The sequence below is a fragment of the Cavia porcellus genome, unplaced genomic scaffold (assembly GCF_034190915.1).
Source record: "Cavia porcellus strain 051 isolate PalLab524CR breed Dunkin Hartley unplaced genomic scaffold, mCavPor4.1 scaffold_31, whole genome shotgun sequence".
Classification (NCBI taxonomy): Eukaryota; Metazoa; Chordata; class Mammalia; order Rodentia; family Caviidae; genus Cavia; species Cavia porcellus.
This window is the reverse complement of record NW_026947514.1, coordinates 6,048,263-6,120,351: the sequence shown is the minus strand read 5'-3', so window position 1 is coordinate 6,120,351 and position 72,089 is coordinate 6,048,263. Positions and strand designations below refer to the sequence as shown.

Sequence of the window (72,089 nt, the reverse complement as noted above, 5' to 3'; positions counted from 1 at the left end):
GCACTCACACCACCAATCCTATCCCTGGACAATGAGCCAATCACAAACTGTAGACTCGGTCACCTCCATGAATGCATGAGTTTGTCCGCTGGGGGTTGGGGGAGGCACCCAGACACAAACTATAACAATTATATTTGTTCTTCTAGTGAACCATAGCTGATACATATGGGCTTATGAAGACCTAACCTCATTATAAATTGATGAGTGTCTAGATTTGGAATAGGTACACATGTGAATTGAGACCAATTTCTAGTTCAAGTGCTTGCAACTCAATACGTGTTTGTCATAGCCCATTCATCCTACTATAACATGCTACAGCTTGGGTAAGGTATGCTGAGCTCATATTTATTTGTCTCACATTTCTGGAGGCTGGGAAGTGTAAGATTGGGGGGCCATGTCTAGTGAAGACCTTCTTGCTACATCCCAATGTATTAGAAGATATCAGATGTGGAAAAAGAGAACAAGATCAAACTTGTTGACCCCAACCTTTTGATAATTGATATTAATCCATTCACAAGGGTGGAGTTCACATGACCTAAGTACCTCCCAGGAGGCTCCATTTCCCACATTGTTGCACTAAGGCTGAAATTTCCACCATTTGCTTTTGGGGAGTACACTCAAGCCATAGCAGTGTTTAATAAATATCTGTAGATTAAATGTAGAAAACATGTAAGAAATGAAAATTGGCAGTTAAATGATAGGAATACAAGGGTGTGAGTTTATTTAAGGTGTCTGTTCTTGCAAAGATGTATGCATTGTCCTGAGAATTAATTAAGTTTCAGTAAGTGATCCGTCAGGTTTCATGTTTCTGGGACAAAATACCTGACATCAACAACATAAAGGAGGAGGTCTAATTTAGCTCACTACTCGGGGCTTTCTATCCACAGTTAGTGGGCTCTCGGGCAGAAACATAATAATAAAAGGGCAAAGTGAAAGAGCTCACCTTGTGGCAGCCAGGGAGCAGACAAGGGAGGAGCCAGGAACCAGAAGACACCCTTCCAGGTCATACTTTGTGACATACTTCAAATAAGCTTCACCTCCTAAGAGCACATTTAGTTATAAACCAGCACCCCATGATCCAGCCATATTTTGAAAGCCCCATCTCTGAACACAGGAGAGATTTTACATAGTAGTTATAACCTCACATTCAGATTGTACATCCTTCTCAGCATCCAAGTGAGAAGCACAAACTCAGCTTAAAATCCAGTAGCTTTCCTGAGGTCTCATAATCACAATGATACATATATATTTTATTTAGTTTAACCACATTTTTAAAAATAAAAAAAGATTGTGATTTTTTTGAGAGCAAAATCAAAGTCCTGCCTTCAATGTTGGAGCATTGCCTGTTTGAAGGTAGATCTTGCGGCTGTTACTTTTGAACTCATGAGAGTAGAACAAAGGAAGATAAATGAGCAACTTTAGCAGATTTACTGCGTGTTCAATTGGCCCGTGACGGCCATGATGGATTCCCCTCCTGATTTACATGGCTAAAAGTTACCGAGGAGCTGTTTAAACTATCAGCTTCCCCTGGTCTTGGTTGAGGTCCTCCGAGGCCCACCAACTTGGCTGTTAAAGTCATTATCCACTAATCTGACTGGTCTGCTAAGTTGTGTTGGGCAAGAAAAGAAAATCGCATTAACAGTGCATCTGTCACAGAGCTGATGTCTACTCAGCATCAATAAAATGTTGATCCCTTAGTAGATATTTGTCTGTTGCTGATCACCACAGGAAGTAGCGCTGGACTTAAATTCAATGCACTTGGGTTCTATTTGAAGGAGGGCTGCATCTCAGTAGCTGTGTGACTTGGGAGCCGCTTGCTTAGCGGCCAGGCTTCTCAGTTTACTCATCCCTAACTGAAGATAGAAATGGAAAATCCTCTGTCTATGATGTAAGTGGGAACCCTGGGCTTTTGCAGTATCTAAATATGATTGCTTCCATGACTTGTGTGCATTTAGTAGCAGCTAAAATTTTATATCTTATTTTTCAAAGGAAAGTAAAGCATCACAGAAGTTCAAACATGAGCACTAGTTCAGCCAATGAAAAAGAAAAAAAAACATATTAAAAAATGGAATGACTTCATACTAAAATCACTTGCATAAAGAAAGAAAGAATCAGCATGAAGAGGCAGCCTAAGGATTAGGAAAACTTATTTGTGAACCAGTTATTCGATAAGGAGTTAAAATGTGAAATATATAAAGAGCTCAGGAAATTAAAAACCAAATGAATAACTCAATTCAGAAAATGGGCAAAAGACTTTAATAGATATTTCTCCAAAGGAAACTTAAAATAACCAATAGGTATATGAAAAGGTATTCAACATCATTAATCATCATTAAAGCAATAATTAGCTATTACCTTGGAACTGTTAGGATGGATTTTATCTAGCAGACAAAGGATACAAGCATTGGCAAAGATGTGGAAAAAGAAAAAGGTGAACTCTGTACACATGATGGCCACTGTGAAAAACAGTACGGAGGTTGCTAAGTAAATTAAAAATGAAACTATCACAGGATCCAGCAAGCCTCATCCTGGGTATGTACTCAAAGAAAATGAAATCATTGTCTTGTAAAGGTATCTGCACTCCCGTATACACTGCAGCATTCTTCAGAATAGTCAAGATGCGGGAACAACTGAAGAGTTCATTGACAAAAGAATAAATAAATAAGATTTTTGACCCTTGAAAAGGAAAAAAATCCTACCACTTGTAATAACATAGATGGAAGACACTATGCCAGTGAAATAATCCAGTCACAGACAGAAAAATACTGTACGATCTCAGTTAATATGTAGAATCAGAAAATAATAATGAACACAGGAACAAGGTAGGACAGTAGTTAACATTGCTGGGAGTGAGCTGTAAGATGGGACGATGGGGGTCAAAGAACACAAATTTGCAGGCATGAATGTGAGTGAGTGTAGGGAATGAATGTGAAACATTGCACTGTACGCTGGAAATCTGCAAAAGAGTTTACATTAGGTATTCTTATCCCAAGAAGAAAAGAAGGAAAAATTGGGGGTAGACAGGTGCAAGAGGGGAATATGTTAATTTATTTGACAGAAAATTATCATTGGACTTTGTATATATCATATACAATAGTATATACATTTTACAGTGAAAACATAAAAAAGGGATGTATTGTGGATCCAGTGGAATTTTTCCTGAACAATAGAGAGTAAGAAATAGACCTTACATTCCTGAGACACCACTGAAAGTGAATGTCCAGGGTAACCAAAGCCTGGTTCCTCCTCTTGATTTTAATTGCATTTTAGTACTGACCATGAAGCTGAGAGGTGGCTGTAACATGATACAGAAGCCTTGGCATGGGATAAAGAATCCCATTCCAAAAGGGACGAACAAGGGATAGAAAAGAATCAGACCTCAGTATCACCAAAATCTAGGAGGACAAACAGTAAATCCTAAAGCTCTGTATCTGGTATCCGGAGCACAAAGACCTGAATTTCAGAAGGCTGGGCAGAGCCATGCTATGCCCTTGCCCATTGTAGCCTACATGGCCTCTTGCTTGGGTCCTCCCTCAGCCCTCAGGCTTTCTTAGCAGACGTTTCCTGGCATCTCTGACTCCCCAGGGTTTCCACTGGGGAAATCCCACAGACTTATACAATGCTCCTTGCCTGTCCTTTCAGGTCTTCCTTTGAAATCTAGGTGGGAACCTCCCTGGTGTCACAAGGCCTGTATTCGGCATCCCAATAAAGCCAGTGTTACATAGATAATGCCAAGCATGGCCCCCTTGGACCATGGTTGCAAGGAGTTTTGAGTACAGTGAAATGAATCCCAGGGGAAAAAAAATTCTCTAGATGGCCCCTCTCAGGCAGGAAACTCAGTGACTGTCTTCTCAACTGGAAGGCTTACACATTTGCACCCTTGAGCATTTTGCACCTTTGAGGTGGGTGAGATCTTGCTGATCTCTGAGATGCCCTCAAGGCATCTTTGTTCTTATCCCTCTACAAAATATTTGCTTTTATTTTAATGACACTAATTTCTTCAGCAATCACATTTTCTTTGGCTCCAAATTTACATATAGTTCCCTGGAGGCCAAAATTTAAATGTTTAAATTGTTCTACTCTGCTTTGTGCTCTCGGTTCTCACTATAAATCCAGCTAAGCACAGCTGATGGTACCCATACCACAGCCTGAATGTTGGGTGGCTTTGAAACCAGTTAATCCACAACTCTTAAATATCAGTCTCCTGCAAAGTTTCAGGACATGGAAAAAACATAAACACATTTTCTCCCAGATTGTAATGCACATGAGCTCTGGTTCAACTGCCAATGAAGGCTTTGCTCTGAAATCATCTGAGCCTGGTCTTCATGGTCTGCATTCCTATTAGCATTCTTGTCTTCTGAGCTCCTACCAAAGTCTCCTGTCAAATCAAGTTCTTCTGTGAACATTCTATGACTTCTTTAGTCAATATCTTCAAACCTTTCCAAGCTCCTCCAGACAAATCAATTCCAAAAGTTTTTCTAAATCCCATGGTCAGCTGTAGTTACTGCAATTGCCCCACTCCTCTGATCCCAATTCTCTATTACAGTAGCTTCTTCATCACTGAGACACAATACCTGATAATTCTACAATACCTGATAATTCCAGCTCCCCAAAACTGATAACTGCATGATACCTGATAACTCCAGGTTTATTTGGTTCATGGCTTCAGGGGATTTTGTCTATGGTCAGCTGATTCCGAGGCAGAGATATCATGGTGGAAGGGCAGTGTTGCTTAGCTCATTTTGGCCAGGAATCAGCAGGGGAACAGCACCAGAGAGGAAAGGTATGGCAGCAGATGTAGACCCCAAGATCATGTCACCATGACACACCCAGAAGTGTTCCCTCCAGTCCCCAGGGCAATCCTCAAAGTCAATCCAGTCAGCACCCCACCAAGAGTATCACTCTGGCACATAAAGTATTCACAAAATAGCTAAACCTTCTTATTTTTTCTTTAATAGTAGGCATTAGGTTATAAAATCTTTACCTTTTTGGAACCATGGAGGCCTAGTCTTGAGAAATCATATTTTTCTCACAAAATCATTATAGCAAGTTAACACAAATGTTCATCTTTAATGTTTTGCTGAGAAATTACAGTGCAAAATATTTAGGTGGCTTTGCCAAGTGCCTTTTTCCAAAGTAACTTGCCACATACGGGGCCACAGACAGGATGCCATTCCATGACATAGCATTGTATCACCTTGTCATAGGATCCTGTGATTTACGCCCTCTGTGATTACACTCCCTGTTCCTGTCATTACACTCTCTCCTGTTCATGCAGTGACAGCGTTGCCTAACAAAGCAATCCTCAGCACACAGCCATCATTAAGCAACCTATGACATGGTCTGAAACAGAAGTGTGTCAACACCTGGCTCCGGATATTTCAAAGTTCTTGGGCTGAAGTGAGTGAGCTGAAGTTCTGCTCACTTGTGGAATCCCGCCAGGCCAGCAGCCACGGCCCTCACCTCACTGTTCCTTGGTATTATTCCCTCATGTCGTTGGGCTCCAGGCCCCTAAACAATCATTTTGTCTTTGCAGGTGTAAATATGGTTCCTAGCCAGGTACACAAAAGACTAGAGAAGCTGCAAAGAGGAAAAGTTAAAATCCTGATATTTTTCTTTTGCAATTTTTTTCTGTATTGAAATACTAAATTCACCATCAAAAAAAGTTACACTTTTCCAGGTCTTCTGGCATCAGAACATCCTAAAAATAGTTCAGGTACAGGTAACTGTGAATGCTGTGCCAGAGGGCCTTTTAGCAGAAATCTATGCATCTGTTCTCAGTCTTCACAACACTCTCACCCCTTGGGAAGAGACCACGCAGGCTTCACTCTCATTCAAGGATAGGGACCCACTAAACCCCAATCACACACAAGTTGGCAAAAGACTGGAAATGGACTCCAGGAAGCCGTGGGTCAAGCTACCTCCTCTGGTTTCTTAAAAATAGCATTCTCCTCTGAGCCTTGCATGTAAAGAAAGTAGTTCCAGTGATGGATTTACAAGTTACTTCAAAAATCCAAATGAGGAAAATATTCCCAGTCCAAAATAACATGTATGTGTGTGTGGGGTAGGGGGCAAGGACAGAACATAGTAATCACGCTCAGTGGGATGGTGGGGGAAATGGACAGTTAGCGAGCTCTCTCCCAAATGTAGGGTGCAAAGAGGAAGCAATTAAGTGAACATGACCCACACATTGAGTGAGTGTACCCCACAGTGTACACTCTCTCCTTAGAACAGACAAAGGGGAATCCAAAGCCCTGTGCCCCAACTGCTAAGCTTCTGTGGTATCCTTTGAGTTGTAACATCTTGGAACTATAACAGTCACCGTGTCACCAGATGGTCACCGGCCATCTTGGCTGGTTAGGTGGGGTGCACAGGGAGGTCCTGCGAAGCCCTCTTGGGGGGTAGAGGAAGGGAGGTGGAAGCTGGGTGGTAGCAGCCTCCTTTGTTCTCACTGGCTCCTCGGCCTGCGCTCTGCTTTCTCTGGCACAGGATCTGGGTGTGTTGTCCAGGATTTGGAGCCCTGGGAGGCTGTAATCAGGGCCACTGGAAAGGGAGTCTCCCTGTCATCCTACAGAGCAGTCACTAAGCCTGGTCCCACTGGCCTCACCCAAAGGCTGAGGGCAGAACTGCTCTTAGAGCCCTGTTAATTCACCGAGCCTCTGACCTCCCTCCAGAGGCTCTACAAGAAGGGACCAGAAGGCTAAGGCCCCTCTTAGTGTTACCCAAGGATGTGAACTCGTCCACCATGATGTTCCTGGGGAGGTGGGATTTCATCCAATTAAGCAGTTAGACTTATTCACACAATGCAACCATCAAGAGCACTGGGAGTTCCTGCTGGCCTTAGAAGAAGAACCTTGCTTTTGTTGAGAGGTGAGAGAAGTACTTCCTTTGAGCCTGGGGAGGCCAGAGAATTCTCTCAGAATCTGTATTCATGGCCCCTGGGGAAGCAGAACATCAGGGATCACTGGCCTCTATCCTCCCTGAATGTATGGGGTGGCTCCTCCCTCCCTAGTCTGTCCTAGCCACCATCCTCTCCATATCCCTTCTATGTCCCCAGAAACTCCTTCTCCTTGAGCTGAGGACAGTCCCAGAATCAAGCAAGCCTGTTCTGCTAGTTCCAATGTACACCCTACCTCTGCTCTGTCCCATACCACAGGCTACACACACTCATCCTTGACCACACAGCTCACTAATGAAAATCCCAGCCCAGTCTCCAGTACCTCCCAAGGTACAATCTATCGGCACCTCCAAGACCCTGGTCCTAAGGCAAATACAAGAACCCATGGACACTCAGGTCCTTACATAGCATGTTGTATATCCTGTATGCTGTAAATCAGCTCTAAATAACTTGTATCTATTATATATATATATATATATATATATATATATATATATATTACAGTATAAATGCAATGTAAATGCTACTACACTGGTTAGGAAATAATGAAGAAAAAGGAAGCCTGTAATTAGTATAGTTGAAATTGTTTTCTGAAATATTTTTGTCACAGTTGACTGAGTCCACAAATGCTGAACCCAAGGATAAGAAGGACTGACTGTAATTGTAAATGGCTACTTTATTTAGAAGGACAATTTTTGTAAATTGATCTTACTGTAGGCATATGGGGTGCAGAGGTGCTCATAGTAAGAAAGGCTCCAAGGAGCACTGGGGGGCCTGTCCACCAGGTAGAAAGCTCCATGTGAAAGAGACTTGGAGAGGGATCAGTGATCGATCTTCTCTCAGTCTAGCCAACAAAAGCTGGCTAAGCTGTATTCCTTTCCCAGCAGTAGGCCAGCCATGCTCCCTCTCGGTTTTTGATAGGTCCAGAAGAAGCCATGTAACAAGCCATAGTCACGTGACCAACCCATCCACTGGCTGTGAACCAGAGCAGGAGTTGGGTGGAGATGAACGGATCCTGGTCATGAGGAAAAGCCTTCTAGAGGAAAACATGGGATGAATGAACAGGACCAATCAGAAAAGAGGACAGATTGTGGGCAAATCAAAGGCTGCATCATGATTGGAGGTGGGATTCCAAACAAATAAATAAATAAATGAACTGCACTAACCTTGAGTGCTAAGAATTGCAGCGGCAAGGAAAGAAAGCCCGTTGCCCTCATCAACTCCACTGAAAAAAGCAGAGAAAAGGGCAAGGAAGAAGATAAAGGGCCAGCTGGGCGAGATGGACTCCTCCCCACCCTGCTGCTTCCCGTCAGTCTCCTCTTTCAGGAGTCACGCTGCACGATGGGAGGGTACCGTGCCCCATGCCACAGCTTCTGAGTTTGAATCCTAGTTCCTCCTCATGTCTGCTGTAGGATGTCAGATATTTCAGGACAAGTGCTTTCATGTTTACTGTCAATCAAATGCTCTTTCCCAGAGGCTGGCTGAGAAGTTTGGACAAAGTAACATAAGCAAAATCTAGCTTTGTGCTGTCTGCAGCGGGGGCCAGGGGATGGTGAAAACCTGAGTAGGGATGGGTGCTTCTGCAGCCTGGTCCTGCTTTCTGATATTGTGGTGCTATAAAGGAGCCCACCTGGGAAAATAGCTTGAACCAGGCCCAGGGCAAGGAGAGCAAAGCACGGGTCTGGGGTGTCTTGTAGTGCTTGAAAGTTAGGATGCATTCAACAAAAGATGGGGGCTCATGGATGGGACATAGCAACTGAACCTCATGAGTTCCCAGTGGGCAAATCTGGAGCAATTTAAATGAGACACAAACGTACACACTGATGGCTTCTCACCCATAAGACAGAACCAGAATCCATGAGTGTACACTGACTAAAGCTCAGGTGCTCCTTGACTTAACAGGAGTTACAGCTCCTAGAGTCAATCATAGATTGAAGACACTGCAAATCAGACTCGTATCAAACACACCCGGTCCACGGAACATGGTATCTCAGGAGCCCTTCAGAGGACAGATTGTGTAGTCTTGTGATGGTGCACTGACCAGGACCTGCCCTGTCCAGCATCACTGGAGAGCACTGTATCAGGTCCCACTGGCCTGAGAAGAGACAAACACCAAAGATCCACGATGTGGCTTCTACTCTGTGCATTCACACTGGCAGCACTGCAGAGTCATACAATTACAATGGGCATCCCTTTAAGTCAGGAGTTTTCTGTAACTGCATAGATAAATGGAAGGTAAAGGGATACTCTTCCTCAAGGTAGAACTCCAACTTATGGATGTCTAGAGGAATATATGTATTCACCTTTTGGCAAACACCACAGTAAAAGCAGCTGCAGGCCACTCATTCATGCGTGTTAAAGTTGGTGGGTGAAAAAATGATGAGACCAAGGATATTTAGAGGCTCAAAATCTGGTGCCCTAACACGCTCCTTGATTATAAAGGAAACAAAGTATGAAGTGATAGTGGAGACACCAGGGGCTCGTCACCAGTGGGCACGTTAGCTATACGGCCGATGCACGTCCCGATACAGAGAAGGACATGGATCCCGCTTGTGGTCCCTGCAAACCAGGCAAAGCTGGAACTTCGTCATGAGGGAACAGAGGGCAAGCCCACCCGGAGGGCTTCTCTGCAGAAGAACTCTCCAAAGGCATCAGGCCGTGAACATGGCGAAAGACCAAGGGAGCATTCCAAGGTGAAGGAGATCAGAAGGGGTCCTGGCTTCTGCCTGCCGCCTGGGATCCGGGCTCAGAGCCTGCCTGAGCAGAACAGGGTCTCCAGATGTGTGACTGCAACCTGTGAAGCTCAAAGCACTGCCTCTTCTTGGGGTTCCCTGGGGACTTACCTTTGGGGAATCTGGGTGAAGAGTGCGTGGAAATTTCACCCTCTTTTCTGCAATCATTGGTACATTTAAATTATTGCAAAAGTTAAAAGTTAAAACATTTTGTAATGAAACAAGACACAGTGGCTAGGGGTGCAGCACACAGAACACACTCTGGAAATGGTGTTCATGGCTTAGGACTTTTCACGGGAAGAACTGATGGCTGGGGAAGCTGGCAGCTCACCGTCCCTGAGCAGGAGGGCTTGTCCTCGGTCTGGCAGGGCGCGGAGGCAAAGCTGTTTTTCCAATGCTTCCAATTCCAAGGTTGTTGAGGGGCTGGCTCTGTGGAAGAGATAAATGTGCCTGGTTTGGGAAAGAATGGCCTTTTTTTCACAAGAAAGAAAAAAATGCACAAAAACCAAATTCAAGGAGCATAATAAGTCTTCAGCAGCTTGCTGCTATTCGTCAAGCCATTGTGAAGGCCGGGGTGTTCAGGGCCAACGCTTGAAAAGAGACTCAGCCTCCTCATTTCCTGGGCAAGTCATCTGGAAGCATATCATTTCTGGGGACCGGAAAACCTGGGCTGGGTAAGGGCACAGCCAGTGCACACCACACAGGCGTCCCTTTGCAAGGGGAGGACACGGGGATAGGGCGGCCGGGGAGGCACCTCCACCTGGCCACCCCACCAGCAGAGGTCCGAGTCTTCAGTTGTCACCCCAATGCTAGCATCTATGGGATGCTGGTTGTCTGAACCAAAAAGCACTGAGGGGGAAGGAGGGGCGTATTTCAGGAGCCCTCTGAATTTTGCAGGTTCTTTGTACTGACTTGAAGAGCCATCCCCTCAGAAAGCCATCTGGAAAGACTCTGTGGTTCCCAGATGCTCCCTGTCCTGCTGCACGTCCACCTCCTCCTCTAAAGTGCTATGATCCGGGAAGGATGAAGCCCTTACAGAGCTGTGAGCCCATTTTAAAGTTCCATGGCCCTGTGATACTGGAATTCCGAAGCCATCTCTGCCCCCACACCCATTCCAGCCACTCAAAAGAGCATAAACCATCCCACTGGGAACGCCTCCCTCCTCCTCCTGCCTTGCTCACCGGGCTCTATGACCCATTATTTGCATGGCTGTCTTCACCTCAGCCTGGCAGATCTTTGAAGGCAGGAGCAGGACCAATTCTATCTCTGTGCCTCCAGGATCTGAAGTAACGGTGGGAACTAGAAACATTTTCTGATTTGAAATGAGAGGCGTTTGATAATGGGACATACAAGCACTTCACGGACGGTACTTTGGGCATACACACAAGTAGTTAAATTTATGTATTGATAGCTTATCGATTCTTTTCTCTGTTCTGCAGATAATGAGGCATTTGACGACGGAGTGTTTACAAAATTTGACAAAAACACAACGTGTAATAAAGAAATGTCTAATAAAGAGGAAATACTTTGCGTTTTAAAATGCCATTTATTGCTCTCCATAAACATACATCTGCTCTAATTTATTTCTCATTTTTCACCAGATGACTTTGCAGAAATAACAGCCTGCAGTTTGGTGTAGTACCGTTTCAACAAGAAGTAGATAGGATTGATGTTACTGACTTTAAAAAAATTTCTCCTGCAGTTAAAGGGCTACTCAGCCCTAATCCAACATGACCTGTATGTAAGGCTCTGAGTAGCTGTGCTTACATAGTTGTTTATTAAAATGAGAGATGAATCTTCTAACTATATTATCAATTAATATGGTTAGAAAAACAGGGGGTTTTTTTTGCAATCCAGAACGTGCAAACTTCATGAAATTCTGATAACGTGCAAACTTCATGAAATTCTGATGTCACAATATTTTCCTGAAAGCACTTCTGTAGTCAACCTCATTTCATATGTGAAAGAAAGAAATACACTGTCAGAGAGACACAGCTTCAGCACAGTGATAATCGAAATCTAAAATAATTTGAATTATAATAAGTTGACCATTAGGCAATTTCAACTGAAACTGGCAGCAAGCCCTCTTAGAGTAGAGTCCACACCCTTTAGCATCAAAACCACCAGGAGTCAGCTGCTAATTTAGCTAAATGCACATATGCAAACTTATTCTTCAAGAATCCCAAGGTCATTTAAAACAATTTCCAGTCTCTCTAAGGGTCATCACCATCTACCCTACTTGTTCCTGGAAGAAATCCACAAGTGATCTCCGCACTCACATGCAAGCACCCTCACGACTTGCTGGGACTGAAGCCCATCATCTTCCTCCACTAGCTTCTGTCTGTGCCCTGTCATCCACTCGCCTGGCTGTCAGTGTCCTACATCTGTCTCCTTCCCCTCCAGTTCCTATCCATATGGACAGATGGATGAGTCCAGCGCCATCCATCCCTCTCACCTGAAAGACACAGAAGCTTCAATGGGTGCTTGAAGCAAACTCTACGTTCTTGCGGGCTCTGCCCCCTGCTCTGTGCTTCTGATTTCATTCAGCCATTTGTTCACTCATTTCTGGTGAGCTCACCCACTGTGCATGTTATAGTGCCTGTTGTTTGAAGCGACACCAGGCAGGCAGGCTTATGAGAGGAAAGACAGGCAGAAAGCTCTACTCCTGACAATGACACAGCCTCACGAGGGACCCACACCTGCTGGGAAGTAAGTGGCTGATAACAAATGCCATGACATAAGCTTATGACTTGTCTGTGGCGGTGTGGGAAGGCAGGGAACACGCCTGTGTCTGGTGAGGTCAGTGTGGTGTCAGGGTGAGGAAGACACCAAGTGTGCTGCTAGAAGTTGGGGTGTCCTCTTGTTGGTGAAAGACATCCAAGAGGATGATTTATAATGAGAAGCGTCAGAATCAATGCACTTTTGTGCCGCTGAGTATCTCAAGGTCCCTGTTTGTCACTCATTTGCTCTTTGGTGAGACAGGAATTTGTTTTATTAGAATCATTTTAGCTTTAACTCCGGTTGACTTTTGCTGGATTTTGAAGCTGCTTTGCGTGAATCGGGAAGATGTGAAGTAGTCTGGGGATGGTGAAAAGAAGACTGAAAGAAGGGAGGTCCCAGGGTGACCTTGTCATTAGATTTTGTCACCGTGATCGATCGCACAAGTCCAGTGCAAACCGAAGCACTAAATGAGACTTGAAAAGAGGTCGCAGTTCTTGTTCTTACAGGGACCGTGACTGCACACCTGGGCTAACTTAACATGTCGCAGGCTAGTGTCACTTCTGATGCCCAGGGAGGACACCGCAGCGTGTTTGATAACTGATCTAACACGGAGTCAGACAGTCCTCTGTTGCCCTGGGTCCATTATGCCCTATCACCTTAATAAACGTCCTCGTCCTCTGCTTATTCAGCTGTGGCCTGGTTCTCTGACTTGAATTGCTTGGGACAGCTGGGTCTCTCGTGAGTGACTTGTCGAGTTATATTATGATACCTGACCTACTTTTTACAGGTCTCAGACTGTGGTGAAAGCCGCACAAACCCCACTCATGTCCTCAGGATGTCAGGCTGGGGGTAGTACAGGCTCAGAGCTCAGGAAGAGACCTCCAGGATTGCTGCCCCAACCTTTACCTCTTCCTACCATCCATGAATCTCACACAGCTGCCACGCAATGGAAGAGTGGCTGGGTGATGGACAGCCACGTTCCCCTGGAATGGGCAGCTTCTTACTTTCCCATTTAGTCACTCAACAAGTACTTGGTAATCACTGGTTCTGCACCCAGCTCTGCCCCAGGCATTAGCACATAACAGGGACTAAGTAGACCGGGCAATGGGTGAGGCCGTTGACCCTCAGGTTGGCTGTAAAATCACAAACAGGAATCACACTTCTCGAGGAGAGTAGGAACACACAGGACCATACCTAGCCTGAGGTGCCACCAGATGTACTTTTGAAGAAGAGCCCAAGCCTGCACTGGACTGAGGCGAGGGGCTAGACAGGAGAATGTGCAGCAGAGGAGGAGCGTGTCAGGGCTAATGCCGAGGAAAACAGAGCCTGAAGGCTGTCTGGCAGGGTGCACAGCAGCACCCATAGGAGCGCTGCGAGATCCGGTTCTCCAGGGTCCCTTAGGGTCCTGTGGCCACACTGATTCCTCAGTCAGAACAATGATCAAAGCAAGAAAATGGCCTGATAAACATGACCTGCAGCGAGTATTTTGGCAATGTGATTACTGGGACATGCGGTATTCATCTTCTCTTGTAGTGCAGGGACTCTGCGTATCCGCCGTCAGACTGCTGTGTGTGAGCCCGCATGTGCATGTGGTCCCTCCGTACCGGGGCTGCATGGAGAAAGTTTCCATCATCTCAGAGCCTTGCGTTTTGCTCACAAGGCACTGTTCCCACTTACCTCTACCTGGCCGAGCTGCTCGCATTTAGCGTGGGTCAGAGCCTGCCGCGCAGGTGGCTTTGCAGAAAACCCTGCTGGAAACCTTCATGTTGTTTCAGCCACAAAAAATTCCTGGACACCTCCGTACCCACTTGCTCTCAAGGACCTCAAGACAAAGGTTACAAGGGGAGGCTTCAGGGCCAGACCTACCAAAAAGAGACATCTGCCTAGGTAGGAGTCTTAGGAAAAGGTAACAGTGAATCTGAATTTCTTGTAACTGAGTGTCTCGGTGTTCCCTGGCCCCACGTCACCATGCAGTCACAACCTGTCAGAGGCAGCCACTCAGGGACATCTCCGCGTACATGTCACCATCCGGGGCATTTGTGACCCTGGAGTGGTGAGCGTGCACACAGAGGGGGACAAGGATTGCTGGGCAAGCAGAAGAGACAGGAAAGGAGAAGAGTGTAGTGGAAAAGTACCAGGAGCCACTAAAAGCTTTTACATATGCCTGTTGTGCATTCCATGGAGTAGCACAGCTGTAAGACACACAGACTTAGGCTAGGGCCACCAAGGGTCACCAGACAGGAGGAAGACATCCATGAGTATCAGGCAGGTCTGCCCAGGAAACAAAACTTCCATGGGTAAATGAACTAGAGGACAGTCAAGGACGAATTCTAGCCATTCCCGATTCCAACGTCCGCCCCTGATTTCCCCTACTGCACTCACCTTCCTCTCCACCTCCCTCCTCTAGATCTCCAGCTTTGTTTGGGTTTCCCTCCACCCGGATAGGCTGACAAGATGTCCAAGATGCAGATAATGTCCTGTGTCCTCTGCTGTCTGCTATGATCAGACTTGCTCACTGTATGCATTTTACCTTGTCTGCTTAGGCTTCGTCTTCCCCAGCCTGCCGGGCTCACTGAACACAAAGAGCAAGTTGTTTGTGTTACCACCCGGGCCCTTTGTGGGCCCTTCGTGCATGCCAGGTGAGAATTGCTGCTAAGAAGTCTGCCAGGTGAGAATTGCTGCTAAGAAGTCGGAGGGGACAGTGGTGATATTGACATAAAGGATGACCTGATGTTGCACACGATGTGTGTTATGATACAGGATATCGCTTTGCAGAGAAGGGGCCAAAATAACTCTACACTAACAAGATTATCTTCAATGGGTTTATCAGGAATTACATAATTTGTTTGTTCAACAAATATTTACCGAGCAAGGGTTACAACCTGTGATGATGCGGAGGGAATATAAAAATACATCATGAGAGGCAGGCCAGGGGGACACAGGAGCAGTGGAGAATGCAGGGGAAGGAAATAATCTTGCAAGATTTCCTTTGGAAAGTGACCCTCAGGGCAATTCCACAAGTATAGCCAGAAACCACACACTGAGGACATTTCTAAAAGCAAAATTGACATTGCTTAGATTGCAGTGTGAGGGAGCCGGCTCGTTTTACTTCCACGAGTGGTTCTCTTGTAAGCCAAGCAATCCTGCAGGACTGTCATCCTGTAATATTTTTACAAGCATGAATTTTAGAAATGAGCATGCAATCACTTTGGGTTAAAAGTCCAGATTTCTGGGCTCCCCGATAGAGCTTCTTGTTGAGAATACCAGAACCAAGTGAGGAAGCCACATCCGGGGGGCCCTGGAGCACACTTTGGGGAACACAGCCTCCAAGACCATGACATTGCCCTTCTACATTGCAGGAATGATGCGCAGAGGTCCTCAGGTCCTCCATGGAAATTGCTTGAGCTCACATTGTGCTTATGGACATATCCGGGCTCTGCCCTAGAATTTTCAGCTCAAACCCCTGTTCACACAGCAATAAGGAGTTTGCACTGTGACCTGGCTCTCCTTTCTCTATGGAGCAGATGAAGGAGCTGTTTCTTTGGAGAAATAAATAAATCTGTATTTACAAAATCCAACATGAAGAGACTCATCCACCTTCTGTAAACCCCAAAGAAAGTGCCCTTGGGAGATGACCTTCATTGCAGCTACGCATGCATTCATACCTTCGCTGAGACACAAACTATGTGGCCACCTGTCCCCTGGGAGTCCTGCTCTGTGTACACATAGTGAGAGACCATGGGAGCCTGAGAAAGAGACAGGCAGCGTGCAATCCAGGCACACACAACACCAAAACTCACACTTACCCATGGGGAAGAAATCCGAAGACACCCAATCATCGCACAGTCACAGTGCTGGGAACACGGGGCCTGCAACTTGGAGAAATCACAGAATGTGAAGGACTTACATGACTGTCCTGAAATCATTTAGTTCCCAGAGCAAAGCACGGTCTCTGCCGAATTACAGATGCTGTCTATAAGTTGGGCAACGTGCCCATCGTCTGCCCCTGGGTCTCTGCAGGGGAAGCACTGGGGTACTTTGGAGGCAGCTGGTCACTGAGATAGAAAAATGAATTGTCACCGTTGCTCTCCGCCACTCTAGGCTCCTCCTTAAAGCCAGAAATGCTCACTGATTTGACTGGATGCTGGTACTTTTAAATCAAGGCCCCCTGTTTTATGAACTGTTGTTCATGCTGAGCATTTTATTTTCACTTTGTTACCTGATTCTTAAGCCTAGCTCCTTAAGGCTGGTTCTGTTCTTTCCACATTTTACTGATAGAAAAACCAAGCTGAGAAGGTAACTGGCTGGCCATGACATCACAGGGACTATGCTTATTAGTCAGAAGTCCAATCTGGATCTGGGAAGCATCAGACCTACCAGTCTGTATTTCTGCCGATTATCTTAACTCTCATGGCTCTATCCCAATAAAAAAGATGTGGGTCCAAGAGACCCAGCACCCTCGCACATGTTACTGCCCATTCCTGGGAGTGGACCTTGCCAAGCACGGAGCCCACAGAACAGGAGGGGGTCACCAAGAGGCTGAGTCAGGGGACCTCTGGGACTAGGGTACAGGAAGCAAGATGTTGAAGTATTTTATAGACGGGCAATAAATGCCCTATATGATTGGCATACATAGGATTATATGTGTATAAGCATCCATACAAAACATTAATATCTAATTACAGAATATAAAAATACATTTGGTGTATCCCATAAGTTCAGTTTTTTAGAAACAAGCTATCATGTTTTTTGCTTGTATAATAGTCCCGAATATAACAGCCAGTAAATATAGGGCATTTTCTGGTCATCATGCAGGTCGGTGCCCCCAGTAGAGCATAGTGGGCTCTCTGTATGTCCGCATATCAGCCGGCCATGTGCAGAGGAGCCCGTCTTGGTGGTCAGCGGTTCCCAGAGCACAAGTTCCTGCCTCACCCTCCAGGCCTCTCACCACCACAGGGCTGTGACCCGAGGTAGGTGTCAACTTGTGTGTGCCCCCAAGATGTCAGGGCTGTCTCAGTGCAGCTCAGAGCTCCTCACCAGATAGAGCATTCTCCTATGCTTGGATTTGTGTTTTTCTTTCTGTTTTTGTTTTTGTTGCATACTGGGGTTTGAGCTCACTATCTCACAGTTGCCAAGCAGGCACTTACACCACCCAGCTAAATCCCCAGCCCGTGTGCTTGGTTTTGCCAATAAAGAAACGGACTTGCTCAAACTTTGCAGCTGGAAACACAGAAACCAGCCCGACAAACCGTCCCCAAGGCTCAGCCTGCCACAGCCAGCCGCTCTGCCCACACATGTGGCCTGCCTGTCCCAGCTCAGGCGGCCAAGAAGCGCCACAAAGACAAACACTGCTATCCTTCGGGGAATCCTGAAGCTCGGTGGCACAGAGGAAAGGAGCCGGGGTAAGGGCTGCTGAGCTCCCACTGGGCCTGTGATTACTCAGAGCCACACTAGTGTCTCCCCTCCCTCAGGCCAGCCATGGATGGGTGAGTCCCAGCTGGACCCCAGCCGCGAAGAATTCCAGTGGCATTGGACGTGGCTCAGGGAAAGCCGGACGCCTGGCAGGGACATGTCCCTGGGAACCACAGAGACCAATTTCTTGGAAGGACATGCTGTGTTGTAATTCCAGGGACAGGAATGGCTCTGTTTGTGCATGTGTATGTGTGTGCATGCACACACATGTATAGTACACATTCTACCTGATAGACACATATGAGGTACACCGCATGGGCCAGTGTCTTCCTGTATTTGTGTGTCTCTATAAACATACACATGCAAGGTATTAACAGCACCTTCCAGCAAGCCCAAACCTATCCCTTTTCTCTCACAGTTTTGAGAGTCACCAAAAATCCATGTGAAAGCAGAGCTCAGGGCCTGAAATAAACACCGGGGTGCTATTCATACAGCGGCTGGTGTGGGAATCACTCAAACACAGCGGTTCAGCAGCGTGCCCTGGTCTCCCCTTCGTCTGTGGGGAGAACCGGGCAGGAGGATGTGCGGGGCTGCCGGGAATGGCAGTGCGCCCCCAGCCCACGCTCCCCGGCCACCCAGGTCTGGTCTCCGCGCAGCTGATAGATATGTTTTGACAAGTTCTATTAAGTACAAAGACGGCCACAGGGCAACATGTGGAGTTGATAGAGAGCGAGGCGGGAAGGCAGATCGCGGTGTGAGGGCTGCCAGCGCTGACGGAATTGGCCGCAGTGAACTGCGTGCGTGCCTCTCTTCATCGCTACCAAATTTCAGCGCGGGCGTTGGCACCCACGACGCTGAGGAGGGCGAGTCTCCCCTCAGTTTCTCTTTCTGTCTGCGGATTGCCAGCAAATCAAGGATTTTGCAGAAGTCTAAGTGGCTGCTTTTATCTACACGGAATTGCCATCAGGTGCCAAGGGAAGAAGCCCGTCCCTGTCATTGGTGTGGGCCGTAGCCCCTCCCTGAGCCCCTCCCAGGACCCGGGAGCAGAGCTGGCACCAACACCTGGGCCGACTGCTCTCGCCTCTCTCACCGTCTCAAGTGTGGCTGCGTCACCCTCCAGAGCTCTCCTAAACAAGGTTTGGCAACAGCGAAAACAAACACTATTTTACAACATCTTTGGATGCACTTCCAAAATGCAAAGGCAAGGGGCTGGGGATTTAGCTCAGTGGCATAAGTACCTGCCTTGTAAGCAGGCGGTCGTGAGTTCGATCCCTGGTACCGATTAAAAATGAAAAAAGCAAAAAAAAAAAAAAAAAAAAAAAAAAAACAAAATGCAAAGGCAATTAATCAGTAGTCTCCCTGAGACCCTGCTCAATGTGGCTGCTGCCTTTGCCACGGAACTCGGCTTTGATGGGAGCCCAAGGAGGAGGGCTGGGAAGTGGTAATGGGCTTCAATTATTTATTTGTGTAGAAGACCAGGGAGCAGACCTTAAGCTGTGCGCGCAGAGATAATCCATCTAAGGCCCTCCCAGCAGTGAGGTCTTTAGCTCCCTGCCTGAGCTGCTCGGAAAGGGATGGGCATTTTCACCAGGTCTGGCACAGAGCCAGAGGGTTCCTGTGTGTGTGTGTGTGTGTGTGTGTGTGTGTATTAAAGCAAGCTCTATTACAGATACCTTGCTGTCTTTGGGCCTTACATAAAGCTGCTGTTTATAATTACTCCATGTCAGGCTGTACTGCTGGTTTCTAACTGGATAGGATTTTTGGGAGCTGGATTTTCATGTAATTTTATAAGAAATCATAACCTCTGAGAGAGTCTATCATTTAGCAATGTATTCTCAAGATGTGGTGCAAGCATCTCAATAACTGATTGGAGGGAAAAAAGTCAGTTGTAGCCTACGTGAGCCTCCGCAGTGAACTTTGCCCTGGCATTTTTGTTACAGACGTGAAAATATCTTGATGGACCTCCCATGCCAGGAAATTTACAACTGCACACACAGTGTCCTTCGTAATCGGTGGGTTGACAGTGCACGTAGTGGCTGGAATATTTGCACTTCTCAACAGAAGGAAAGAAACCATAAACATCCAATTGCATACAGGACTTCCCTGAGAAATAAACTATATTTGGGAAAATAGTGAAGTATTTTACTTCAAATTTGCATAGGCTGTAAAATTAGAATTCTTTTCTTTTAAGGTCTTTTTCCTTTGCCTGTAAATCTCACGATACTAGATGTGGTCTCTTCCTTCCCTGAATGTGTATCACAGCTGGTTCGTGGCCATTTTCCTTTGAAGGACTTTTGCTCCTTTTCATTTCTTACCACTTGTTTTGAGTGGTAAGTACCTTGAGAGAAAGGCCCAGGTTTTGCTGATTCTATTGTTATGACATTGTATTCTGTGCATAATTAGTGCTTGGTAAATATTCCTTGGATGGATGAATGGATGGATGGGTGAATAGTGGATGGACGGAGGGATGAATGGTGGGATGGATGGATGGAGGGAGGGACTGATGGTAGATGGATGGGTGAATGGATGGATGAATGCTGAATGGATGGCTGGATGGATGGATGGATGGATTGATAGTGGATGGATGGGTAAGTGGATGGATGGATGCTGAATGGATGGATGGACGGATGGATAGATTGATGGTGGATCGATGGGTGAATGGATAGATGAATGCTGAATGGATGGAGATGGGTTGATGGATAATTTGTCATTCCACATATCTACCAATGTCCCAGAATGGTAACCTTATCTGATGGAGACTTTGATATCTCCGTTTTAGGTTAAATGGTGTTTCCCTCGCATCCATGTTTTCCTGAAACTTCACAATGAGACCTTATTTAGAAATGAGGCCTTCACAGAGATATTTAGTTAATTTAAAGTAAGGTCAGACCAGACTTAAGGTGTCCTCACAGGAAGAGACACCCCGAGGAGAAAGCCCCCTGAAGAGGGATGCAGGAAGCACCAAGAATCACCAGCAACCATGAAAAGTGAGAGAAAAGTGGAAAAAAAATGACCACAACCACAAAAATCCCCCCCCCCACAGCCTTTAGGAGGGACCATGTCCCTGCCAACACCTTCATATCAGATTCCGGCCTCTGAAGCTTCGGAGAATAAATCTTGGCTGTCTTACGGCACCAAACTGCATAAGCATTAGGAAACACACTCTCCCCAACTGCCCGTCCCACCACGAGGGGCCTCGCTGTGTCCAGCTGGGCCTTCACCAAGGATCTAACACCAGAATGAGTGCCCCGTGGCAGGGCAGCCAGGGCGTTGTCCATCTGAGAGAGTCCAGAGCTCTGTGGTGATCCCCCAAATCCCCAAGAGCTGGTGTTCCAAGGCCAGGAAGGAGAAAGATGCAGGGCGAGCTCAGAAATCATCATCATAATAATCATAGGAAACAGTGAGCAGCCTGGCCTGGGACCCACACGGGGGAACGGAGTCACAAGATGAGGACCACAGCAATGGGCGAGGCCAGGCTGGCCGGACCCCACAGGCCAGGGACGGTCCGCACCATGGAGGGTTTGGGCTCTTGGCCACTGCCCTTCAGACAAGGGTGGAGTAGCTTGGAGAGGTGACCAGCGACGAGGCCGAGAGAATCTCCACACTCTCAAACTCAAATTCCACCTCGACATTTTCCTTTCTAAGGATTTGGCCACCTCTTGGTTTTTCCCTGTTGTACTTAATAAAACCTCAATCAAAGGCTACACTTTAAGTTCTTCCAAATAATCCATAAGTGGTGCATAATTTGGGAAAACGCCATCGGGAATTCACATTTCTTCAATTTGTGAGTTCTGGGCACTGTAAGTAAGATATTAAATAAAGCACAGTGACCACAAAACCCTACTCATTCACACTAATTATTTGGAAGGCCTTCTGAGTGAACAGCAAGAAAATATGGATCTAGAAAACAGTTTTTAAAAGAAATCTGATTTTATTTCCTTCCAGGCACTAAACAGAAGGAGGCCAGCATATAGTTAAGTAGCAGCCCTCGGATGATGGAGATTAATGAAGAGGTAAGAATGCTCCTATTGAGTCCATCCTTTGTTTGTGCCTCAAAGGGTGCTTGGGACGTGCTCGAAGGTGCTTCAGAGTAGTACCGTGCTCTGAAGAAGCTTCTTTGTTCCCCTAGAAATGTGTTCACAGCACTGGCTCCTTTAGTGCAGTCACTGCCTCTGCGAGGCCTCCACTGTGCTTAGTCCAGAGCTCCCTTGATAGATGCACGCTGGAAAGAGGTGCACAAGCTGTGGTGTGCCCGTCAGCATGTGAGGACACATGTACATAGCATGGAGCTAAGGAATGGACTCTTGGCCTTTGAGGGACACACTGTCACCCGGGCTCCTGGCTGTCAAGGGTGCGGGGCTGGCTGATGTCAGCCACTGGGCACTGCTATTCACTGTCGGTGATCATAAGTCAACACTGTCTGCACAGGTGGATACACTGCCAGCTTTTACCCTCCCAAAAAGGCACGCTGCATGGAGGGCAAAGGGGGGGCCTGGGGCTCTAACCTCACTGCCAGCTGTGTTTCTCAGCAAATCACTGAACCCCTGGCCTGCTCTGTTCTCCTTCCAGCTGAGGAATCTTAGTGGACTTCTGTGTATGTTACACTCTTCATATACAAATTTAAAATAAAGACTATCATGGTCTGAGTCCTAGTTTTAATTCTAGCAAAAGATGTTTTGCTTTAATCATAAATCTTTTTTCTCTTAATTTTCTGTGTATACAATGGAATTGGGAAAATAAATGCTTCCAAACCGTGTCCCGGGCTTCACATAGAGCCTCACACACAAGTGCTTGATAAGTACCAGACAGGCATAGGACAGCCACCAAGGACAGACTCAGAGGTATTCTCAGTGGCATAACCCACGTGATAAAATGCGGGAAGAAACCTCGTCCCTTACTCTGAGGATGGGTGATCTGGGGCCAGTGGTACAGATCACAGAGTACAAGGAAGTAGGTGAAGCCAACAGAAACGACATTCACATAGAAATGCGCGCGCGCGTGTGTGTGTGTGTGTGTGTGTGTGTGTGTGCGCGTGTGTGTGTGTCACTGGAGAATAAGCCCAAGATATGAGCTACATCTATAACCCCTTTTGCATTCCTTATTTTGAGACAGGGCTTCGCTAAATTTTCCAGGCTGGGCTCAGATCTGCAGTCCTCCTGCCTCAGCCTCACACAGGGCTGGGATTACGGTGTGTGCCAGCAACTTGTCTGAGAGCCACACTTTAAATGCTACTGAAAAAAGCATAAAACATCGATGGTACCTTAAAATATAGCATTTATTAAAGCAAAACTTACAAAGGGGAAAAAATCTATTTTGCCAGAACTCACTGACTGGAGTTAGATGGGCAGAAGTGAAAAGTTAAAAGGCTGAAGGGCCACAGGTGACGGTCACATGTCACAGGCATGATAATTTACACTTCTACCTGCAGAGTTCAGTTGAGCAATGAAAACACGAAAAAGTAGAGACTGAGTAAGCCTCGGTGGCACAGTACCGGGGAGTTCAGTTTCCTGGAAATATTTTTTCCCTTCAGAAGTCATTCTCTGTGTTAGTTTATTAAAGCAGTTTTAACTGCCTCAAACTGGTGACCTAAAACAACAGAAATGAGGGCTCTGAAAGTTCTGGAGAGCAGAGCTCGGGATGCGGGTGTGGATGGCTGCGCCCCCTCCAGAGTCTCCTGCAGACGGCCTGCACCTTCCTTCTCCCGGTGCTGGGAGCTGCTGCCTGTCCTGGCTCCCAGGACCTGTCTGTCTGCAGTCCCTATCCACCCCACTCTGGTTAAGGACCTTTGTCATTGAACTAGGGAATCACCTCTCAGATGATCAGGGGCTCCTGCCTCAAAATCCCTAATCCCACCTGCAAAGACATGGTGTCCAAGTAAGGTTACATTTATAGGTCATGGAAATTCAGCCCACGGTGCTGTTTCATGGGGTCCCAAAATAAAACAAATGAGTCCCCAGTGCCCACACAATCTCTCCCTCCTTTTCGGAGCTGTCCTCCTTCAAAAGCTGAGGAAATCCCAAGGGTGCATTCCAGCCCTCAGAGCTGAGCCGGGGCCTTCTCCTCCACACTCCCACTGAGGTCAGACAGGGCAGAGGCCCGAACCTCACATGTGCTGCGAGGTACTCACATGCGTGTGCTGGGCCAGCCTAGACCCGAGTCCTTGCTGTCATCTCAGAGACCAAGATGACTTTCTCAGTCTCCACCTGGCCCTGACTCCCTGTCAACACCCCCAGGCCACTGAGCACTGGACTCCGCCCCAGGGCTCGGCAGGTTCCTTCGAGATTCTCCAGAGGCACAGTGAGCACGGGCCTGTTTGACACAAGTCTGTGGACACCAGGATCCACTTTGGTCCCTAGCACGATGGAGCAGTTATCACAGGAGGGGCAGAGTGGGCTGGAGGGGTCTCCCAGAGAGGTCTCTGATGATGTGACCACACCACCTGAGTGTGACCACCACACCGGGATGACCGGTGGCTGCCCCTCTCACTCTTCTGTATTTGTGTCACCTTTTCTCCTACTCTCCCACACTGCCATCAGCACAGGAGATCCTCCAGACACTGTGTCGGATGGGTTCCCACCACCAAGTGACAACTCTGGAGCCCCAGCTCCAACTGGCACACTCTGATCCAGTTCTGTCCTCAAGCTTTCCATCTGGAGGAGCTCGGATCTCATGGGCTGAGGACCCAGTCCCTAGACTGTACCCCCATCTTTAGATTCCACTCCCAAGCCTGCAGTTAACTCCTTATTTTTCTTCCCAACATGCCAGAAAGAGGGGCGTCCTCACACCTTCCTCATGCTCCGTCAGCTTATTTAAGTGACTCAACTCCAAGAAACACGCTACCAGTTTCTGAGAAAGCCCATTACAAAGGATGGGTTTGGACTACAAGCCTCTGAACCCATCGGTTAGGGGTTCATGGAGACCTCAGTGCACAGACATGGGTGTTACCAGGCTGCGGGGAGCAATGCAAGAGTCATCCACTCCCATGCTCCTGGGCCTCTCAAGCAGGATTTCATCCACTACAGCATCTCTCAGGGGCCTTCTGGCATGAGGATGGTTTTATGATAAGATTAGCTCAGAGGATTTTTGATAACTTGCTTCAAGGTAGAAAGATGAGGGATGGGTAGTTTTGAAGACCTGACTTGAGGAAGGAGTCGTCAGAATATGATCTGTAGTCCAAGATGTGCCTGTATGCGTGTGTGTGTGTGTGTGTGTGTGCATGTGCATGTGCGTGTGTGTGTGTGTGTGTGTATTCTACATGTTACATATAGTATCACATATTTTAGTGAGACCTGGGAAGAAGAGATTAATAACAACACTCTCGACAGCCCTGAGTTTGAATTTTGCTCAGGCTCTAACTAAATCATCTGCACTGAGCAAGCCGCCTAAATCCTCTCAGTTTATAAGCTTAATCCAGACCCCGTTACATGCTGGAGAGGAAGGTTAATAGTGCCTGCACATTAGGGCTTTTGAGAGTTGACTGAACGAAGTATTTAGTATAATGAATTAGCACCCACAATCGATATTGACTTTAATCATTAGGCATTCATTTATCATCATCTACATACCTGCATTTGAAAATATAGTTCACAAAAAGAGTACTTTGATGGGAAAGTGCTCATTCATTTAAAAATCTAAGCAACCCTGGTCACTTTTTTGAAGTGATCGCTGAGCTACTCTAGCAGAAAGAGGGAATTTGACTCAGTCAGTGGGTTTCAGAGGCACCAGTGGCAACTTCCCCACGCCAGATGCAGAACTGCCTCTGCTCAAACACAGAACTTCTTACCCACACCTCAGGATTAGCCTCAGACTTCTGTTCACCTTGTTGGTTCGATCCTTGAGAAAGATTGAAATTCACAAGGCTGATACGCACACGATCTCTTCCAGGAGAAGGAGAAATGGTTTCCTTCTTCAAAGATCTCAGGTTCCCCAGCTAAAATTGAGCTCTCACTCTACTGGACAACTCAGTGAGCACCTGCGAGGATAAGCTGTCCCCTTCCAAACGAGTTTGTGCAGTACTGACTGTGCAGAGTGAGGGTGAACACACCCAGGCCATTTTATCAGTTAGGAGCCCTCTCAAAGTTCTGAGCTACGCAATCACTTCTCTATGCAAAGCCTAGAGAAGGCCTGAGTCCTTGCCCAACGACCTTCTAAGTATTGCTGTGCCTTTGATTTGCCTTCCTGGTGCTTGTCCAGTGCAACCCCCATATTTGCCTACAATACCACATTCCTCAGCTGTGGTCACTCTCTCCATCGTGTTCTTAGACATTTCCCACGCCAAAAGCATGAGCAGATAAGCCACTGAACAAACTAAACAGTAAATGCTATCGATTGTACCCATTCATAGTGCAGGGTATGCAAAGGATACACATGTGTATTCCTCGCCAGGAGCTTGCCAGCAGCAGTGTGTATAGACAGATGAGGCAGAGGGAAAAGCGTCAGACACCTGCCCTGGTTAAATCCCACACAGGATGAGCAGAAAAGGTAGATGTCAACCACCACTTTCCACTGCTACACCTGTGGTCTGTTTAACAATGACAGTTGGAGACCAACTCAATCTTACTTCTCCAACGTTTTGATAGGTTTATAACACATAAATACTTCTTAAAGTTCAAGTGGGTCCTGACCTTAGTTACAACCACGAAGGAGTACTTTTTATCATGTTACTCCACTCATAACCAGCTCAGAACGTGCTAGAACACCCACTTTCAATTTTGTATGCATCCTAGCTGATATTTATGCCACTGTGTTTTTAAATAACATGCTGCTGTCGATGCCATTTCTCAAAATACTTTTCAGTTTCTGACATTATCTCTCTTACACCATCCTTTCTATGCACACATCTAATCTCCATGCCATGTGGGTTCAGTAAATATTGGGGGTTCCCAGTAAGATGACACAAATACAGCAAGTCGCTTAGATCTTCTGATATGTCTTTCGGGCAGCCTTTTGCTGATGGTTATAACTTCTTCACATAGTTTCTGTTTTCTTGTTTTTTAATGTCTCCCAATAATTCAATCCAAAACTTTTTGACATAACTGTGATTCTCCTGTCTATACGGTCAAATCCATCAAAATGCTGTCAACATTGTTTTTATTTTGTAGGTATTCATTCACTTTACTCTGCTGTCTAGACCCATTTCTTTTTTTTAATTTTAAAGAGATAAGACAAAACAGGACAAAGCAGATTAGGACAGAACAATGTAAGCAGCACAGAATTTTACTAGAAGACAACCCATAATTAACAGTAACTACCACAATGTCTCTTTCATTGAAATAGTTGAGCATAACTTCATATACAACAGTATCAAACATAACAATATAGTATAAAAACATTCAAGAGAATGAGAGTATTACAGGGCATTCAGAAAACAAACAATGACTAATATATTATCTCATTTTCCATAGAAAATTTGTTTATACTTTCACAGGTAATACAATCCAATAATGTACAAAATGATAGAGCCAATGGAAACAGAAGAGCAAAAGCACGGTAGGACTTCAGAGTAAGATGATATTACAACAGTACTGGCTGTTATAATGACAGCTTTCCCTCAAATTAGCTCTTCATACCATCACAGATAATAAAATCAAACAAACAAGAACAAACCCATTACAACTAACCAATGCAATCATTATAAGGTTTCAAAACAGTGTAATGGGGAATCATGATTACCATAAACTCTTATGTACTCTTACCATTTCTTACCACTAGGGAGACTATAGGGTATTTATACATGTGAGTTTGATTTATTTTGCTCATGTGTATAGTCTCAAGTTGCACCCATTTATTAGTAAATATCTCAATGTGCTCATTCTTTATAGCTGAGTAGTACTCCTTTGTATAAAAATATCATACCTTTTTTATCCATTCCTCAGGTGATAGACACTTAGGTTGTTTCCAAGATCTGGCTGTTACAAATTGTGCTGCTATAAACATGGGTGCACATGTATCACTGTGGTATGATATCGCCAATCCAAAAATGAGCATCTGAGTTGAACACACAGTTCTCAAAGAACTCCAAATGGCAAATAAATACATGAAAAAATGTTCATCATCGTTAGTCATTAGAGAATTGCAAATTAAAACAACACTGAGATTCCATCTCACTCCAGAAATAATGGCCAGGATCAAGAAAACTAACAACAAATGCTGGAGAGGCTGTGGGGAAAAAGGAACTCTCCTGCACTGTTGGTGGGAGTGTAGACTGGTGCAACCTTTGTGGAGGTCAGTCTGCAGATTCCTCAGAAAGCTGGGATTGGAAGTCCCACTTGACCCAGCTATTCCACTTCTAGGCATATTCCCAGTAGACCCATTTCTTTCAAAAACTACTGCCCTGTCGCTCCACCTCAGAGCTCCTTCACCTGTGTGCTGCGCTGGATCCCCACCCTGGAGTCTAATATATTAAACTTTCTTTATCTCTACAGTAGAGGATGCCTTCACAAGATTTCGATTTGTACATTGTTGTGGTTCACATGGATATAGAATTCTAAGTTACTGTTTTCTGTCTTAATTTTTAATATTTTTTCATTCTCTTTTTTATTAAGTTTATTGGTATATTTTAGTTATAATAATGGTCACATTCATCATAGGGAATTTGCACCTGGACATGATATAATTTGATTCTTTTTTTCCATCCCCCTACTCACCCTTAAATCCCTCTTTCCCTCTGTATTTACAAAAGCTTTGTTTCCATTTTTCCTTCTTTTCTTGCGGTTTTTTCTCCTCTCCCTTCTCCTAGTTCCCTTTTGCATTTGAACATTCTTCTTATTTCACAATATCTATGATACATTTCAGCCCTTATTTACACTTTTGTTTTCTCACACCAGGGAAGCGATGCAGGATTTTTATGTGTGCCCAGTTTATTTCATTTAAGGACAGGTCCTAAAGGTGCATCCATTTAGCTAGATATGTCTCAAGCCTAGCCTTCTTTAAGGCAGAGTAGTACTCCCTTGTATTAAAATCCCAAGTCTCCTTTATCCATTCATCAGTTGATGGGCATTTGGGATGTTTCCAAGACTTAACTATTACAAACTGTGCCTCTGTAAACATGGGCGTGCCTATGTCATTCTCTTTTACTCGAAATACTTTCATTAAGAATCTCAGTGACATTCTGATTCCAATATTGTAATATATAATTTGTGGTTTTCTAATTAGAAGTCTTACAGAAGAACATTTTTTGAATTGCTAGAGGTTTAGAATTTCAGTTAGGCCTCCCGTTACGCTGCTCTGCGTTTAATGGATTTTTATGTCTAAAAGGTTGTGCCCTTCCGTGTTTAGGAAACACTGGCTTTATAAATTAGTTTCTCTTCTCTAGTACTTCTTTCATTTCTTGAAAATTATATGAACTGAGTGTTTGATCTTCTAGATTCCACCCTTTACAAGTATCTGTGTCTGTGCCTGTCTGTTGGTTTTGCTTTCTATAGAAATATTTTCTTGTGGTGGTGGTGGGGTAATGGGGGTTGAACCAGAGGGCTAGAAAAAGCCAGGCAAGTGCTCTACCACCAGGCTGTGGTCCCCAGTGCTATTACTTAGTTAGGATCTTACAAGTTGCCCAGACTGGTATAAAACTTGTTGCTTCCCTCTCATCCTCTTGAGTAGCTGGACTCCTAGGCAGGCCCAGCTTTTAAGACATTTTTTGCTGCTCCTTTTATCCAATACTATAGTATGTACTCATTTAAATGTGTAGGCAGAGTTTTGCTATGATCACTCCACACACTTAGTTGAGTGCTATAATCTCCAAAACAACCACCATCCAAACCCCAGAAGTCACTTTCCATTCCCCCCACCCCAGGTCCTCGACTACCTTGTGACTTCCTGGTTAGTTCACCTATTCAAGGATTTTCATGTGCACGGATTCACAGCGTGTGTGCCCTTTGTGATTGCTGTCTTTGAAGGAACATGTTCCTGAGGTTCAGTTAGGTTATAGGAGTTCCCTCCCCCCACTTTACGAGCAAACTGCATGATTTTTCTGCACATATCATATCTTGTTTGTCCTTCCGCCAATTGACGGGCGTGTGAGTTGTTTTCACTTCTTAGTAATTGTGAGCAAAGCTACCTGGAGCATTCATGCACAGGTCTTTCTGTAAATAATTTTTTAATTCTCTTGGATATATATTGAAGAGTTTAATTGATGGTTACATGGTAACTTTATGCTTAACGTTGACAGAATGTTGAAAAATTTAAGAGGCATTTTAAAGTCCCACCAGCTAAGCAGGAAAACTCTCATTCCTCCATATTCTCCACTATACTTTTTCATTTTGTTTTTTTTTAAATCCTAGACATTCAACTTGACAAAATTAACATATCATTGTGATTTTTACTTGTACTTTTTAATGATCTGGAGCCTTTGGGCATTTATTGGCAATTTGTATATCTTTGGAAATATTTGTTGATTTTTATGAATCTTAAACTTTGTCTTTCAACCCTTCTATTGAACTATTAATATACTGCATCACAGTTTTCAATTTTAAGAGCTATTTCTGAACTCTATTAGGGAGATAATGGTTTTTCTTATAAACTTAATTATAATTTTATTTATTCTTAAGATTTCTTCTAACTTCTCTATGCCCTTTCCCTTTACATTTATTTCTGTCTTTAAACTAAAATAATTTCCTAAAATGTTTACAGATCCCTGACTGCTAATTTTTACTTAGGAATGAGGGCAGTGAATGTTGTTTGAAACTTTTGTATGAACAAGAAGGGTTGCTAAACTCTGGGCTTTCACTGTGGGGCTGTTGGGAGGGGCTCAAAAGTCATCAATTGTAGCTCCATTTTCTTGAGCAAGTATGTTCCCCAAGGGTTACTTTATCAAATTTCTTCCCAGATAGGGAAGGTTTTCTTCCTAGGTTTTCTGTAGTGCAGGAGAATTGAGAGAGAAAATAATTGGGTCTCATCTCTGAAGGGAAAGCTGTCATTTGACATGTCCTCTTCTTTTTAGTTATGGTACCTGATCCCTAGGACCAGAAATGCACCCTAACCTCTCTGCTTATTCTGCATAATTCTGTCGCTATGAATCATCTCAGTTCCCATGTAGAGGTGGCTACCAAAAAATAATGAAATACATGTGTGTATTCTTATATCCTGTCCATGCATTGACACACCTATTTACACACATGTATTTATATATTTATACATATTACATATTTACATATAAATGCATGTGTATGAAAAAATAATGTTTACATTTGTATTTTTCCTGCTTGTTTAACAGTAGGAAATGTCAAGCATAGACAGTTTCATGAAAACCACGTGTGTGTTCTCCTTCCTGAAGGTGAATGTGCAACAAACATCACTCCATTAAGGTCTAAAGCTCCACCTTACGTGTACCAGCACATATCCCACCTCACCACCCATAATCAGTGTATTTTAGAAATACGGCCATTGGTACACAGCGGTTTCATAAGCCCTCTTTTCTTACCACTTGTCGTGGATCCTTTGATGATTGTTTAGTTCAGTCATCAAACATACCACAGTTGTGCTGACACTTTCATGACAGTGTGGACATTTCCAAATGCCAGTTCAGGTTCTGTTTTCACCTACTTTAGTGAACTTCTTGTCAATTTTCCCATTTTGTGCATTCACCCTTCAATGGAAACTCACAGAAGTTTCCTTAGTGAAGTCATTTTTCTACTGGGAAACCAGTAGTGTTATTTTAAGAGGTAATTGATTCAAAACGGATACATGATCCATAGCAGTATCCCAGTCACCAAACCTGGTGTGGCCATTCTGGTAATATTTTAAATAACATAACATAATATATACTTTAAAAAGTCTCTATGTCTCTATCTCCCAACACACCCACATATATACAATGTATAATGTCAAGTATAAGTATATAGATGCAAAGGTAAAGATAAAAAGAAAGAATATGTAGATTCAGAGTACAAATTTTACATTTATTCTAAATGGAGATTCTCTCCTACTATTCTCTATTGGGAAAAATAATCTATATGGCCTACGTTTATCACTCGATTCTCTCACAGGACCTTACAGATCTATCGGTACACTAATTTCCTTAGAAGACAATGTAATAAAAACTCTGGTCTAGCAGAGTAAGCACTTGGCATTTTATTTAACTTGCTGGGGATGATGCCTCATAGCACACCCAGCCCTGACAATCCTGTGGTTCTGGAAAAGAATCCATTCTGGGCAGGGGTGCAGTCCACCTGTCCCTGGCTTTGGGACAGACTTTCAAATGCTGTCTTTGCTACAGTGCGGGAGATTGTTCAGCCCTCAGAACTGCATCAAGCGACAAGGCTGGGGAACCGGATGGGGCCGGTAGGGGATGAGTGTCCACTGACTGTCTCCTGACTGATAATTCTTATTACACCCATCACAGGGCGTGGTGGCCAACTAGAAGGTGCCTCCTGGTCTCTGGACAGCTCAGAGGAATTGGTGAGAGACTCATCCTTTTCCTCTATCCTTCTGGGGATGCTCTCCAGGGCTTGTCATATCAGGAGTTTCTCTAAAGGGCATCCACATACACAGGTGGATTCACTGAGGCCTTAAAAAATGTAAACACTGAACTGGGCTGCTGGAGCTGAGTTCCAGCACACCAGCTGGGCTACAGGAGAGTTTAAGATCATTGCTCCCAGTGGTTAAGTGCCCAGGCACCTTCCAGCCACACTAGACGAGGTTTGGGAGGTTTTGTGGCCTGACTAGAAAATGCCCAGCAACCTTTCTCAATCAGGGGAGCTGAGGGCTTGTGAAGTGAGCTCCAGCACATCAGTGCTTGCCCGGGGAGAGCTTGGGACCACCACTCACAGTGGTTAGGAGCCCGCCCAACTTCCTGGAACACTGGAGGTGGCACGGGAGGTCCTGTGGGCCTGACTGGATTACGCTGAGCAACCTCCATTGAGTCGCAGGAGCTGAGGGCATAGGAGGTTATTTACAACACACCCAGGGGAAGCCTTGGAACATCGCTCAAAACACAGAAATATAGGAGAATGACAAGACGAAAGACTAAAATGCAATCTCAAATTTCCAGCCCATCCCAAGAAAGCCTAGGAACCATGTACATAGAAGAAAATATATGCCATACACCTGAAATACCTAAAATAATAGCAACTGAAATAAAGAAGCAACTCTGGGAAGCTTTAAAGGAATTCAAATTAGAAATAATCTCCCAGATAAAAGAAAAATGATAAAAGTAATGAAAGAGATGTGAACACATGTAAAGAAGGCACAATTAAAAAATTAGAGGAACAAAGCAAACAATATAGGAAGCAGATTCAAAGAGATATACAGGAAATCAAAAATTCCATTGAAAGTTGTCAAAACTACTTCAGCGAAAGTGAAGATAGAATTTCAGACCTAAAAGACAAGATTGATAATGAACAGGAAAGGAAAGATCTTTTAAAAATAAGAAGGAATCAGAAAATAACAATTTAACAGCTGCTAGATGATGCAAAGAAAAACAACATAAGATTGATATGGATAAATGAAAAAAAAGGGGGACAACACAAATGATATCAAGAGGATATTCATAGAAGTAATAGCTGAAAATTTCCCAAACATGAGAATGGAAACTGACTTTTTATTACTGAAGCATATAGAACTCCAAGTAACCATAACCAAAATAAAACTACACCCAGACATATAATAATCACCATCCCAGAAATCCAACATAAAAATAGAATATTAAAGGCTATTAGAGAGAAAAGACAGATCACCTATAAAGGAAAACCTATCAGAATCACAGCAGACTTCTCAACACAAACAATGAAGTCAAGAAGAGCATGTGGCTAAATATTTCAGATCCTAAAGGAAAATGAGTTCCAACCTAGACTGATATACCCTGCAGAACTGTCCTTCAGAATGGATGGAGAAACAAGATACTTTCACAACAAAGAACAGCTGAAGAACTTCATGATCACCAAATCAACCTTGCAAATAATACTGAAAGACAGTTTAGATACGCATAGAAAAAAAACACTAAGCAAGGCAGACAATTAAACAGAATGGAAAGATAAAGATGCAACAGCAGAAAGATAACATGTCAACAATAAACCAATATATAACAGTTATAACCATTAATATAAATGGTCTCAATTCACCAATTAAAAGAAACAGACTGGCAGAATGGATCAAGAAACAATATCCAGTCATATGCTGTCCAAGAAACCAATCTAACTCAAAAGAAAACTCATAGACTGAAAGTCAAAGGATGGAAAACAATAGTTCATGCAACAAGAGCCCTCCCCCACAAAAGTGGGCATAGCCATTCTCTTTGCAGACAATATGAACTTCAAACCAAGAATGATCCGAAGAGATAAAGAAGGTCACAACATACTAGTTGGGGAAAATCTTCAAGAGGAAGAGATAACAATCTTAAATATATATGCACCAAACTCCAGAGCACCCAGCTATACAAAGCAAGTATTAACAGAAATGAAACATCTAATAAGCAAAAACACAACTATAATAGGAAAACTGAACACACCATTGATACAAAAGGACAGATCAACCAGACATAAAATCAACAAAGAAATAATAGAACTGAATCACACCAGTTGTTCCATCCAACAACATCAGAATATACATTCTTCTCAGCAGTACATGGGACATTCTCTAGAATAGATCATATACTAGCCCACAGAACATATTTAAGTAAATGCAAAAGAATTGAAATTATCCCATGCATGTTATCAGATGATAGCACTATTAAACTAGAAATCAATGACAAAAGAAACTGCAAAAACCCCACAAACACATTGAAATTAAATAATACACTCTTGAGCAATCATTGGGTTACAGGGGAAATTAAAGAATAAATTAAGCAATACCTACAAGCAAATGAAAATACAAATACAACTTACCAGAATCTGTGGGATGCAATGAATAAACCATTAGAGGAAAACATATTGCACTGAATTCCCACATCCAGAAAACAAAAAGAACACAAATAAACAACCTGATACTACCCCTCAAACATCTAGAAAAAGAAGAGCAAGTCAAGCCCAAAGTCAAAAGTAAGGGAGGAAATTATAAAAATCAGAGCAGAAATTATGCAATAGAGACTAAGAAAACAATACAAAGAATCAATGAATCAAAGAGTTGATTCTTTGAAAGAATAAATAAAATTGATAAGCCTCTAGCCAACTTTATTTAAAAAAGGGAAAGAAAAAGATCAAATTCATGCAGTAGGGAATGAAAAAGGTGAAATCACTATAGATTTTATGAAAAGACAGAAGATCATCAACACCTATTTGAAAAACTACTCTCATAGGTTCAATAACACAGAAGAAGTGGACAGATTCCTACAAACATATGAAGTACCATAGCTGGGTTAAGAAGATGTAAAACTGCTGAGTAACCCAATTTCTATTAATGAAACTGAAAATGTAATTAAGTTCATACCTACAAAGAAAAGCCCAGGCCCAGAAGGATTCACTGAGGAATTCTACAAGAAATACAAAGAAGACTTAATGTCGACACTCCTCAAACTCTTCAATGAAATTGAAAGGGAAGCAATTCTTCCTAACTTATTCCTGGAAGCAAATAATACTCTAGTACCCTAACCTGAGACAGATCTAACTAAAAAAGAGAACTACAGGCCAATCTCCCTAGTGAACATAGATGCAAAAACGCTCAATAAAATTTTGGCAAACAAGATGCAGCAAATCATCAAGAAAACTATATACCATGACCAAGTTGGATCCATCCCAGACATGCAGGGATCACTCAGCATACTACATCAATAAATGTAATCCCCCATATCAATAAAGCCAAAAGAGAGAATCATATGATCATTTTGATAGATGCAGAAAAAGCTTTTGATAAGGTCCAACATTTGTTCATGGTAAGAACCTTACAGAGAATTGGAATAGATGGTCTTTACCTCAATGTGATAAAGGCCATCCATAACAAACCTACAGCCAGCATCATATTAAATGACCAAAAACTTAGAACATTTACCTTAAAATCAGGCACAAGACAAGGATGTCCCTTATGACGACTCCTTTCAACATAGTACTGGAAATACTAGCCAGAGCAACTAGACAAGAGCGAGAAATAAAAGGGGTAAAGACTGGAAAAGAGGAAGTTAAATTATTATTATATTATTATTATTTGCAGATGACATGATACTCTACATAGAAGACCCCCAAAACTCCATTGAAAGACTCCTAGGTACAATACATAAATTCAGCACTGTAGCTGGATACAAAGTCAGTATTCAAAAATCAATAGCATTCCAATACACTAACAACAAAATCAATGAGAGAAAAATAAGTGAATCCACAAACTTCACACTAGGATCCAAAAAAAAAAAAATGAAATACTTATGAATTAATCTCATGAAATACATAAAAGATCTATTCAGGGAAAATTATAATACCCTGAAAAAAAATCAAAGAGGATCTCAGAAAATGGAAGACATCCATTGTTGATGGATAGGAAGAACAAATATTGTGAAAATGGCCATTATCCCAAAACTGTTATGCATACTCAATGCAATCCCAATGGAAATACCATCAACATCCCTCATAGATCTAGAGAAATCACTCCTAAAATTTATCTGGAACCAGAAGAGATCTAGAATATCAAAGTCAATTCTAAGCAGCAAAGGCAAGCCAGGAGGCATCACAATCCCTGATATGAAGTTATACTACAAAGCTACTGTAATAAAATCAACATGGTACTAGAATAAAAACAGAATCAAAAATCAGTGGAATAGATTAGAAGATACAACCACAACTACCAACACACTTAACCTTGATAAAGGGACCAAACATGTTCACTGGAAGAATGACAGCTTCTTTAATAAATGGTGCTGGAAAACCTGGCTCTCAATATGCTGACAACTAAAACTAGACCCATGCCTATCACCATGTACTAAACTAAAATCTCAATGGATCAAACATCTGAATAATAAAACAGAAACACTAAGTCTGTTGGAAGACAAATCAGGTAAAAATCTTGAAGATATAGGGGTAGGTAGAGAATTCATGAACAGAAATCAAACCGTACAGGAAATACTACCCAGAATCAATAACTGGGATCACGTCTTGTTAAAAAGTTTCTGCATGTTAAAAGAAATCTCCAACATAGTGAAAGGTAAACTCACAAACTAGGAAAAAATCTTACTGAACTGTCCCTCAGACAAAGGACTTCTGTCTAAAACATATAAAGAATTAAAGAAAATCTTATCCCCAAAATTCAAATGCCCAATCCAAAATTGGGCATCTGAGATGAATACAGTTTTCAGATGAAGAACTACAAATGGCAAATAAATACGTGAAAAAATGCACATCATCATTAGTCATTAGAGAAATGCAAATTAAAACCCCACTGAGATTCCATCTCACTCCAGAAAGAATGGCCAGGATCAAGAAAACTACCAACAACAAATGCTGGAGAGGCTGCGGGGGAAAAAATTCTCCTGCACTGTTGGTGTGAGTGCAGACTGATGCAACCACTGTGGAGGTCAGTCTGCAGATTCCTCAAAAAGCTGGGACTGGAAGCCCCATTTGATCTAGCTATTCCACTTTTGGACATATTCCCAGAAGAACTGAAAACATCATACCGCAGTGATATATGTGCACCCATGTTTATAGCAGCACAATTTGTAATAGCCAGATTTGGAAACAACCTAAATGCCCATCAACTGAGGAATGGATTAAAAAGTTGTGGTATTTTTATACAATGGAGTACTACTCAGCTATAAAGCATGATCACATTGAGATATTTATAAATAAATAGACGCAACTTGAGATCATACTAATAAGCGAAATAAATCAAATCACATGTATAAATAGCTTATAATCTCCCTAGTATAAGAGATGATAAGAGTACATAATATTTTATGATAATCATGATTTCCCATTACATTGCTTTGGAGCCTTATAATGTTTTCATTCATTAATTGAAATGGTTTTATTCTGGTTTATTTGATTTTATTATGTGTGATGATATGAACAGCTATTTTAAGGAAAACAAGACTTTATGGCAGCCATTGCTGATTTAATATCATTTTGCTTTAAAGTCATACCATGCTTTTGTTCTTCTGTTTCCATTTGTTCTATCATGTCGTATATTATTGGATTTTATTATGTGTGATAGTATAAACAAATTTTCTATGGAAAAGGAGATAATATAGTAGCCATTGTTCATTTGTGGTTATTTGGTTCTGAATGCCCTGTAATACTTTCATTCTCTTAAATGGATTTATACTATTTTGTTATGTTCGATACTATTGTATATGAAGTTATGCTCAACTATTTCAATGAAAGAGGCATTATGGTGGGTACTGTTGATATCGGGTTGTCTTCTGGTGAAGTACTGTGTTGCTTACATTGTTCTTTTCTGATGTGCTTTGTTCTGTCCTCTTTTGTCTTAATCTCTTTAAAATAAAAAATTAAAAAACATAAACACTCCTGGATTGCTTTTATATTTGAAATGTGGTCATCGCATAACTACTTCTTGAGGACTTTGCTAAATAAATTGTGGTACCTACCTGTAAATTAACAAGCGGTCACTGGAATGGCAAAGAGAGCAAACAGCTCCTAAGGGACCTGGAGATTTCCATGACCCATTCATCAATGACCCGTCCACCAAAATAGCTTTTAAAAATGATTTCCTTCATTCAAATACATGCATCCAAACTATACTCCCGAAAATCTGTACAAATTTTTAAGAACCACATCAATGGTTTGTAGGCTGCCTGGTGAATTTAATTTCTAGTTTTCCATATATTTGATTTTTCACACACACATTTATTCACTTTTACAAGGTAACAATGAAATAAAAATGGAAGCTCTGTTTTGGGATGTGAATTCAAAAGAAGCATTGTGTGACAGCCACCACTGGGTCTCAGAAATGATAACTTTATTAACTAATGTCCAGTTAGGAAGCCCTCACATCAAGAGCCTCTTATTTGGTTTATCTACAAACTGGAACTAATAGTAATTCTTCCCTTGTATTGCATGCAGGCATACAATGCAGAGCTATTTATGAAAGAATAAGATGCTAAATAGTGAGGTGGTGGGGAGGGCGGAATCCACAGCCGGACTTCCTGGGAGTGAGTCCCAGCACAGTCGCCCCCACTTTATAATCTTAGGTGAGTTACTTTGCTTCTGAGTCTCTGCTGTCTAATGTACAAATGAGATAAGTAAATCTACTCACAGTGTGGTTGTGTTAGAAGGATTAATTTAGCTAACATTTGTAAAGCACTTCTGTAATACCTTACAAACATTATATGCATGTTTAATAAATAAGTAAAGTGCTACGTGGTACATGCAGAGGTTGAAGTCTGGTCTTTAACTACCTTAGTAAAATCTCCTTTAGAATACCGAAGGCTGGGGTTATGTGCTTAAGAAAACCTTTTTTTGTTGTTGTTCTGTTTTGTTTGCCTGTGGGAAAGACAGAGAAGCCAAGAACATAAAAATCAACATGGAAAAATGCGAGTAGAAAACAATAATGGGAAAGAATGCTTTGTTCTTTGTCTTTCTCAGAGTGTCTTAAATAGATCTGCTCAAATCAATACTGTAGTTGGAAAAAATTTCATTCGTGAACAAGAACAGATTTATACAAGAAGGATCTGCCATGCTAATTGAAAGGCCTTTATTGCCTGTTGTCCATTCCTGTTAGGCACCATCTTTTAAACTAAGATGGCTGCCACTTAAATGGAGTCAATTAGAAACATTAATAAAACAACCCTGCCATTTCCCATTAGAGCCAGGCAAGACCTTTTTCTTCTCTATTAAGCAAGCAATTGCTAATCACTATTTTTATCGATATCTCAGAAACATGATCTCTAATTTACCTCTGCTAAATGAATAATTCTGATTGGGTTACTAACTCTAAGTTGAAAGGACTCTGGGGGAGGGAGGAGAAGTCTCTGTCATTTCCTGTTTGTAAGAGGGAAATGTGATTGGGGGGAAAAAATCCAAACACTGTTTCTAAAGGATAGAATATGCAGGGTAGCATATGCTCTATGAAGTAAAAGAGAATAGGATGGATGAATTTACAAAGAATAGTCAGTAAACAAGAAAAAGCAAATTTTTTTTAAAAAGGCAGATTCATGTGCACAGTGTCTGCTTAGCCAGCAAGTACATGAAGCATTTATCAGAGAGGATCTTCCTCATCCGTCCTCTATGGAGAATTCTGGGTGCAGAGCAAGTGTATTCCACCACTTTGGATGTATAACCTAGTACAGGAGACAAACAGACAACATGATAGTTCTGTAAGGCAGGATGAAATGTTTACATAGGAAATGCACCTGCAGCGCTTAGGGATGGTCACGGGGAAAGCAAGTAATTCAGCCTGGGATGATCTAATAAGGTGGTGATTTCCTCCATTCTTCATTGTTTGGAACTGAGGGACCCGGTGGGAGCAGGGTGCTTGGCCCCGCATTGGCTAATAGAGCCAAGTTAGAGATGACACCCCATGTTATTTGGGCTAACTTCAGCTCTGGTCTAGAATCTCTTTTAAACACTTCCTAAGACTGTTTCCTGGCTTCTAATTAAAACCCTCCTGGACACAGAGCATCCCCTTTCTAACTACAGCCCACAGTTTCAATTCTTCCAAATTTATCCTGTCTCTCCAGAAAGCACCTCTTCCCCCAGTGTCTGTGGCTCCAATGTGGTGGCATGGAAAACCACTCGCTAGCGTAGAGCTGTGTAACTGGGTTCAGAGTACGAATCTTAGTCTCAGGACACAGATAGAAGGGATCCTTTCCTCATGAAGATGGAAATTATGGATGGACTGGTCCTAATGGGAAGGAAGGAAACACACCGAACCCATAGGTGGGTGTCTTAGCAGAATGGCAAGACTGTTCTAGACAGAGAAGCCCCTAACAAAGAGTCCATTTTATTTTATGGGATCTCAAAGGAAAGTCATTATAATTTAGGGATTTCTTTGTCAAAAGAAGCAGGGAGTCCAGACAAGGTAGAATTGAGTTATACTTGCACTGGTCTCATCCGATTTGCCAACCTGTTTCCATATCTCAAGGATGTGCTGGCTACCCCTGTGACAATCCATTTACTTCTTTCTCCTCCTTATTGCCCCCAAATATTCCAGCTTTTCACCAGCAGAAGTAGCTTTGTTACTACTTCAGAGTCCTCTTAGCTCCAAGTCTCATCACCATCCACAGAGGCTGTGCCCTTTGGAGAAATTCTCATTCAGAAAATAGTCATCGTCTATTTCACCACCCACAAAGAAGACAGAATAATCCTGAGACAAGGCACATGAAGCTAGATTGTGGATGGCCAGTCCTATTGTCTTCCTTTGCTTCTTTTCAATAGAACTGCCCCTGAACTTCCTAAAAAACTCCCTATATTTCAACTGATTCCTTTCATTTCGCATCCCAGGATCTTGAGTCTTTGCAGCTGTTCCCACGTACAGGTGTTTGGAGGGCTGTTCTCGGTCATGCTGGGGGTGAAACCCAGAGCCTCACACACATTCGGCAAGCATCCTGCCACTGACACCCGCCTCATTCTCTTTAGGGTCCAGAACGTTCTCTGGGGTTTCTGTCTCCAGGGAGTAGACCCAAATACAAACACAAATCCACTGTGGGCCATTGAGTCCTTACCTACCAGTTTATCTAGGGAGAATAATGCATGAAAATGATTACAGTTCCCAACTTTATACCTCCACATTTGTGTTTCAAATCTTCCAATGCATTTAGATTTCCTCCTGGTTCATGGAATAGAATATGGACTCAACTTTTGTTCTTCTGATGACTGCTCAGAAGTTCCCACAGCACTCACGGAAGGCATCTGTCTCCACTCACTCATCTGACAATGCACACTTTGCACCTGCTACACTGCTGGTTGGATCTGTGCCTGATTTTGGACCCTCAAAGCTTTTCCTTTAGTTAATTTACCCATACACGTACTGATGCCACATATTTTAATTTTATTTAAAATATGACCTTCGATTTATTGGGTCCAATCATTCATTTTTTCCTTCTTTAGAATTTAAATATTTATTTTATATTAAATTTAGAATTAGATTTGTCTGGTTTCAAAAATAAAAAATAATTTTAGTGTCTCTAAGCTACAGTCTTGTTAATGGGTGAACACAATAGGGAAGATTTCCAGGTCAGGGGACCTTTTGTCACGTGCTCTGTGCGTATGGTGTCCTTCAATAGCGACTGAAAGTTTTCTTCGTAAGAGTTTGCGTATCTCTTGTTAAGCATGTTGCCAAGCATTTTATCATTTTCACTACTGTTATTGATCAGAATTCTTTCACTATCTTTTCTGATTACTCATTGTTTGTACATATTGATTTATGTTTATTAAGTTCAAAGTATGCTGACTGTAATCTCTTACAGATATATTATTTGTAGCTAGTTTTTTTAAACACAATCTCTCTTACATTGCATGGTAATCAATGGGATACCCTGAATGCTGGGTGAGAGTATTTCCCTCCCTTCCAGTTTTCTTTTCTGAAATCCAGTGCTTACCTGAGTAGAGTCTTCAGCAGCAGCAGTGACAGGGAACATTCTTGTCTGGATCTAAGACTTGGAGATGTGGGCTTGTGTCTGGGTGATGCTTGCTCTGGGCAGGGAAACAGGCATATACCTCGGCTCCTGTTTACTGTCTATGCATGTTTACATTTACCTCTGTATCTATATCTGAAGATATCCACCTATATCTCATATTTAAACACAAATAGCCCTATCTATATATCTAAATGTTACACATATCTAACTATACATGGCCTATATATATAATAGCGGTGTTAATTCAGTCATAATAAAGACAATTCTATTACAATATACTGAGCATCTTAAGTTTTCGTTCTTACTTTATGGATGTCTAATTAGTATGCAACAAGCCACATCTACTTAAAGTGTACAAGAGATGAACTAGATTTTCATGTGTTCTAGGAATGCATTGATTCAGTAAGACAATGAACATATCCATCCAAGTAATTATCCAAGTTTATCTAAAGCCTTTCCTTCCCTGTCCTCCTTGCCAGCTAATCCGTGCTATAGAGCTCTCACACCTCATAAACATTTTTTAATTTTATTAGTATGTTTACAGTGCTTATGTTCACATTCCCGTGTGGACCGTACATGTACACCTCACATCTTAATTCTTTATTTTTTCCCGTTCCCTCCCTTTCTCCCTTCCTCCATCCATCCCAAGATCCCCTTCCTATCTGAGGTATATCTATCTTCCTACTTCCTAAGAGCTATCTTTCATGTAACAGAATTTTAGGTGAATAAAATCATACACTACTTGATATCATTTTGAAGGAGGAACTTAGCACGCACTTAGATCAGTACAGGTCATTTAGAAGATGTGTCTGTAGTTTATTTCTTTTTATTGCTGAATAGTGCTTTATCCATCCATCCACCTACTGGTGGGTATCCAGCTGGATCCCAGTTTAGGGTTATTACAAATAAAGCACTGTAGGGCATTTCTTTACAAAGCTTTGTGTTAACGTGTGTTTTTGTTTCTTGCAGGTAAGCACCTGTGAGTGACAGGATGAAGATTCATGGTGGATGCAGAAATAACCATTCACCAAACTGTCGAAAGATTTTCTTCGTATGTTTATTTGCCATTGGTATATTTTCTTTGACTAAGTGTCCACCCAAGCCTTTTTGCACATTCATTGAGCTCTTCATCTTCTTATTACAAAGTTTGTTGAGATTTTTAATAAGATACATATTTTACATTTTTCAGTTATCTTTCAATATTTAGAGCGATGATCATCTTGTTTCTTAGTTCTATTAATGTGATGAATTTTCTCATAACCAAAGCTCTCCTTATTCCTGAAATAAAAGCTACATAATGTGCTTCTGTGGTGAGCTTGCATCCTCTTTGTTGGGGACCAGTACACCAAATTTAATAAGTGAGATCATTAATTTGTATTTTTACGCAGTGTTTATCAGATTTGTCAACAATCTTATTCATTTGTCAAGAAGTGAATTATTCATTTCCAAAACATACTTAGGACATTATAATTCTTTTTAGGAGATATTATAATTCTTGTTAGGAGTAGTTGAAGTGGTAGAGATTTATTTCGAATTGTGCAAAAATTTGTCCCATTCCTTAGAAAAATGGGCTTGTATGGAAAACATAACAGATGAACTGGGGTATCTCATAGTTCCAGAAAATTGCTTTAAAAATCATACAATGATGGGAGGACTTAAAAGGAATACAGAGGCCCACTGAGGGCTCACCCAGTGGCCGACCCTGGGACAATCTGAGCAATGAAATAAAGTAGCAGGGAATGTACTGATGTGAATAAATGATCAAATGCATAAACAAATAGATTTGGGATAAGAGGCCAAGATCCCAAGTAGATGATTTCCAAATAATTTGTATAAGTGATCTACCCATTCACAGGAGGAACATAGCTCCTTATTCAAGTAGCAGTGGAACACAGACTTTTGCCCAAGAGTGCTACAGAAGAGAAGGAAAGAGGACCTTTGCAATGGGAAATATTTGAGTACTTCCTCAGCTAACACCAACACTGTCAAGGTCAGCATCTCCAGTGATAAGCTATGTACCTTCTCCCACTAGTGTCTTTTTGTGCTGCCTCTATGTCCTGAATTGATTCAAAATGTTTCTGCTAACTTCTATCAAATGGAACATGTGGCAGTGCATCCTTACATGTCTTATTCACTAGATCAACACAGTATGACTTCTGACTCTTCCCCAAAGTCAAAATGACCATGCAAGTTAGCCATTTTGAGTCAATTCAGGACATCAAGGCAGCCAGGACAACACAACTGTAGACATTTGTGGTAGAGGACTTCCAGAACAGTGTTAGAAGGTGGCAAGGAAGATGTGATACATGCGCTTAAAACAAGAGGAAATAATTTAAGAGGGAGTAATGACAATTTTACCATAGGAATATTAATTTAAAAATTCACTTTCTATTTTATCACACCTGGTAATTGCATTTAGTTTTCTGTTCTTCCTACCCAAATCTCATAACCCCAGTCAACCCATAGGAAAACATTAGAGAATCCTGACTGTGGGACATTCTACAAACTACTTGGCCAATACCAAGATTATTGGAGTCATCAGAAGCAAGCAGTCTTAGAAACTGTCACAGCAGATGCTCCTGGAAAGCATGACAACTGAATGATCATTTCAGCTTTATAAAATGTGAAACAAATATCTGCAGTACTCTGGTTACCTCCTACGGTGTCACCACCAGCCCACACTCACTATCGTAAAGCAGAAACATTCACTATAGCTGTCTCTGTCACTGTCATCTCCCATGGGCCTGGTTTGACAGGGTTGCTGGGCAGTGCACTCTCAGGGTCTCTCACAATACTAAAGACATTCAGTGGCTGCCACCTCAGGAACTGTCTTACTGTGGCCCCTGGGGACCCCTGCGTATATGCTCAGGCGTGGCTTGTGCTTCATCAGGGCACGGTGGCCCAGTCAAAGATTAAAGGTTTCAAAAGGCAGCTGGAGAGAAGTTGCACTTCTTTTCACACGTTTAAAAGTCCTATTCCATTTTTTTCCGCATAGGTAGTAATGTCTTGTGGAACAAGGGCCCATTGACAGCTGTGTTTTAAATCATTCATGGCAACACTTATTTTCATTGATATTGTTCTGCTAGACTTTTGCCTAAATTCCATGTCTGAGCTTTCAGAATCATATTTAGTGGTGAATTACAACGCAAAGTACACACGGGGGGACTTCAGGGGAGGAAAAAAAGATGACCACTGAAGCGTCACATAGAATCGATACCTCATGACTCTGAGCGCCATGCAGCCTGCGGAAGAAAGAAGTGTCCAGGAAAATGACATCAGGCTGAAGTTTTAGATATGAGTCCAAGTAAACACAGGAAAGATTTGACAGTGAGAGGCACTGTCATCTTATGTTATTTCCTCAGATCCTGAAATTCAGTTACCAACTTGATCATGCTAAGAGAGGGATCTTTAGGAGGTGGTCAGCTGCTGACAGTCCCCCCATGAGTGTGATTAAGGCCCTTAGGAAAGAGGGTTCTTAAGCATTCCCCTGGCTTGCCTTCCTGCCCTTCTTCCCTCTGCCATGCTAGAATGCAGGGTTCTTCCTTCCAGAGGATGCGGCAAATAGGCACAATCTCAGGACAGGCAGGCACTCACATCAAAAAACTGAAGCTCCTAGTACCTGGATCTTAGACTGTACAGACTTGAGAAGGTGTGAAATAAATTTCTGTTGTGTAAAAATTACCCAGGCCCACGACTTTTCTTGAGGAGCACAAACTGGATTCAGATGAAAGGTAAAGGAGATGGAACATTCTACGCAGGGTTCTGTGCTTGGATTAGTGTTGGTGGCCCATCAGAATAGACAATGGACATTTAGCCAGGCATGTCACAGTATGTGTGTGTGTGTGTGTGTGTGTGTGTGTGTGTGTGTGTGTGCGCACATGTGCTCTCGTGTGTAGTGGCCACATAAAGAAAGAAACAGGTCCAAAACACCACAATATTTTAGAAGCTGCAGAAAAATGTTTGGGTTTTTAGACTGATTGGAATAAGGATCTTGGAGGACTTTTTAACAGAGGAGAAATGATTCCAGGGACCAGGAGAGGGCCATGTGTTTCTATATGGTATTACCTCCCGGTCACAGGAACTGAATTTATACTTACATGTTCTGCCTATTTGATAAGAATTTATTAGCCATTTACAAATGGGAGGGATCGTGATAAAATAAGACAAAATTTATTGTTACAGATAGCCCAGTTAACAAAAACACCAACCAATTGCTTTACAACTGTTGGTTCAACTGGAAATTCTTTTTTTTTTTAATTTTTAAAGAAGTAAAATTAAACCCAACAAAACAGAACAAAATATGACATAAGAAAGCAATGTAAGAGATATAAATTTTAAAGCAAGACGACCTGAGATCTTCACTATCTGTCATACTGGATCTTGTTTTCTTCCAAATAGTTGTCCATGTCTTCGCATACAGAGAATTCATATAAAACAACATAGTATAAAACTAATCGAGCAGAATGAGGAAGGCATTATAGATCTTCAAAGCCAAACAATGGGGAAGTCACTAATGGCTGTTTTTGTCTCTCATTCTCTTCAAAATAGCTGTACATACTTTCATGTATATTGAAGTTCAACAAAACAAAACAGGCTAAAATAACCCCATTAATTAAAACAAAGCAAAACAGGGATAAAAGTATTTGCCTTCAAAGAGATGGTAGAAGGAAATTCCCCGTTTGCTACATTGCCTTTGGTCAGCCTCTCAAGGGATGTCCAGATCACTGGCTTCCATTTGCCAGCGGGGTGGGGGTGGGGGGAGATGTGATGTTTGGTTTCCAGCCCTCGCGCCGGCAGGCCCACAGCCCCTCGTGATGTGGGGAGGGGGAGGTTGCTTGGTTTCCCAGCACTCCCCATCCCAGCATGGTGCGGGCTCCAGTAGACACTGGAGGCTCCTTCCTGGGCCGCCGTAGCCTGCCATGCTTACAGCCACTCACGCTGGGGTGGGTGCTTGGTTTCCCTGCACTCCAACTGGAAATTTGTTCTTCTTTGACCATTGTAGCTGTGAAAGAATCACATTATTTCATGGGGGTCAGTGGTTCTTCTGACCACAGAGGTCTACTGACCCCACTGGTCAGTCGCTCTGCTGCTGTATGTCTGGTGATGGATCGGGGTGACCTGAGAAAACCCACCTGTCCATTGCATGCCTGCTACTCCATTCACTGCTTCCCATTGTCACCACTGACCCCCTTTAAATCTTCACAACTACCTTACAGGAGAGGAACTTGATCTTGCTGATTCAGCAACTACAACAGAGTGACTGGAACTGGACTGTTTTCTAGCATCATAAATGTTTCTCATTTTTCTGGAGACTGCGAAGTCCAAGATGAAGGTGCTGGCAGGTTGAGCACCCGGTAGGGAGTCCTTTTCTTGTTCCTAGAGAGAGGACACATCTTGCAGAGCTTCTAATGCAGAAGGGTGAAGGATCTTCTGGACTCTGTTTGGTAAAGGCCATTTGTGAAGGTTTACCTTTCTAACCTGACCACCTTGTGGAAACCCCACCTCCTGACATCATCCTAAGCAAGTGATTAGGACTTAAGCCTATGGATTTTCCTGTTACATATTCCAGAAAGCTGAGTATTTCTGAGAACTAGAAACACCGGAGATTCTTAGCCTCTCACAGCTCCGTGGGTGCTAGTAAGTGGCATGAGCTTTCTGGGCCAGAGATAAAGGACAGTTCATTCCTCACAGTGATAGCTGTAGCCAGTAGATCAGCATTAATTGCACCTGTTCCTTGAATGCTAGTTCCCACAAGCTGATATAAGAGGGCAAGGGTCTCAAGCTGTGTCCATTTATTTGTAAGAATCTCAATGTGATCATTCTTTATAGCCGAGTAATACTCCATTGTATAAAAATGCCTCATCTTTTTTATCCATTCCTCAGTTGATGGACACTTAGGTTGTTTCCAAGAATTGGCCATTACAAATTGGGCTGCTATAAACAAGGTTGCACATATATCACTGTGGAATGATGTTTTCAGTTCTTCTGGGAATATGCCTAGAAGTGGAATAGCTGGAACAAATGGGACTTCCAATCCCAGCTTTTTGAGAAATCTCTAGACTGACCTCCACAAAGGTTGCACCAGTCTATACTCCCACCAACAGTGCAAAGAGTTCCTTTTTCCACACAGCCTCTCCAGCATTTGTTGTTGATAGTTTGCTTGATTCTGGCCATTCCTTCAGGAGTGAGATGGAATCTCAGATCATTCATTAGTTGGAATGGTTTTTTTCCTGAGTTGTTTGATTTTATTGTCTGTGATGGTATGAATAGCTATTTTGAAGAAAACAAGACATTATAATAGCTAGTGATGATTTATAGCATCTTGTTTTGAAGTCCCACCAAGCTTTTGTTCTTCTGTCTGCATCGGTTTTATCATGTTGGATCTTATTGTATTTTATTATATGTGATAGTATAAACAAAAAATTTTATACACAAGGAGATAATATATTAACCATTGTTCATTTTCTGTTAGTTTGTTTTGAATACTCTGTAATACTTTTATTCTTTTAAATGGTTTTACACTGTCTTATTATGTTTGATATTATAGTATATGAAGGTATACTCAAATATTTCAAGGAAAGAGACACTGTGGTAGCTACTGTTATGTCAGGTTGTCTTGTGGTGAAACACTATTTTGCTCAAATTGTTCTGTTCTGACCTGTGTTGTTATGTCCTCTTTTATCTTAATCTTTTTAAAAAATTAAAAAAAATTTAAAAGAGGGCAAGGATCACTTACATAAAAATAGGGCTGTATTACAAGAGAGGAATCCTGAACTTAGGGAACCTAAAGCTCTAATAATAGGCAGTAAGCCCACTAGCCCTTTCATCCGGAGGGTAACCCTGCCTCCATCTTCCAAGGCCAAGAACACCCTTAAATAAATAGTCCAGAACAATATGCAGTAAGTGCCTTGTTCAAGAGAAGCACGGAAACACAAGGAGCTCATAGAGAATTCTCTCTCAGCTTAAGTCATTTACCCACGGTCATAAGTGGGAATCAAACTGAGCATTGCAGAGCTCACTGCCTCACTATGGGGCTCTGCTTCCTCCTGGATTTTCAGTACATCTAAAAGATTCCACAGAGTGAAGGAAGTGACTGAAGGCAATAGGGCTGTCTGGGCCATGGGGGCCTTGGGTGATGTCTGCTTGCACCTTGTTAGCCCAGAGGCAGATGCCCTAATGCAGTTGCCAGGCCAGAGAAGGGATGCTGAGTGAACTGGAGGGTGAATAAAGAGAAAGTGAGCCCCAAAATATGAAAACCGAGAGTGGGGGTACAACAAAGCAGTATAATGCTTCTTCCAGGAGGACTAGTGAGAGGACCCTTGTGTCTGACGGGTCAGTTCCGGGTTGGCCACTGTGGAATGCAAGTTGTTCAAAAGTGGAAAACCTTTCAACCCAAGTGCCTCGGAGTGGAAGGCTCCCAGGCTTCTGAACCACCAGGCACTGGTGGTTTGTCCCTGACCACCCCCTCACTGGTGACCCCTGCCCAGCAGGAGCCTTGGGTATGATCACCAATCAAGAGGTGCCTTTGGTGGCAGGGATGTGGCATCTGAAACAGTTGGCGTCTGGTGAGGGCTCAGTGCTGAAGGTTCTTTAGAGTAAGATCATCTCTTTATTAATGAGCTCCGGCCCTATCTTTCTGATAGGAATGACGGGAAGGTGGCCTTTTGGTGCTATTCAAATGAACGGGCAAGAACAGTGGGTGTTTTTAAAACTCTTTCCCCCTCAGAAGAGGATGGAGCTCATTAGTGAGGGAAATGATTTTGCTGGAGAAAGGCTGTTACAATAAGAAAACACAACCTACTCAGGATGAACTGGATCCAAGTCAATTAGTCTGGAAAGAAAAAGGAGGGAGAGAGAGAGATTCAAAAATACCAGCTCTTTGCTTCCGTGCCTTGAATAAGAGCGAGGGGACAGTTTAGTTTTTTTAATCATTTTTTTTTTACTTGAATCAGTCTGGATCTCATTAATAGAGGAATGATCTCACTTAAAAGACCTGGTGTTAAACTCCTGTTCAACTGAGATTAACCAAATCAAATATGATTTGACCAAAAAAGAACAGTCTAAAGTATTAGATCCATTCCTAACACACTGTGATTTGACTTTAAAAATTACCAAAAGGTGGGGGATGCATGTTATTCCTTATTCAGCTGTTTTGTGATATTTCTGGAGTATTTTCCTAGGTAATCTGGTGTTGGAAGGTAGGGCAATGGGACTGGCCACAAGAACTTACTGAAAAAGGAGATTCAAAATAATTTGTATGTGTGTAGGAAGCAGAGGGGTCCGGCAGATGATGTGCTATTAAGAAATGTATCTCCTATAAGGATATATTTGCCTAGAACTCACCAGGATCCTCATTTCATTAATCTTGCTAGGGTCACTGATGTTGTCTTGTTAATACTCTGAATTTGGCAGGTTCATGCCTTCAGCAAATTGACGAAGCTCTCTCTGCAGCCAAGGCCACTTGGCATCCTAGGATGCCAGCAGCACCTCTGGCCTCCACCCACTGATGCCAGTAGCATCACCATGACTGTGACAGCCAAAATTGTCTCCAGACATTGTCAAGTGCTCCTTTTGGGGACAATACTGCCCTCTCCACACTTCCCAGGAACGGTCTCTTATTTGAAGCCAATCTGACCAGAAAAAGAAAGAAAGAAAGAAAGAAAGAAAGAAAGAAAGAAAGAAAGAAAGAAAGAAAGAAAGAAAGAAAGAAAAGAAAGAGAGAGAGAGGGAGGGAGGGAGGGAGGAAGGAAGGAAGGAAGGAAGGAAGGAAGGAAGGAAGGAAGGAAGGAAGGACAAAGCTTGCAAGGGTACCCGTGCCTGGGCGCAGGCTGTCATCCTGACGGGGTTCCAGAGGTCCCTCCGGGAAGTTTTCTCCTCTGTCCTTGTTCCCTCCTGCAGCTTGATCCCTCTGCTCACTCCATGGCCTCTGAGCTAAAGGACTTCACCTTGACAGGTGCTTCAGGAGAAGGCGGAGGTGCAGCCCGAGGTTACTCATCCTCTCTGAGATGACCAGACACACAAAAAGCAGAGCCTGGGAATGTGGCCACAGCAAGCTTTGAATCTTGACTGTTATTTCCAAAATAAAATATATAAATTTGCAAATGTTTACCCTACCTGACAGTCCCCATGGTCCCATGATTCAGTTTGTAATTCTTTGAATTCACAGTGGTGTCAAAATCCTACCCATTCAGTAGGAGTAACATTCAAACTTTGAATTTGGATCTTTTTTCAAGCTAGGAATATGCTTTCTTTTGATGCAGGGAAGAGCCAGAAAGCCACAGCTCTCAGACCACGAAGCAGTTAGTATTCTATGCTATGCTGTGTACTATTACGCCATGATGCTTAGTGGGTTAGGAGGATTAAATGCATTTTCTTTTTTTTTTTTAATTTTATTTAAAGAGAAAAAAATGAGTAGAAATAATACATACTTTTAAAGAAAAAATAAACAGTAAGAAATCACTAGTTGATGATTACATATTGTCCTCTTACAAATAGTTGCTCAAGACACAAAGTGAAACATATAACGTGGGGATTCAAACAGCAAGACTGCAAACAGTTCTGTTCAATGATCCAACAAAAACCTAGTAATAAGGTTATCAACCCTATACACTTAGACATACATGCAGTTATACCTTTCAGAGCACTTTCTTTTCCTCTCTTTTGTACAATAGCAATTACACATTTTGGGTTTTATTACTCCTACATTTTAAAATGCGTTTTCTTTTTTTTTTTTTTTTATTTAAAGAGGGAAAAAAGGAATTTTTTTTTAAAAAAGCAGTAAAAGCGTACAAATAATACAGAATTTCAAGGAAAAAATACAGTAAGATATCACTAGTTAATAGGTTACATATTGTCATCTTTAAAATAGTTGTCCAACTTATAAAATTAAAGGATGTAAAGTGAACATTCATACAATGAGATTGCAGACAGTACCAATCAATGATCCAACAAAAGTTCAGTAATATGGATTTCCATCCTACACACTCAAACATACATGAAGTTATATCCCTTAGACCACCTTCCTTTCCTCTCTTTTTAATAACAATTACTCTTTTTGGTTTTTTTTTTACTCCCACAATTCTTATTATTTTTTTTGGAGAGAATAAAACCTAACGTGGCTAAACAAAACAGTGTCGGTTAGAACAAAAGGATGGGCATAGTACATGATGTAAAAATAGAATATCAAGTGATCTAAAATGGTTACCATTGTGCCTCTTGCTATTTTTTTAAAAAGTTGCCTATATCGTCAGGTATAATAGAATTGATCAAAACAGTACAGAACAAGACCAATAAAACCTACACTGGAGACCTTACAGGACTTCAAAAAAAGATAATAGTCAAACCATAATGGGCATCTTAGTGAATCTTATTGCCTTCAAACCCTATACCTTCAAACTTGATATTATCAAACAAAATAGAATATAGTAAAATCTGACAGAACAAGATGGGGAGAGCAATACTGGGGATCATATCAGGTTAATAGGAAAACAAAACAGTTACTATAATATATCCCGCTATTTTTTAATTTAGTTTTTCCTTAATTGAAAAAAAATGTAAGAAAAAATAGATTAATTTTTAAAAAAGGTGGAATTGAGGTAAAGAGGACATTGTATTAGAACAAGACAGGTCAGAACCGAACAATTTAAGCATCATTGTGTTTCACCCCCAGATAATCTAACATAGCTTATGATGGGCTTCTCTGGAAGTAGCGTTGTCTAAGTCAAAAAGCGACTGTAATTAAAGCAGCTGCCAGAGAGGTGCTGATGGCAGAGACAGAGAAAGACAGAGGAAGTACCCAGGTGCTCCCCAGCCCTAAATTTCTCTTGCTGGTGTATGCAGACCCACACCAAGGCAGGAGCCAGGGTAATGGGAGAAGCTTCCAGCCAGCCTCAGAGGCTAGCCTCAGAAGGAGAACTCAGTGAGCCCAAAGTAAGCAACAGGTTTGGGAAAGCCAAACCGAGCTGAGCAGCAGACTCAGCACCGAGAGGACTGGAAATGTACTTCTTACATGTCCCTTTCTTCTCATTGGAGGTCTTCTGACATTTCTGAATTAGAAACTGCTCTTGACAGCTCAGTAAAACCCACTGTCCAGAAACAGCCTTGGCAGCCTCTAGCATTACTGACCATTGCTTATTCTCAGCTAACCAGAATCAGTAACAATCTCTAGAGAGCTACTAGAGATTGTATTTAGATGTCCCCACGAGCTCATAGGGGGGCTTTTCAGAACTGGCTGGACCTAAGATGTGTGATCTTGGAATTACTGGTGTGTAGTACTGTATCAGCCCGCTGATTCGGTTCAGCATAGTCCTGGGTGCTCACCCTGGGTACGGGCAGCACTCCCCAAAAGTCTGGTCACCCGGGTGAAATAAAAGGGGAAGGAAGGCTGGCTGCTGTTGCCTGCTGCCCGCCACTGCTTCCTGCCTGCCCATGGGCTGTTTCTCCTCTGCCATGCCTCTCTCCCACGCTGCCCTGCCTTGAAGCCAGCCAACTATGGACTGAAGCCTCTATAAATTGTGAGCTAAATAAAGCCTTCCTCCTTTAACTTATGAGTATTGGGTATTGTGTCTCAGCAACAAGAAAATTTACCAAGATAAAAGGCTTGGACCCATCTTCTTGTGTTGCCATAGTAAAATACCTGTGGTACAGAAGTGGTGACAGAAAGCTCCAAGTCCAGGGTTTAAGTTTTCTTTGTCAGCACTGGTTTATAATGCTGCAGGTTCTGTGGGCTACAGTGCTTCAGCCACAGCTGTGCAGTGATGCTCTTATCATGCAAAAGCAAGTGTCCACAGTACCTGAGAAAACAGACATAGTTATGTTCCAATAAAACTTTATTTACAAAAGCAGTGGGGTAGACTTGACACAGGCTGTAGTCTGCAGACCTTTGCCCTGTAGGGATGAATCAAGTATCACTCCACCATCAAACACAGTAGCTCTGCTGGAGCTCCCAACTACATGCAAGACTTTATCTGTTGGTGCCCACTCTGTGAGAGTTAGGAGGGTACATTTCAAGTTAATGAGGCACATTTTTTTGTCCTAATGGTTCATGCTTCATGTAAACACAGGGCTATCTTCCTCATCCTTAAAAATGGTCACTGATCAGGAGATTGTGAAATATGATTTCAATGGAGAGACAGACCTAATTGTACAGGAAGCAAACCCTTTTCCACAGGGTATAATCCTCTCTTGCAGAAAAGAGCGTCAGCTTCTTTGGCAAGTTTGCAGCCTGGCATTCAGATGCTGATGCTCTTAGAGTTCGTGCCTGCCACTAATGGATTTACAATTGCAAATCAGCCCCGTCCAGGAGCTGCTGATATTTCAGACTGTGTTTATTACGTCTCCTGTGCGCCTGCACACTGGCGTGATCATCATCTCTCTCCCGGAACAATTAGCAGTAGGCTGCCCTCCATTGTTCCTATTCGGTAGGCTCTGTGATGTGGAGAAAGAGTTGAATGCATGCTCTCCCCACGAGGTACCCGTCTTTCCAGCCAGCAAGCAGCTTTCTGTCACAGGACACCAGAGGCGCTGCTTTTATCTAGGTCTGTTTCTGCTCAGGACACACAGGGAAATCTGCCACCATCCCCACAGTGTGCCAGCTGCCCTGCAAAAGTCACAGGTGTCCACAGTCAAACCTTCAGCTCGACACCTGTCCTGTGGCTTGTCCCACGCAGCCCCCACTGGGTCCAGGTCTAGGCCACCTCTTCTCCTGTCCCTTGGCCCTTTTCTGGTTCTCATTTCAGCTTCTCCTTCAAAGACAGCTGCTCTCTCTTTGCTTTGGTTGGAGAATAGACAGCAAAGTGGGGAGGTGGGTGGGGATTCTGCTCCTAAGGCAGATCCACTGGCTTGTTGTGTCACCTAGGACCCATCACTGAGCCTCAGAATCCACATCAATAAAGTAAGAACAAGGACACTTGCTAGGGGATGTTTGTACCCCCATTCATATGTTGAAGTTTTATTTAACCTCAGGACCTCAAAAAGTGCTTATATTTGGTGAAAGAGCATTAAAGATAACCAAGGTAAAATGAGCTCATTAAAGTATCTGGGAGTCTGGGTGTGATGGGAGAGCATTCCGAACCCAGAAAAATGCAGAGGGAGAATGCCATGTGAATACAGAGAAAACACAGCCGTGCACCAGCTAAGGAGACCAACCAGTCTGCTGACACGCCATGGGACTTACAGCCTGCAGAACTGTGAAACAGTGTGTTTTCTGTTGCACAAAGCACACATCTGTGACTCTTTGTCAGGGCAACCCCAGCAATCTACTCTAGTCTTCAGGACTGTCCCAAAGATCCCAGCATCAATGGCGCTCAGGAAATACCACCAGAAAACAACGTAGGAAAACCAGACTATGTCACTTCTTTTTGGATGCCTCTTTGACGCAAGGTTTATTTGGATCTGGTTATTTTGAGAAATTGCAGAGGTAACTCTGAAAGTTGCCCTTTTGTGGGAGAAGTTTACACCTACAAATGATTTACACATAGTGGGAAAGTGTTTCCCTCTGCACCAGAAACAGAGGGAGTTACCAGAAAGCGAGGCTCTTCTCAAAGGAGCAGACTGACCTGGACCCACAGAGGGAACCTGGCCCTTGTTTCATGGTGCTTACTAGCCAGGTCATCTTAGGTGGGCTTTTCCTGTGGCCTCAAGTCTAAGGCAAAGCTCTGAGATCCACTCTGGAGACTTACTCTTTTCCTCGTTTATCTCCCAAATATACAGAAGGTGTATGCATTATTAAGCTTTGTTTTATTTTTCTCTGCTTAGCCTGTATTTTGATACAGGCCTCTGTTCCAAGTAAGAACAGAGGAGAATAGAAAGAAAATGATGCAGCTTCCCCTACAGTTTATAAAGTGTGTGTGGTGGGCACCTCTGGCTGTTTAGTACACTACAGGCCTTCCGAAGCTGGGGCAGGCTGCGTACAGCAGTGTGGTGAGAAGCAGGGTCAGCAGCCTGCTGTTGCAGTAGCTCTAGAGATCGCGGTGAAGCCTTGCAGAGCTGAGCAGATTCCACAGCTATAAAGTTTGTAGTGGCCTGAGCTATACTGATTCTCTGAACTTCTCTTTCATGGCTCCTGGTTGATCTTCAAGAACTTATAAAAAGAAGTGAGGGAGCTGAACAGCACATATTTTGCAGGTAAATGAAGCTGGTTATTCAGCCCGTGCTCAGGGGATGTGATGTAAATCCCCCACCTCTCTCTTGGCTGGTCTGCAAAGCACAGCCTTTTTCACGTAGACCATGTAGCATAGATTCGGGTGACAACCGTGACCCCAGCCTCACTTCTATCCCTTGTTTTCAGGATGATTATTTTGGTCATCTTTTTGCACCTATGTACCACCTCACAAGGTTCATCACGAGAGAAAATATACTCTCTAATTAGGTTAATATTTTATTTATGTTGCCTTCAGCCCCCCCGGTCATGTCTAACAGGGGTTCTATTTACAATCTTGCCAAGTACCACAGAATCAATCAACAGGACATAAATTTACTTTTCCTAAAGATACCACGGGAAAGAGATTTACATTTCCCAATTTGTGCTTGCATTTCCTCACAGGCTCCTTTCCTGATTTTTTCCCTCTCCCAACTCTCATAGGAATATGAGATCACACAAGCGCTCAGGATGTTACATCTCCCTCCAAGCCGCCTTATGAGTTCATAGGGATCTTTTTGTTTTGCTTCACTTATTTAAAAAAGCAATGTACTGGAAAATGAATGAACCAGAAGTTGGAATACTCATTATTATAAAACTCTATCTACTATGGATCCTCCTGAAACAAACAATGATGTAGATTGAGTGACAGCCACTTATAAAGTTCTTACCAAGTGGCTGGTACTGTGAAATCATTTATGTTTTTTTTTCCTCTAAGCACCACCGCTGCCTCGTTGGGATAAGTGACAGAGTGTTCTGCTGAGAAGCACATTCTTGGAGCAGGAATTGGCTCACACACCCTCAGGAAGTAGGGAGGTTCATTAAATATCTCCAAGAAGGGGAAGGTGCATGGGAGACATTATCTCCTTTGTATATTAAATCATAGACAATTCAATAACAGCAGGAAACTTCAAGTGTACCCGAGCAAGCTGCAGAGGAGCCTCGTCCTAAGTGAATGTCCTCGGTGCTCATCTTGACTGCTTCACCGTGTGCTCCTTCTTGGAAGCACTTACTCTCTGGTTCTCCCCAACCTTGCTGCATTCTACTCCGAAGTCAGCTCAGCAGTCTTCGCCTCCCCTCAGAGTCCCTCCTTTTAAGAACGCTCATGCACGTTATGGTAGAGAAACACAGGGTCTCATCTGCTAAGGTCTAACACACCCTTCACGGTAGCACCAGGGCTAACGTTGCCCTCAGGGGTCCGGTGGCAAAGTTCCACACCTCCCCAGCTGTTAGCTCTTTGTGCTATTTCTGCCCACAGCACTGTGATTTTTAGAATGGTCTGCAGAAAGCCAAGTTGTCTGGGTGTACATATGTCCCATTACAGTAGGAAACTAGTGGAGGACAACTTGACAGCAGGTTGGTTAGGCGACCTTCACAGAGCCACATGCTGGGCTAGGAAGTTCTTTGGGCTCCAGTGAAACCAAGTCCCTCCCTCTTGCTCTTACCCTTGTGGGGTTTCCCCGAAGCCCTCATGAGCAATGTCACTCAAGAGCATGACCATGTCTTCCAATCCAGTGACCTCAGTTCAGGATAGTGGATATTTCTCGCCATGGAAGCCCCACACAAAACTGCAAGAGAGAGAGAATAAAAGCTATATTCAGTGTTTTTTCTTATAGTCCTAGATATTGAACCCTACAGTGCTAAGGTACATGCCAGCCCTTTTTAATATTTTGCTCTGAGACAAAAATACCTCTAAGTAGACCAGGATGGCTTCTTGTTAGCAATTCTGTCTCAGCCTTTGGAGTGGCTAGGATTACAAGAAGGTATCACCATGCCTACTTTATGTTAAAAATATTTTAAGAAAAAGGTCAATAAATTTCAAGGAGAATGATGTCAAATGATGTGACATAACACAAATTTTCTCTTCCCAGATGTTGAATTTATAAGAAACATTATATAAAATGTGCTTTAAGTAGATGGCCAATAAAATGATAACTGATACCTGAATCTAAGAGTATTAATATTTAATGCTCAGGATGTAAAAGAGATGCATATAATTGGCTACAGATTTCCCCAGATTCTGTCTTGGTTTATCCAATGAAAATGACCTCCACTATATAATATATACATAAGAATTATCAGTGTAATTCTGTGTTTGTCAGCTCTTTCCACTGTGACAGAATACCTGAGAAAAACTCAAAGGAAGAAAGGTTTATTTCAGCTCACAGTTTCAGTGGTTCTAGTCCATGGTCAGCCAGCTTCTTTGCTTTTAACACTATCCTGAGGCAGAAACATGGCAAAAGGCTGTGGTGGAAGGAAGTTGCTCATTTTCTGTCAGCCAAATAAACCAACAGTGAAAAAAAGATCCATAGAGAAAGGATCCAGGGACAAGACACACCCTAAAAGAAATGACCCCAGTGACCTGCATCCTCTACCTAAACCCCACATCCTAACAGCCCATTCATCAATAAACTCATCAAGGAATTAATCCACCCATGAGGGTAGCACCCCTGTGATCCACTCAGCTCTGTAGGTCCTAACTTTACTGCCCTGGGAATCAGGCTCGCAATATATGAGTATTTAAGGGAACCTGCATCTTTAAACCATAACATCTCCCTGAGAACTATGGCCTTGACTTGTGGAGGATGCAGAATTAGTCTCAGCTTTAGCACTGGAACTAAGCTAAGGACACTTTTCAGCCTCAGAATGTTGTCTCCAAAACGTAGCTTGTTCTTTCTGGTTTTACCTATTAAACGTGAATATAATCACACTATGTATTCCCCCTGCACTGTGTGCGTGCCTCCAAGTCCATTTACAAAACCAAAAGTGAGTTTCAGAGGAAATGAATGTGTCTCTTTGTCACCAGGTGTATCTGGTGAGAAGTGCGAGTTCTGGACTTAAGGACTGCAGAGCACTGACCAAGCCCCACCTTCGCTTCTGCCAGCTTTTCACTCTAAGCCCATTATATCCACCCCTTCTCAGAGCCTCAGTTTCCCTGTCTTCTGTGCAGACTCAGTGGATCCTCCCCACAGCCTGCCTTGTAGATCAAAAGACCTGACATTTTTCACTAGGCTATGAAGCAAACTCAAACGTGATGAGGATGACAATATTAATGACCATCATTTAGAGTGAGCTGACGTGAGGCTGGGGACACTTATGTGGCTTTCAGATCCATGGCTCCCTCATTTGCCCTCTGTTGGATGGCACGAGTGGCAACTAAATGCTGTTATCTGTGCCTGTGTGCCACTGTGTGCTTGGCGTGGTGTTGCTCCCTACCAGTGATGTGGACACATGTCCACGCAGAGAAAACAGTGCTTGGCTCACAAGTGACTCCTCCGGAGTTAGCATGGAATTAGAATTGGGTCATAAGACAGGAGGTGGAGTAGGGGATATGATAAGAGGCCAGGGTATAGCTCACTGGGAAGCCTGCCTGGCAAGTCCTGTTTGAGGTCCTGTTTGAGCCCCAGTATCAAAAAAAAAAAAAAAAAAAAAAAAAGCAATGTGGTAAATCTTGCTTATTCCACAGTGGCCAGGGGTATGGGGAAAATCACATGCACAGGTAGCACTGGCACCAAGACAAACACCCCTGATCAAAGGAGGCATTCAGAGAAACACCCCTTCTCCGAATGCAGGAGTTCACAAACTTAATTCCTTCATTAGTTCTGCAATTCGGGGAAGGTGGCCAGTATCATGCTCACCACCGGTGTGGAGCTTGTAATTGGAACCAAATTTTACCCAGTGTTTCTGTTTGTAAAACTGAATTGTTCGCAAACAGAGGAGTTCATGAACCGAGGTACTGTACGGAGCTGCCTCCTAATGAGGACTCTCGCCTTCTCTGGAAAGTTGAGGTTAGTGAGCTCTAACAGCATCCCTGTGAGAGTCTGTGAGAAATGTGGGGGAAGCTCATACCTCTCCTTGAGTGCCCCCAAGATGGTGACTGCTGAGTGAGCAGAGCTTGTCATGATGACAGTACTGCCCCCAGTGCCAGACTCCTCTCTGCCTTTCCAAAAGTCCTGAATGTCCCACAGACCAGCCTTCCTCAACTTGCCCCATGCAGACCAGACCTCTGGCAGGTCTTTCCCAGCTGCTTGTGATCTCAAGGCTTATTAAATTGGACCCAAGTGATACCTCAGAAGGACCAGTGAGCTACTAATCAGGATGCTGATGGCTGTTTATTTCTCACTTCCTGTGCTGACCTGCAGTGGGAAGCTTTAAGGGGTGCTGGAGTTAAGTCCTATCTTCCCTCTTATACATTCCTGTCACACCCTGACCATGATGCTGGCCTTCCCCACTGCATGTTCTGGGCCCCTCCCTGCCACTAAATCATAAGCTCAATGAGAACTACAGTACATTCAAGACAGAATCCACAGAAAACCAACATCATGTAGACGTCAAGGCTTATCAGGTAAAAATGCTAACCCCTGGGTGCTGTATGTGCATATGATTCCAGCGCTCTGGGGGAGGCTGGGGCAGGAGGACCACGAATTCAGGTTCATCTGGGTAACATAGAGACTTAGCAAGATCTTGTCTCCAAAAATTTAAAAAGGGGGCTAAAGAGGTAGCTCAGTACAAAAGTTCTGGGTTCAATTCTCACTACAGCAGAAACAAATTTTAAAATTAGAAATGAATTATTTGAGCACCTCCCCCCGCCCCCCCTCCATAAGCGGAAGCAGGGTGGCAGACTGCAGCCCTTCCCAGAGGAGAACTAGCAGTGTCTCCTGAGATCCACGCCATGTTGGAACTTAGGACTCTGGGAAGCCAAGGCAGCACCTCCCCTCCCTGAAAAAAAAAAAAAAAAAAAAAATTCCCTGGTGACTGCTGTGAGAATCCAGGGAGCTATCTACTTATATTGAGTACAGTAGTCCCTGCAAGAGGTTACTGAACACGTGATTATGTCTACATAGTATAAAAGACTTTGTTACATTATTTACAAGCAAATTCCTAAAATAATCCCAAAATATTTTTGAACGCAATTGCATTCTTTCATCACAACACTGATAAACTGTTTTATTTTTTCAGTATTTTTACTTCTTGCGTTTAATTCCAGGACTTGGGGGCTGACATAGGAGTATCACTGTGAATGGGAGGCCAGCTTGGGCTACGTAGTGAGTTCAAGGCCAATCTGAGCTGCATAGCAAGATCCTGTAAAAAATTAAAATTTAAAAAAAAAAAGAAATGAATTATTTGATTGAATGAATGGGTAACAGGTATATATGTACCACTGGAATATTTTAGTATCTTTAGGACTAACTTGGGAAAAGTGACACAGTACACGATATATCCATGACTCGCATACTATGTATGTACTTATATCCTATGCATTGCTTAAGGAAATGACACGGGTGATGTCCCAGAGCCTCACCCATCCAGAGCCTTTCTCCCGTGGTGAGCAGCTGCCTTCCTGTGCTGAAGGCCTGCACTGGTCATGAGGACCGTAGATCAGAGGCCTTGGGACAGAGCTCAGCTCATGCCTCCAGCCACTGGGGATTCACACCCAACTGCCGACTCCCTAGGTGGGGACCACAAGGAAAGAGAAGCTCCTGCCACCCTGGAGCTGGTTTCCCGTTAGCTCATCTGAGTCTCCAGCTCCTGTCCTAAGCTCCTATGGATATTTCTTGGGATGAGGGAACAACTGAAATCCACACATTAATAAAGTATTTCTCCCCAACACAAAAGAAAGGAAAGTGGGTGGTCGCACTGGTTGTGTGGGACCCCATGCTCCATGACCGAAGGACTGAACTCAGCTGAGACCAGCAGCAGTGTACACTGCCAGCACTGTCACTGCACAGAGAGGACAGAGGAGTCTCAGAGTCAGGACTGCAAGTTAGGGCACTGGGGCATTTACCCAGGTGTGCCCGACCTGGCCTGCTTCTCTAAGGGAGTCTTTTACTAACCCTTCTCATAATGCACACTCAGGTACATGTTTGCACACACACTCATACACATACGTTACATTGGTTTCTTTTGGAAGGCGACAGCTCGTTACCTCACCTCCCATGAGGATGCCACATGCAGGGACATACCGCAGCTGCGACATCAGGCATCCCTCCAGCACTCCCCGTGCAATGTGCCCACATATCTGGGCATGAGAGAGAAGGTGCCTGTGCCATCCAAGAAGAGGGGTGATCTTTAAGGCCAGATCCTTCTCCCCTGCTGCCCACTGCTTTCTCAGTCCTTCTTGGCCAAAAAGGATTTTGAAATATGAGCAACTACAAAAATGAACAGAATAGTCAAGTGCTTTCCTCGGCGACCAGGGCGAGGCCATCTCCTTCTCTGTCAAACTGAAGCCTTGAGGCTGTGTGCTCCTCAGGCTGTAGGCACTGAACACCAAAAAGCAAAGCCCTGAAGCAAACTGGGCACACAACTCAGGCACCATCAGTGGGACCTAATGGGCTTCCTCCTGCAAACCTGCTGCTCCTCCCAAGCCAAGGGAACTCGGAGGAGAAGACATGAGCTGGCAGCCACTGCTCCTGACACTGGTCAGACAGAACAGGCTTCCACCCCAATGCTGAGCCACGGAGGGCTCTGCTAAGAACAGCTGCAGACTGGACTTGGACACTCCTCCGAGGAGACACATGGCTGCTTGGCCACCTGCCCAGATGCGACACCAGATCTCTAAGACTTTTCCACCATGGCAACACGAGTTTTTTCTTCCTTGGGCACCTGCCCATTGTAGGATATAGAGGATCAGAGGGTTCATATTTACAGAGTCTTCTTTGGCCTAGTTGGCTACAAGGATGCTTTTAACCTTCTAAATATCCCAAATATTAGCACGTTGCCAGCCTGAGAGTTAGAAAGTTTAACTAACCAGATCAGGTTCATTCAATCTCGTGAGTTCCAGACACTGTCTATTCAAAGCAGTCATTCGGACAAGTTCCGGGTCCTTCAAAATACATAGAAAAATGACCATAAAGGACCCTTGTTCAATTCTTATTGAAATGTTCGGATTTGTGCTTCAGCAAATGACCTTTACAAGCTTCCCCTGGTAATCAAGCAGCCCAGTCCATTTGCAGACAAAACCTGGGGACCTGAGCCCGGCTTCTGCTGGTGTGAACTTGAGTTCCCCATTCCGATGAGAACCCTTCTGGTTGAGTGCACACTGTACAGGGAAGCACTTCAGTGAGTCCCGCCCACACCCAGACTTGAAGGATCTGGAAAGCTGCTGGGAGCCAGCAGGTCCCGCTTCTGGCAGCAGCTGTGCTGTACCTCTCTTTCTCAATCTTTGCAGCACAGCCTTGGGAAGAGCGTGCATCAGAGGGGGCATCTGGGGAGCTCTTGAGTCCACACTCCTACACCAGCACCAAGCATGAAGCAAAGTGGGTCCTCGCCTCCTTTGCAAACTCCCTCTGACCACAAGCCCTGATGTTGGACAAGACGGCTGGACAGGCACATCTTAATACCGTCCTCCATTCTCCAAGCACATGACCTGTGTCCATCAGACGGCATCGTCAGTTACACGACACACATAGTCATGCATCAAGGACTTAGCTGAACTCAAAGGCAAGAAGAAAATGCAGGAGGTCATAACGAAGAATAAACCCAAAGTTCTGAGCATGAGGTCCAAGGAGAAGGATCTGGACCAGGCAAAGAGGGCCATGGGAACCTCTTCGCTGTCTGACTCTGGGTATCAGAGTAGAGGACACAGCCCAGGGACCTGGAGAAGAGGTCAAGGCAGTTCAAATGCTTTGGAGTCATCTGCGTCACTGTTTCCATGAACTGGCGCTCGAGTATCTTACCCTGCTGTCGGGACCTTTGCTTCCCACCCAAAACCAGGGTAAGAAAGTGCTGCCCATGAGCAGAGAATCCCAGAAGTGCACGGCAGAGGTCCAGAAATCAAATGGAGCAAACAGGAAGTACAGAGAGCCAGCCTCAGGACCCCAAAGTCACTTCATAGCCAGCGAACTCCACTGTCTATATGGGTGTGAGTTCAAAATTTCCCAGACGAGAGAGCTCCCTACTCAAGGTCACCCTGCAAGAGAAAGCCCCCGAAGATGGTGCCTTGGGAAGTGACCTGACACCTAAAAATAGCGAGGCCTGCACCCCAGGAAGGGATCGTGGGTTTAAAATAGGAAAATTTGGACCCCCAGAGTCAACCAAAGAAGGAGAGTATGGGAACCACACCTAAAAGCACTGTCTACACTCAAAGATGGGAAGGGACACTGCAGGAAACAGCAGGGGAAAAAACCAATCAGGAACGTGATCTTGGAAAAGGTTGCTTTTAATGTCAATAACTGAGTAACACATTTTGACACAGAAAACAAGAGAACGAGCAAACATGGAGGTAGAAGAATGCTAAGACACATCTTTCCAGAGAATTAAAAGGTGGAAGATATGAAAATCAATTTAAAAATATAGAAGACAATACTCTTTCTTTCTTAGAAAACTCAAGTGAGGAGAACAAAGAATCATAGAAAAGAGTAATTTGTGTAGTCTCAGTGACTATCGGTATGCCAAAAAGAAAGAAGCAAAATTTGTCCAGAAGGGTTAGGTGCCAGAAGTCAGTTTGCCTCCTGACTTTTCCATTGATCTTTGCTCAGAACTTAAGGGGTGAACACTGGTGTCCAGCACCCATATTGTGAGCATGAGGTAAGCTGGAGGCTACTGCCAAAGAAACAAAGCGGGAAGCCAGGTCGTGTGCTCTGTGTTTCTGTGATGGAAACTGTAGTCTGTCTAATTCTGATTTCCTTATGGAATAAGAAAAATATGAGATCCTGACGTTTTAAGCCATTGTTTTCAGACACTTTCTACCACTCATTGTTGACAGCTTTAACAGATTCAAAGCACAGATTTTCAGGAATTTAAAGACTAAGAGAACTGCAACCAATAATCTTTACCGAAAGAGCTGCTATAGGAGAATGTCCAGCTAGAAAGGAAATTAGGCCAGAAGAAAGAAGAGAAAACAGAGAAGCCAAGATGTGTAGACACATTTGTCATCTGTGTTGGAAAGGCTGGGTCAGAACTGACTTCACTCAATAATAGTCAGTGTCATTTATGATCGCTGGATCATGTGTCCACATGGAACTGGAGTGCCAGGGGGTAACTGAGAGTTTAGAGGAAGGAGGAGAATTCAGAGAAGGACAAAAGGCCTTCCAGGCTTTGCCCACTTTGGGAGAAGGGTGCGGGACTGATGGGCTTTAGGTTTGCGCCATTGTTGTGAATTTAGAAACTGACTGTGTTTGAGTCTTTCTTCTTGCTCCTAAGATTTGATACCAGCCACCCACAATTTAAAGGAGGAGAGGTTTGTTTGGGCTCACAGCTCACTCCATAGTCAGCTGGCTCCAAAACAGGGCAGCATGGCCAACAGCTATACAGAAGAGAGCTGCTCCCGGGGCGGAGGCTGGGAAGGAGAGAGACAGAGAGAGACAGGGGACAGATAAATCCTTCCTTCCAAGCTGTGTCCCCGTGACCACCTCTATGGACCAATAGGGGAAAATTAAAATATTAAATAAAAGTCTGTCCAGGATGCCCACTGATACCAATCAGACATGTCCAGCAGGCTCAGTGACAGAAGGCTTTTTCCTTTGTGCAGACCCCTGTCTTAGCTGCCCTGTGTAACTGATGGCCTTCCGGTGCAACTTACAACGTAACGGGACGTTCCTTGCTTTGGTATAACCCATGCTTTGCATAACTCCTTCAGAGGAGTGCGTTCATGTGCTGCAAGGTTCAAAGAGACCTCCAGAGACCGATGGTATCACCCACCCTCCAAGCACATGCACCAAATCTGGCTGTGCACCTCCCGCTCACTGTCCCTTTAAAATCCCTGAAACCCCTCGAGGCAGAACTCTGGCTCTTTGGGAGAGGTTCCACTCAGAAGCCACAGCCACTGTAATAAACTGCCGCCTAAACCTCCTCGGTGCTGTTTCTTCCTGTGTTTGGTCTGTTCTTCATAACAGGACCAGATCTCATCTTCTAACATCACGTCAGTTATAAGGACCCATAAACCAATCACCTCCCAAGAGCGTCCCTTCCTGTCCCTCCTGATGCCTGCCCCTCTTCCCTTCACACCCAGGGAGGAGCCTGTCCAGGTGTGCAGACCCGCATCCTGCAGCATGGGCCGGAGAACAGGCTGGCAGCCTGAGACCTCACCTGCACTCCTCCAAAAACAGCTCAGCACTAACTTGGCTTTCAGTTGTTATTTTTATATTCCAGCACACTTTCCCCACTGCTTTTTGATAGTCGCTTACGACCAGAGATGACCCTTCCCTCCAGATTCAAACCAAGACTTCTGTGCTTACTTCGGAGTTGAAGTAGCTACTTGATGAAGTTTGGTCCAATCACCTACATTGGTGATAACAGGGAGAAATCATCAGAAGGCAATTGCTGAGTTCCTCTAGAGGAGGAGAAAGAAAGAAAGAAAAACCACAGATCTCCCCAGGGCTCCATCTCTGGTCCTGCTTTTGGGGAGGGGCTCCTCCACCCTCCCCGAGCCCCACCAGGGCAGAATTCTGGCAACAGCAGCCTTGGATGACCCCAAGCGCCCCCTGGCTTCCCCCTTTCATTACTTCCCAGGACCAGTCCTGCCTATGTCCTTGTTCCCTGTGTTACGGGGTTTGCACGAGGCCCCCCCTTTGTCACCTACCCCAACTCCGCTGCTCTCCTCCAGGCTGGACCAGTGACCCAGCTCTTCTCTCCTCGTTCCCCTGAGGGACAGTGTTCACATTCCCAAAGCAGGCTCCATCTTTACAGGACGTCAAGAGAGGAAGGTGGGCAGGAGGCAGACAGCATCTTACCTGGGGGATTCTGACTTCCAACCTTCCTCTCCATCGTGCCATCTGTGTTCACAGGTGGAGAAGATGAGGACAGGCCACACGCTTTTGATGACAGTGGCAGACTTCAAACAGGAGTATGAATCCTCCAAGATGCCCAGTTGTTGGAGTCTCCAACGCCTCTGCATAGATCTTCTCCTCAAACGGGGAACAGGAGTCTCACCAACAGCTCAGTCTACGCATGCGCTGCCTCTGCCAGGCTGCGTCCTGCACTCTGCGTGGTGATTCATTTAACCCTCACTGCCTCGGAGAAGGTTAGCACTCCTAGCACCTACACTACAGAGAGGGCAAACTGAGGCCCAGAGACATAAGGCTCTGTGGGCCCCAAAGCTAAGAAGGGGCTCCCAAGGGGTCTCACCATCAGGACCACCAGTTTACCTCAGCTCCCGGGACCAGGCAGGACCACATGACCACGTACAGCAGGACTCAGACCCACAGCTGCTGCATTCCGTTGGATTTGGGTCCATTTCCTGTATGTTTCCCCTCTCTCTCTCTCTCTCTCTCTCTCTCTCTCTCACACACACACACACACACACACACACACACATACACACATGCACGCACGCACGCACACACGCACACACACTCACCAAGTTGGTTCTTTGTATCTATCATGGGTTCCACCTCCATGAATTCAACCAGCAGTGGATCAAAAGTACTCTCCCTCAAAGTTGTGTCTGGATCACACATGTACAGATGATCCCTTCTTGTCGTAACTCCATCAACAATGCAGTAAACCAACTGGATGTTTAGATTTTATTGGGTATTAGTAATATAAATACAGGGACGGGAGCCCAGGCTATATGCAAGCACTACAGCATTTTAGCTAATCACTTGAGCATGCGGGTTTTGGCACCCAGGGAGTGTCAGGAAGAGTGGCCCGTGGGGACAGCTGTCTGAGCTGTGGGGTCCTGTAAGTGGGGCATGTGTTGTGTCCACTCTCCTAGGGGTTACTTCCTTGAGAGGAACAGACCTGAAGCAGTGATTCCTAGGATTTTATAGAGTCCTAGATGCCTAGGTTCTGGGTCAGCTGGGGAAGGAGAATTGAGAGCCTCTTCCTCATCAGAGGCTGCCCTGGGCCCAGCGTTAGGGACCCAGGGCACACAGCCAAGTCCCTGGCCTCTGGAAGATGGAGGCCAGGTGAGCTGCACAGATACCCTGGCAAGCCCATTCAGGAATGGATGAATCCTCTCTATTCTGCCTGTAGCCTGCACAAGCCATGCAGGTCTGTGCTCTGCCTCCCTCTCTATGAGGTTTACAGACTTCCCCCAAATGCAGGGGTGGGGGTAGAGAGCCATCCAATCAACCTTTGCAGATGTACAGAAAGTTGCAAGAGAAGTTAGCAGCAAGCAGGGGGTGCATGTGGTGAGCTGGAGAGGGGAGAAGAATGTGCATGTGAAGAAATGGGGAACCCCTCATTCTTCGCACAGCTGGAGGCCAGAACAGGAAGAACAGAAGAAGACAGCAAATCCTGGGAGATAGGGACATGGGGTGCAGGGTGCAGAGGTGTTTGACTTGAATCCTAGGGCAGTGGGATCCACTGGAGGGCCCTGGGCAGCGTGACCTTCCCATCACTGAAGTTGAAGTTCAGTGCAGAGCTGGAGGAGGAGGTTGTTGTGATGGTCTATGTCATCGGGAGGTAAATACAGGCTCCAAGAGTTAATTACACACTTCAAAGTAGCCAGAGGAGATGAGTTTGAAGATTCCCAATGAATGGAAACCATAATATGTGAAGAAATACAAATGTTTGTCTTTCCAATTGGATCCTTTTACACAGTGCATTCATCAGAACAAATATTCTAAGAGTCACTTTTTGTTTTTTCATTTTGTTCATTTGTTGAAAGTACTGGGGATTGCATCCCAAGGCCTTTTGCATTATGGTATGCTCCCAGCCCCTTTTAATATTTTTTTTAAAATTTGAAACAAGATCTCAGTAAGTTGCTAACTTTCCCGGGCTGGGCTAAAACTTGCAGTCCTCCTGCCTCAGCCTCCCACAGTACTGGAGTTACAGACACGTACCATCCTACATGGCTTAATTTAAAAAAATAATAATAATAAATACCAAAATAAATGTAGGACATGGCATGGGCTTGAAGAAAGGAAGTTGGGCCACAAAAGAACATCAACCCTTAAGTGGTGGAGGGTACAGATGATGAAGCCTAGAGCCGGAGCCCTGAGATAAGGAAAGAGAACATGGGGAATTAAGGGTGACAGGCACAGGAGAACACAGATCAGACACATGTGGGCAGCCAGTTGGCCCTATAACAAAAGTTTAAATTGATCAGGACAATGACTGCTAATATCTAGGCGCCTTCTATGTTCCTGGTGGCTTGTGCATGTAACTCACATGTTTAGTATGACTGATGATGGAGGGGGCCATTACTGGACCAGGGTCTTACAACTAGGACTGGTAGGAGCCAAGATTCAAATCCAGGTCTTTAGAATCACACACTTAACCACCATTGGGTATTGCTGCTACCAAACTTGGCTTTGCCTGTAGTGGGTTTTGGGGTCTCCACAAGCGATCCCCATATCCATGAGACAAGGGAAAGGCAGTTATATAGACCTGCGTGCTTTTCCATGGTTCCAGCAACAGTAGAGTGACCAGCAGGGTGAAGTATGGAGCAGCCCGAGGATCGGGCGATCAGTAATCTGCTCACTCTGCTGGGTGTGTTGGCACACGTTTGTGATCCCTGCACCCTGAGAGGCTGAGGCAGGAAATTCACAAGTTCACAAGCTTGGGATATAGCTTGGTGCACTCTCTAGTATCGCAAAAATAAAGGATGTGTTCGCTCATTCTTAGGCTAACACGTTTACTTTTTCACACAGAGTGCTCCTTGCTTGCCTCTGGTGGCCTTACCTTTAAAAACAAAGCATAAGGCGCTTATATTTAATAGACTTAGTGTATGTTCATTATCACAAAGAAATATGAAAGTTTGTATGTTCTGTGTGTCTATCTACCTAAAGGTGCTATTCATATAATAGGGGCTCGGAATTGCAATCATTTTTAAGGAGCTCATACAGTGAGCCCAGAGACATGACAAAAGCCTCAGGTCCCCTGTCTGGTCATCAGCATTGCTGTCCACAGGTACTGCAAGCTGCCGTCTCCCTTAAAGTTTCTCCTTGAATGTGCATCTCTTGAAAGATCTGTGGGCACACACATGAAACCAGTATGATTTATTGTTTAGAAAGTGATTCTTGATACTATACAGGCTGGATGAATGTCTAATACATCTCTCTACAAGTAACCAGCTGAAGTCTAGAAATGTGTGCTATGAAAATGTCAACAGTACATAAGCAAAGAGACCATTAATTACCTCTGCCGTCTAATAAAACTGATCTGAGTTTTTATTCTCATACAGACTCTGGTGGCAGAAATTGTCACATGTTTAACAAAACTAATGGGATGTTCATTCTCCCATTAGATCCCTCCTAGATTTGCTCCTCCTTGATTGTTGCAACTACATCTGCATCCTTGGCTCCTGTTTATTTGTGCATGTTATGGGTGAGATCTCAAGTACCCCCAAATTCTCATGTGTTGGAGAGCGATCAGAACACCAGGTGCTGTACGTGTCAGTGGATTTATCTACATGAGCTCAGTAGCCTCACGTGTTCTGAGGAGCTGAGGTGTGATTGGAAGGCAGGAAGTAGAATGCAGAGGTGACCTGGAAGAGTGAGTGTTTGTCCATGGCCCCTCCTTTCTCTGTCTGCTTCCTGCTGCTTGGACATGGACACCTCTCCTCTACTATGCCCTTCCACCATGCTGTTTCTGCCTTTGGAGCTGGCCAACCATGGATTGAATCCATGAACCAAAATAAACTTCCCTCCTTGAGATCCAGGATGCCAGGCACTGTGTTCCATTGGTGACTAAGATGGAATAGGGGCCTGGTGTCTCACACCCTGTCCAGTTGACAGATTCCTGAAGAGCTGAGACCTCCTTCTGGGAAATGGGGACAGAGTGGAGGGCACACAGCTATAGACAAGAACAGAACTGTTGTCACAGCTTGGTGCAACCAGAGCTGGGACAAATCAGCCATCCACTCAGGACCTCAGTTTCTCAGCACGTGAATATATCATCAATGCCCAGCTCCAAGGTGGATGGGAAGGTGGTTGGGAGAAAGAGAGAGAGAGAGAGAGAGAGAGAGAGAGAGAGAGAGCAGTTGAATGTGAATTAAAATGCATATGAAAGAAGGAACTCCAATGGTTTCAATGACAGTTTCACTGTAATTAGGTTTATCTTCTGTAAGGACTCTTGGGTAGAATTTGGAGCATGCACGAATCTTTGAAATTGTCAGCACCATATTTATGAGTGGGCATATGTGCAATTTCCTTCTAAAGAGAGAGCCCATGGCGCTCATCATTCAGAAGGACAGATGGAAAGGAACTGTAAAACGCAATGTAGCGGTCACAAGGTTCAGTCACGAAGAGCCTACATTCAGCCCAGACTGGCCGCCGAGCTTCAGGGACAGGCGTCCACACACAGAGCCGCTCTCTGATCACACATCCTTCTCAGGAACTAGACTGACTGTTGCACCTTGACATGGCCCATGACTTGATGTACCACATGCAGCACTTCCTCCCAAGATCCGGGGGGTGAGTTGGGGTGTCATCGTTCCCAGGGGCATTCCCTGTCCCCTTCTGCCCACTTTCTTCTCCTCCCTTCCTTTCTCGGGTGGCACTGATGCTTAACAAACACACTACACCCTGGGCTTCATCCACCTCGGCATCTGCAGCTGGACAGACTGACCTGTGAGGAAAGAAAGGGTAGATAGAGCGGCGTATCAGGTGAAACCAGAAGCTTGTGAAAGTGTTCCAAGAACATCGGCTTGATTATCAGGTTAAATATAGCAGAAAGGTCAAGGCAAGGGCAGGCGTCATTCCTCAGCCCTCGCAGCTGGCCTGAGGGGCCCCTGGAAACCACAGTTGTGTAGGAAGAATAGAGGAGCGGGGGGAGATATTTGATAAGTCATGAGGTATGAAAAGTGAGGAGACAACCAGTTAGAACCCTTCTTAGAGGCAAGAATTCTCCAGGAGGTGG

General features: G+C 43.8%; 1 long non-coding RNA gene across 2 annotated transcripts; it reads left to right on the top strand.

Moving 5' to 3' along the window:
• Window positions 1–18,379: 18,379 nt before the first annotated feature.
• On the top strand, window positions 18,380–43,414 carry LOC134474209 (uncharacterized). Of its 2 annotated transcripts, XR_010044879.1 has the most exons (4): window positions 18,380–18,899; window positions 21,709–21,776; window positions 32,102–32,157; window positions 43,178–43,414. It is a non-coding gene; the product is annotated as an uncharacterized LOC134474209 (long non-coding RNA). The 2 variants fall into 2 exon arrangements; XR_010044878.1 differs by lacking the exon at window positions 32,102–32,157 and having other exon boundaries at window positions 18,381–18,899.
• Window positions 43,415–72,089: the final 28,675 nt, after the last annotated feature.